The sequence below is a fragment of the Lygodium microphyllum genome, chromosome 11 (genome assembly GCF_053477565.2).
Source record: "Lygodium microphyllum isolate KBCC chromosome 11, Lygodium_microphyllum_v1.1.10, whole genome shotgun sequence".
Classification (NCBI taxonomy): Eukaryota; Viridiplantae; Streptophyta; class Polypodiopsida; order Schizaeales; family Lygodiaceae; genus Lygodium; species Lygodium microphyllum.
The window spans coordinates 68,212,784-68,284,872 of NC_141145.1; the positions used below are offsets into that span (position 1 = coordinate 68,212,784).

General features: G+C 40.9%; 1 protein-coding gene across 1 annotated transcript; it reads right to left on the reverse strand.

The window, feature by feature from the left end:
- Positions 1 to 20,545: 20,545 nt before the first annotated feature.
- On the reverse strand, positions 20,546 to 60,314 carry LOC148028914 (uncharacterized). Its single transcript, XM_087687681.1, has 12 exons — positions 60,078 to 60,314; positions 59,622 to 59,706; positions 59,486 to 59,537; positions 59,382 to 59,402; positions 59,251 to 59,304; positions 59,046 to 59,096; positions 22,716 to 22,778; positions 21,846 to 21,911; positions 21,703 to 21,741; positions 21,429 to 21,551; positions 21,138 to 21,230; positions 20,546 to 21,060 (listed from the first exon to the last, which is right to left on the reverse strand). Exons 1-12 carry the CDS (start codon positions 60,169 to 60,171, stop codon positions 20,902 to 20,904), a joined length of 900 nt encoding a protein of 299 aa, XP_087543807.1. The 5' UTR covers positions 60,172 to 60,314; the 3' UTR covers positions 20,546 to 20,901.
- Between the last annotated feature and the right edge of the window lie 11,775 nt (positions 60,315 to 72,089).

Consider the following 72,089-nt stretch of genomic DNA (forward strand, 5'->3'; position numbering starts at 1 on the left):
AGCCGTGCCAAGAAGAATCTGGAAACACAAGAAGTGTAGAAAAGTCCTAAATCATGGAGAAAGGTGCACAAGAAAAAGTGCAAGTCAATACTTTTGTAAAGGAGCACAAGGTGTACCATGATTTATTTTAAGAGTGCTGAGCTCTCACCCGTGCAATTTGTAAAGGTAGATGGGCGGTAGGAAGAAAGCTAGGAAGATAGGAGGACAATGGGAAAGAGGGCCTAGGCCACGGCCGGCCATATAAAAAAGGGGAAGAAGACAAGGCCAAGGCAAAAGTGAAACGGAAGATGAAGGCATGCCAAGAAGAATCTGGAAACACAAGAAGTGCTAGAAAAGTCCTAAATCATGGAGAAAGGTGCACAAGAAAAAGTGCAAGTCAATACTTTTGTAAAGGAGCGCAAGGTGCACCATGATTTATTTTAAGAGTGCCGAGCTCTCACCTGTGCAATTTGTAAAGGTAGATGGGCGGTGGGAAGAAAGCTAGGAAGATAGGAGGACAATAAGAAAGAGGGCCTAGGCCACGGCCGGCCATATAAAAAAGGGGATAAGGGGATGACCACCCAAAAGGGATTTAGGGTTTTTTATATAAAGTTGAAAAGTGAATGAGAAGCTCATTCTTATATGTGGCCAAAAGTGGCTCTCCTCATTCTTATGTGAATAAAGTTGAAAAGGGATTTAGGGTTTTGTATATAAAGTTGAAAAGTGAATGAGAAGCTCATTCTTGTGTGTGGCCAAAAGTGGCTCTCTTCTTCTTCTTCTTCTTCTTCTTCTTCTTCTTCTTCTTGCTTGCTTGCTTGAGCTTGTGCTTGAGAGGGAGTGTGAGAGTGTGAGGGAGTGAGTGTGTGAGAGTGAGGGACCAGGGAGGAGAAGCTCTCAATCTTCTCCTCTCTTCTTCTCTTCTCTTCTCTTCTCTTCTCTTCTCTTCTCTTCTCTTCTCTTCTCTTCTCTTGCTCGCGGCAATGGATCTTGGAGCACAAAGCTTGAGGATGATGAAGCTTACACTTGGATCGTGGAGCTACCAGAGTTCCTGGAGCTACCGGAGTGCTCGAGAGATGAGGTAACTCGATCGGGTATGGAGGTAAGCTCACTACACCCATAGAGATAGATAGCATGTCGGCTATGTGAGAGGTAGCCATTAGTGCTCGGCTTGGAACGCTTGAAACAATAAGTGGTCTGTGGGTCTTGGCTGTTGAGTGAGAGCTCCCACATGAATAGTGTTGGGGATAAAGGCACCTATGCCTTGCCACTCGTATATTAGTTACACTGATAGTACCTGAACCATGTATTAGTTACCTACACACCTATACACTATTGCAGGTGGCAAGTGCCTATCATTGTCACTTCATTCTTTATTCTTTCGATGACATTTGAATAAAGGAAATGCTAGTCACACATTGTGACTATTGCAGTTCCCACATCTTGTGTGTGTCTCTCTCTCTCTCTTACCCTTGCTCCTTCCACCATAGCTCTTGCTTTTGCTCCATGTTTCCACTTTAGGGCTCACTCCTTTCAACTAGTATCATTGCCATCTTTCTTGAGAGCTCAAGCCTGATCTGCAGCTTCCATTTGAGTTACCTACAGCAGGGTTTCACCATTGGCAGCCAGACCTCCACTCCTTGAGATTCATATTGGTCATCCATTGCTTTAGCACTCATCACATCTTGTTGGGGTTGGCCAAGGAATCAATATTTTTAGCTCAACAGGTCATTTACAGGAGTAGCCATCACCTATGCTTCACCTTGAAGTCTTGGCTTGCTTCAAGCTTGATTGAGCTTACTTGAAGGCTTCCTAGGGTACTCCTAGTTTCCCCCCTACCCTCCCCACTCATCAAGCAGCCAGATGTGGGCCCTCAGGGGAAATAGCAGGAACACACCAATTTGCACCTTTTTTCAGGCTGGTTGGGGCACCACAACTTCTTCAATATCTCCTACTTAGTGGTAGCTCATTGAGCACTTGGACTGTGAATAATAGTCTACAAGTTGTGAGAAATAGGGCAGTCCCTCTTGTATTCATGCTTCATGCTCATTGGTGATGGTCATATGATGCCTATTCATGTCTATATGATGCTATCATGTTTGGGGATGCTATGCTATTGATCTAATATGATTTTGGCCCTAATTTGAGCCTCCATTTTCTTAATTTTATAGGGGTTTTACTTGTTGGAATAGACATGGGTTGAATACATTTTATCAAGGATCTTGCCTATTGTCATTGGATGCTTCTTGAGCACTTTGGATGCTACAATGGGATATACAATTGAAATTGCATGCTTGTTTTATGCTCTTTACATGCTCTTGAGTTTCAGATTGGAGCTTTGACTCTTGACATTAGCTGGCATTCATTGTTATGTACGAGCGGTCATTTGATGTTACAATAAGAGCTTTGCAAGTTACTTGGGTTGGATGCTCTTGGATATATGCTACTTGGATCTTGGATGTATCGATGCCTTTCTCTTGATTTTTTGAGCTTTACTTGCTCATCTGGCATTCGTCTTTTATTCTAGTGGGAGCCGCTACTTGACACTTGGATGTTACATTGAGCATTGGTTATGCAATTGAGCTTGAGTGTCTTATAGTGAGAGGATTGAGCTAAACTAGATGAGGTATGTAAGTCCACCATCATTTTGTCCCTCTTTAAGTATGTTTTCTATAATGTTGTCTCTAATGGTGGGAAGTCCACATGGGACTTATAGAATAAGATTCACAATGTCTATGACAAGCAAAGCCCCGCTTCTCAAATGTATTGGTTGAAGCAACTCATGGACCTTTGCATGAAGGAGTGCACTTCCATATTAGCCCACTTAAATGAGTTTCATTCTATTCTCAGCCATTTGTCTTCGCAAGGGATTGAATTCAAGGGTAATCTCTCCCCTTTGTTCCTCTTGGTTACATTGCCTGAATCATGGGACACATTTTGTATTTGTATGTGTGTAAACATGCATATTAATGGGTTAAAGTTACAGGATGTAGAGGGTGCACTCTTGAATGAAGAGGTTAACAAAAATAATCTTGATGCTTTCCACACCTCACATGCTTTGACAATTAGAGGTAATAATGGTAGGAGCGGTATTGACAGCTGTGGGAGAGACTCAACAACCTTGTTCTTAGTCACATGGACAGTCTCTCATAGTAAGTCCCATGGCCGGAAGTCCTCATTGACTTGTTATTACTATGGGAAAGTATGACATATTTGGCCATAGTGCCATAAAATGAGCGAGGACAAGCACAAGGAAAAGGACAAGGATAAAGTACAAGACAAAAATGATTATCACAACATTATCCCTAGCAAGTCTATTGGTAAGATTGAAGAGATTAATATTGTGCAAATTGATTTTGATGATGATTTCATACTTGTAGCTTCTTCTCTTAATACTCAACAACTGACTGATGCTTTGTCAAGATATACTCAGTGTGGGCTGATAGATTCAGGGGCTTCCTTTCATGTGACCCCTCATACAGAGAGTGGTTTCACTCCTATTGTAGTTTCACTGGATCTGTCCATTTGGATAATGACTTGGCATTAGAGATCGTTGGTATTGGTGATGTTCAGTTGTATTTTATTAGTTCAAGTAGCGTGTTCACTCTTCATGATATACATCATGTATCGGCTCTCACAAAGAGCCTTATCTTTGCTAGCACTTTGGATGATGTAGGTTATGTTGTTTCCTTTGATGATTCCTCATGGAAGATTATTCATGGGAATCATGTTATTTCACATGGTGCTAAGTCCAATACCCTCTACCCCTTGCTTGTATTAGGGTCACTAGACTATGTTTTGGCAATGGATGTAATTTCACATGTATCTCTTCGGCATCGTCGCCTTGGGCACATGTCCTTGAAAGAAATGAAAATGCTTACCCATTTGCAGTATCTTCTTTCCCTTGACTATAAGTGCTTTGAATCTTGTGATCATTGTTTATATGGTAGGCAGAAAAATTTTGGTATGACACGCAAATGGGTGAGCCTGTGGCTCTTGTTTACTTAGATGTATATAGTCCCATGCCCTGCAAGTCATTAGGTGGCACGAAGTACTTCATTACTCTGATGACTATACGCATAAGGTTTGGGCATATCTTATCAAGCATAAATCAAAAGTCTTGGCTACATTTTAGCATTGGATTACTTTGGTTGAGAACCAATCTGGGTATAGGTTGAAATGCCTAAGGTCAGATAATGGGGGTGTGTATGTCTCTAAAGTCTTTGAGCAGTTTTGTGATTGATGAGAGGGGTATTAAGCATCAATTGACCACCCTGTACACCCCACCCCAGAATGGTATGGCGGGACTGAGTGCATGAATATAACAATTTAGGAGTGAGTTCGCAATATGCTTAGCCAAGTAGGCTTACCACAACATTTTTGGACTGAAACAGTTACTATTGATGTACACTTGATAAATCATTCCCTATATATTGCTCTTGACTAGTAGTTGGAGAGGAGGTATAGTCTGGAAAACCTTCCTCAAATGCTCATTTGCATATCTTTGGTTGTGAGGCTTTTTGTCATGTTCTCAACATGACAAGCGCAATAAGTTGGATCCTAAGTCTAGGAAATGTGTATTTCTTAGTTATGGAAATGCAGGTGAGATGGGCTATCACCTATGGGATCTTTAGGCTCAAAAGGTTATCCCCAGTATGTTGTCTTCCATGAAGAGAAAATGCATAAGTAGCCTGAGCATGTCATTGAGGTATGCAGGATGATATTTCAAGAGGAGCCTCCTGCTATTGTATATCCAACTAGATAGCCTACAGAGAGCAGTGGTAGTAGTTGATGCTCCAATGGCTCCAATCCTTGATGCTCCATAGGATGTACAGGCTCCACAACATGTTTTGAGGCAGTCCATTAGAGATAGATGATAACGTATGTGGTTTGAGCCCTCTATGGATTATGTTATGGTGACATGCAATGGTGAGCCTCTTACTTATGATGAGGCCATGTGCAGAGGTGATAGTCACTCTTGGAAGAGGGCCATGTAATCGAATATGACTCACTACAGAAAAACCATACATGGGATTTGGTTCCTTTTCCTCCTAGTGGAAAGCATGCTTTGCTACGCAAGTAGGTGTATAAGTTGAAAAAGTATCCTTGGATGCCCCAAGCTAGCATACAAGTCTAGATTGGTCGCTAAGGGTCTTAAGCAGGAGCATGGCGTAGACTTTAATGAAGCCTTTTCTCTTGTTGAGAATATGACTACCCTACGCTCTTGGTACTAGCTTTGGTTGCTCAACTTGACTTGGATCTTTATCAAATGGATGTCAAGACAGCTTTTCTTCATTGGGATTTGCATGATGAGATCTACATGGAGCTTACTTTAGGCTTTTTAGAACCTAGTAGAAACCACCTAGTGTTGAGAAAGAGCATTTATGGCCTTAAGCAAGCACTTAGGGAATGGTACCACAAGTTTGATGCTTTTATGCATTCACAAAGATATTCCCATAGTGATATGGATCTGTATTTATACATAAAGAAGGCTTGTAATGGTAGCCTTATGATTTCGATACTCTATGTGGATGATATGTCAATTGTTGCTAGGAGTGCTCATGATGAGCTGGATACCTTAAAAGGTCAACTCAAGAAGAGCTTTAAGATGAAGGACATGGGACATGCCTCACATATTCTTGGGATGCGCATTATGTGGGATCATTCTAAGGGGCTCCTTTACTTGTCACTACACGGTCCTATCTACAAAGGCAAAGTACATGCAAAGTACATTGTAGCAATTGAGGCTTGCATGGAGGCCCTTTGGTTAAGCAATGCATTACTGATGAGGTCTCTATACCACATGCGAATTCTATGAGTGCTATTCAATTGGCCAAGAATCCAATCTTTCATGCAAAGACAAAGCACATTGAGGTGCATTGCCCCTTTATTAGAGAGGTTGTTGAGGACAAGTCCATTGAGCCTGTTAAGATCTCAACTAACCAAACCCTGCAGATCTAGGGCACATTTTCCTTTAAGTGGGAGGTTGTTGGGGATAAAGGTGCATGTGCCTAGTCGACTGTGTATTAGATACACTGACAATACCCACACCGTGTATTAGTTACCTGCACACTTGTACACTACAAGTGGTGGACGCCCATCACTGTCACTTCATTCTTTATTCTTTTAGTGACATTTGAAGAAAGGGAAGGCCAATCACACATTATGAGTGTTGTATTTCCCACATCTTGTGTCTCTCTCTCTCTTTCTCGTGCTCCTTCCACCATAGCTCTTACTTCTGCTCTGTACTTCCACTTCAGGGCGCTCACTCCCTTCACATAGAAGACTTGGTCTACAAATTGGAATTTTCCTCTTTTACTAAGATTCACAGCCTATTTCATGTCAGACAACTCAAGCCTTTCTTTGGCACTCAAGTTAATACAATGGAAGAGCTATCTCCAATTGATGAAGAAAATCTATAAAGTATGTCCCTAAGGAGATCATAGGACAATGTGAAAAGAAGTGTTGCTCCAGGTCCATTTTTGAGTATTTGATTAAGTGGAGAGGATTACCACTTGAAGAAGCTTTCTAGAGGCATGCATCTATCCTGGCTGAGTTTTCTTATCTTTGAGATGCTTTATTTATTGAAATATAGTCTCATCATTGGACCATATTTATTATAGATAGTACCTAGGCAGCTATCTATTTTTTACCAAATTTTATTCTATCTAAGTTTCAACAAAGCACCACTTACATAGAGTGAAAGTAATCTTTGAGAGCTTTGTATTGGTGTGTGAGACCAGCCCCTGAAGAGTTATGTCAATTTTTGTCTAGCAAGTTTCGTTATTACAACAAGTTATCTACTGACTGCATACCTTTCCTTGAACATTTTAAGGGTAAAAATCTTTCTTGAAGACATCTAGATGCTATGCATCGCAAAGGCTTCTACCTTAGTATTCATCTCAGTCAGAGACTTTATTTTTCTAACATATTTTGTATCATTTGTAAGGGTATAAAACATAACAATACTTTGTCATGTTCATATTTTCAGCCATTGTAAGAATCTTATTTTTATGGGCAAAAAGCTCAAGGTGGTAGGGATGGAATATAAGAAACTAGGAAGAGTTGTATTTCTAATATGTTTGGAAATAATGCCATGTCACACTAACATAGGTATTAAGATGTAGATACTTCTAAATTTTTCATTATTTAGTAATACACAAGAACAATCTCTTCATCTTACCTCCTCCAAGCTTTCATGGCTTCTCTCACCTCTTTCCTTTCATTCTAGTCTTTCTCTGTCCTCATCAATATTTCTCTCTCCTCTTTTCTCTCTCATTTGCACTCTTCTCTCTCTGCCCTAGTCTCCTTCTTGATAGTTTATGGTAGGCAGACACATACCTCATAAAAAGTCTGGCTCTATACACATGGGTGAGTCTTTGGCTCTTGTTCATTCAGATGTTTGTGGTGCCATGCCCTATCAATCACATTAGGTAGTGCTAAGTACTTTGTGACATTCATTGATGATTATGTACATAAATTTTGGGCATATCTTATTAACGAGACATCAGAAGTATTAGATATTTTTTAGCATCTTCTTACTATGGTTGATGGGCATGAGTTGACATACCTACAATCCGACAATGGGGATGAATATGTCTCTAAAGCATTTGAGCAATTTTGTGACAAGAGGGATATTATGCATTAGTTTTGAGGATGTTGAAAAGCGCATGAATCTAACGATTTAGGAAAGAGTCCACAGTATGTAGTCAAGTAAGCTTACCACAATATCTTTGGGCTAAGGTAGTTGCTACTATAGTTCATTTGATTAATAGATCCCCATGCACTGCTAAACTCATGCCAAAGATGTCAGCCCAAGACAAGGAGCAATGCTAGGAGTTAGAGATGAGATAGGATGAAGCAAACCTTAGTAAGAAAGAGGGAAACCCATTTATTCTAAATTGTGCCTACTATTTTGGGCTCAGTGCTAGCTAGGATGAGGTCAATAGAGTTGAAAGAGAGCTTAGGGGGAGCTCAATGAAGCTCTGATACATGCCTTGATGAGCTAGGAAGTAAATAAGCAACAATACATACCACTTCAAGCTAAGCCATGACTTCCATTAAAACTATAAACTGAAGCTTTTCTCCACAAGCTGAAGCAATATATCGGGTGAGGCTCGAGCTCTCATGAAAGATGGATCTGATACTAGTTGAAGGGAGTAATCCCTGAAGTGAAATCATGGAGCAAAAGCAAGAGTTATGGTAGGAGGAGTAAGAGTGGTAGAGTTGTAAAGGAGGTATGGTCTAGTTAAGCTACCTCATATGCACACTTGCATATCTTTGGATGTGAGGCTTCCTGCCATATTCCCAAACACAAACACAATAAGTTGGATTCAAAATCTGTCAAATGCATTGTTCTTGGATATGGTGATGCAAGTGAGATGGGCTGTCATCTTTGGGATCCATGGGCTTGGAAGATTATATGCAACCATGAGGAAAAGATGCATATGAGACCAAAGTAGGTAGTTGAGATATGGAGGGTGATCTTTCAGGAGGAGCCTCCTGGTACAGTATAGTTAGCCCCTATTAGATAACTTGTTGCAGCTACAGCTCATGTAGTGGTCTAGTTGTTAGAAGGTAGGTCACACATTGTGATTGTTGGAGTTTCCACATACCATCTTTCTCACTCTCCCTTGAACCTCCATAGCTCTTGCTTCCACTCTTGCTCTACCTTTCACTGGGTAGGTGTTTCAATCTACTTTCAATGTTGATGTGTCCTTTTCTTTTGCAATGGTAGCATTCCTTACAATCATTCTCTCTAAAGAACATGGTGTCCTTTCTTGTGGATAGCTTAACCTTCCCTTTAAGTTCCTTCTCATTCAAAAGAACTAAAGATATGTAATCTTTAAGGTTAGGTGCTTCATGTATAAGGAGTAAATCTTTCAAGGATGCATATTCCTTAGGTAGGCTTATAAGTAGCATTACTATTGTGTTCTTTTTGGACATTTTTGACTTGGTTGCTTGATTAAGCTTCTTAATTTTGATACGTACTCTACAAGTAAATCCTTTGTATTCATGATGCAAACTATAGAAACCCATCTTTAAATACATCTCCTAATTTTTTACTTTAGCACCAAACATTTTATTCAACTCCTCCCACACTTCCTTTGTCGTTTTTTTATGTTAATATGGTAGATAAGGCCTAGAGCAAGATATAAACCAATTAAAGCAAGTGCTTGTTCATCCTTCTCTACTCACTCTTCAATCATTCAGGATGATGCACTATCCAGGATTGCCATCCATAATTTTTAATGAATGAGAAGAAACTACATCTGAGTTACTCAAGGGTGATACTTCTCCCGCCCTTGAATTTTTCAATGTCAAATAAAATGTTAAAAGTTGAGGCTATGATTTTTGTGGAGAGGTCATATTGGGTTATTTCCCATGGCCATGTCTAACTCCAATTATAATATGGGATATCCAAAAGGTTAAATGTGCATGAATCACAAGCTAATTTTAAGATGAACCAATTCGGGATATCATGACACTTGACAATCAACGAACGAAAGCTAAATAAGATTGATGAATTGAATGAATCCAATGTACCTCAATTCTTGAGTGATGATGGCCCCTTGACTTGATTCAAGACAATTTCTCTTCTTGCCTTCGATCTTCAATGAGTTGCTTAGATGATGGATACACATCTTGCAACCATAAGGATGGTGGCTCTAATACCAATTGAAAAAAGAAGAGATTCATGGAGACTTATAAACAAGATAGGCCATACATTTGAGAAAGCAAAGAAAACCACATGATATTACATAGATATTGCCTCTTTAAATAGGCATATAAGTATATTGCATACATTGTATTGAGTCTAGTTTGACTTACCACCTCAAATCCTTATCCTTCCAACTCATCATCCTCATCTCTACACACTCTAAGGTTGATTTTATATTACATTTGCATACAATGAAGGCACCACCCTTACATATGCACAAACAAGTGTCTCAATATCAATCATGAGGAGAACTTCAAAGTTCTTTGAGATCCATGGGATGCTCACAATTATGGATGTGATCATGGAGGTTCTTTTACAATTTAACCGTGAATAGAAACTACAATGTTGAGTAAAATTGTAGTATTGCATGATTCATGGTTGACTTGTTAATTATCGTGCTTCTGGTATTGTTGCTATGGTAGTGAGAGCCTAGAAAGTATTGAAAGAACTTGGGTGAGTAACTCAAGAGAGCAAGTCTAAGTTGAGGCTCCCTAGGTATGTCTTGCCCTTGATGTGCCTTGAGTTTATGTAGGGGAATAGGAAGCGGGCTAAGGGATTAGGGATACATTCAATTGACTTAGGCCACTGGGCATATCTAGCTTGAGGACCCCTAAGTACAATGCCATATTTGTGCAAGCATATTTTTCTTTATCTTTTTTTTAAAATAAAATACACTATATAAGTAATTTCCAAGCTTTGTGAGTGGGATACAATAGTAACATCAAGGGGCTTGAGAGAAGGCTCTTCAACATGGATAACCTTTAGTCAATGTCAAAGAGGTAATGATAGAGTGGTTCATGGGACTCCAAGCATAGTATCTTGCAGGCTATGAGATATCAAACTCAGTCAACATGAGCTAATGCTCACGTATTTGGGTATAGCTGAAAAGGGCATGCCTCATTATTATTGGGTGGAAGCTATATCTACAGTTGTATATACTATGAATAGGACTCCCACTACTATAGTGCATGATTTGACACCAAAGGAGAAGTCTATTGGCAAGAAAGTGAAATTTTCACATGTTAAAGTATTTGGATGCATTGTATATATACATGTGCCTAATGAGCTAAGAAAGAAGTTAGATTCAAAAGCTAAAAAGTGAGTATTTGTTGATGATTCCCTTAAGCAAAAGGATTAGGAGTGTTATAATCCAATTACATGCAAGATAGGGTGAGCAAAGATGTGGTATTTGATGAGATAAGCATTTGGTATACTGCTAAAAAATAGATTGTGTTGCAGATGATGTAAAAGAAAAGATGGTTGTAGAAAAGGTGGATCCACAATCATAGATATTGAGTGGGATAACAGAGTCTTCTTCTAATAGGTCTACTGAGAGACCATGGAGTTGTAGGTTGCGTGTGAATAGCACTCCTACAAGTGCAAAAAATGTATCAATAAAAGAAAAAGAAAAAGTGGTTGAGCCACTTGGTGTGCTAGATATTTATGCATGCTATTCACATATAGATGGTAAGTCTAACGGCTCATATTAGAATATGGATGAGAAATTTGGGATACCAGTTCTTTGTATGGTTGGTGTGAGGAAAGCCAGGGTTGATGTAAAGGAATCACAAAGTGCTTGGTAAGTGTGCATGTCAATTAGAGTAAGATATCCTATGTAGAGGTTGACATATAATGGTTATGTTACTTGCCATTATGGATATATGGCAAAGGTTATAAAATTAGCTGAGCCCACTTATTTTGAGAAAGATATTGGTCATGTACATTAGGAGAAATACATGCATGGGAAAAAGGTTGAATTTGATGTAAACTAAACTTGGGATTTTGAACAATTGCTACCTAAGGGAAAGAAAGCTATAGTCTATAAGTAGATTTACAAAGTAAAACATAATGTAGATGGAAGTGTGAGTAGATGCCAAATATTATGCACAACCTTATGGGATCGATTATAAGGAGACATTTGCTCAAGTGGCAAAGATGGCAACTGCAAGTTGTCATTGCAGTGAATGTAACAAAAGATTGGGTCTTGCATCAAATGGATATAAAGAATGTGTTCTTGCATAGTTAATTGCAAAAATAAGTGTATATGAAGTAGCCAAAAGGTTATGAGAACATGGTTTACCCAGATTGTGTATGTAGGGTACACAAAGCCTTGTATAGGCTAAGCTAGGCACCGAGAGCATGGCATGACAAGATAGCAGAGTCGCTTGTTTCTATTGATTTCCATGTTGAAAAAGTAGATCACTCACTTTATGGGCATTAGAGTGATAAGGCCATTGTTGTGATTACCTTATATGTGGATGATTTGATCATTGGGGGTGATAATGTGTAAGAGGTAGAGCATGTAAAGAGCCTTCTCAAGTAGAAATTTGACATGAAAGATTTGGGAGAGCTAAAGTACTTTCTTGACATTGAGGTGATAAGAACATCTAAGGAGATATGGCTCTCACAAAGGCAATACATCTTGAATATGTTGACAAAGTATGATATAGCTGATTGTAAGCTAATCTTAGTGCCATTGGATCAAAATGTGAAGCTAAGTGTTGATGTGGGTGAGATATTGGAGGGTCCCGCAACGTATAAGAAGATAGTGGAAAGTTTGATCTTCACTACTATCACTAGGCCACATTATAACTACACAATTGGCTTGGAGAGTTAGTTTATGCAGGTACATCGTAAGTCTCATTTGGATACTGTGAGGCATACCTTGTAGCAATACCTTAAAGCCACATTGGATTATGGTATCTTTTATGAGGCTGATTCAGTGATGCAATTATTTTTTATCATAGATTGGATAAGTAATGTATCTAACGAGAAGTCCACCAGTGGCTATGTGTCTTTCTTTGGAAGTGGGGATGTGACATGTAGAAATTACATGGCACAGCAACGGAGAGAATCTGAGCAAGGAGTAGAGAACACATAGCAAATATGAGAAGAACGGAGACTTCTTTAATTTCAAACGAATCAGATACAAAGATGGTTGTGTCCACCTATGCGCTTTCACTATAAAGCTTAGATGGCGATCTAGACAGATGATAGGCAAAGAGCTTAGGGTAGCTAGAAGAACTCTAGCAGGGTGAAAGATAGATTGATGATGGCTTTAGAGGGGGTCTCCCTTTTATAGCTCGAGAAGATAGTCTGGTTGGCATGTCCGACCATAGTATGAACCTTCCCTAATCGACCAAGGAATATTCCCTTTATCATCGGGCCGGGGAGGCGCTACCCTCGAACCCCCATTAGAGGGGCCACTAGCCCCCTTGAGACACCCCAACCAGGGGCCACTTCAACGGCCCCCTAACCCCGAAATAGGGGCCCTTGATAACTCCCACAACTCGATGCACTGTGCCTTAAGTTGCTACCATCATAACTACTCTATCTAACCCAAAGGCTAGATCCACAAAGGTAACCTTTTTGCCATTTGGTCTTATAGACCTTATCCGATATACAAGTCAAGACCCACCCAATGTCCGTGCTCACACATGGCTTCTCCTCATAATGGGGGCCTTATAACTTTGAGCACCATGGGTAATTAGTGGCACCTTTCGAGGGTGGGGCATTGAGCATATCTAACAACGTAGAGTAGTAAGAAACATCCCACTCTTACATTATCAAGTACAAAGGCAAAGTACAGGGGTTCTTCTATGGTAGCATGTGAGGTAGCTTGGATGCGAAAGCTAGTTTGATGATTTCGAAATATAGATAGATAAGAGATCTTTCATTTATTGTGACAACATGAGCAATATACAATTGGCAAGGAACCCAATGTTTCATGCACACATGAAACATATTGAAGTTTATTACCATTTCATCAAAGGACGAGTCTTGGCACATGATATTGATCTCATATATGTGAGCATAGAGGAGCAAGTCGTAGATATTTTCACCAAGGTCCTAGGAGTAGAAAAGCTTTGATGATTTCAAAGCTTACTTGGCATACATGTCATGGAGTTGAACTTGAGGGGAAGTGTTGAGATGTGAAGCTCAACACGGGCTGACACTCACGTACCTGGGTGATCAGTTATATCATTGGCATGGTTGATACATGCATCAGTATATACTTCCAATGATTCTTTACAATTGGACATCAGTTAGTTTATAGGGATCGATAGAGCACGACTATTGAGGCAAGCTGTCCTACGTGCAGTGAGAGACAGAAAGAGAGCAAGAGAGTAAGCACGTTTTTGGTACAATGACGAGTGTATCACTTTAGGTTTTTAGATAGATATATATATGCAAGTACAATGTGCTAAGTGTGTGTTCCCACCCGTGCACATGTAAAAGGCACGATGGCCCTATATTCCCAACAACCTCCCACCTAAAGGCAATGTATCTGTTGGAAGACCCTTTGTGAGAAGGTCTGCAGGATTATCATCTGTATGCACTTTGACAAGCTCAATGCTCTTGTTGTCAAGTACACCTCTAATGAAGTACTTCACATGTATGTGCTTTGTCTTTGCATGAAAGACAGGATTCCGTGCTAGCATGATAGCACTTTGACTATCATAATGGAGAACAAGTAACTCTGTGATGCCAAGCTCTCCCACTAGACGTGAAAGCCATAAAGCCTCCTTGCATGCCTCAGTGGCAGCCACATACTCTGCCTCTGTAGTAGACAATGCAACACACTTTTGTAGCCTAGAGATCCAGGAGACTGCTCCTTCTATGAAAGTAAACACATACCCAGAAGTGAAAACATTTATGTGTGTTTTCAGTAAGAAAATAATTTTTATTTTATTTTACTCATATTCCATGGTTTAATTGATTATGTTTGACCATTTGTTGAACTTTCCACGTTATCTAGAAAGATTAATTTCCATTTAGCTATGTCCTAAGTACGATGCTGATTGTTTTTATGAAAACTTTATTTTAAGAAATGTAAAAATCATAAGTGTAATTTTTATTTTATCTTTTAGATATCAAATTAAATTACTAGGCACCTAGTTTTGCACGTCTAGTATATATTTTCCTATACAATTTTCTATTGATTTAATGCATTGATTATTTCACGATATTATATAAATAATTTTCTATAAATTATTATAAAATTCATATGCGATCGTTTATCGTTAGAAAAATGAAATAGAGATAATCAAATTTTAAGAAAAAATGATAAATATTCCCTTTCCTAACAATGACATTATCTTTCGAGAAGATCGCATGCACAAACAGCCCAAAAAGACTGAGGAGGTCCGTAGGGTTGTATTCCGGGAAGAAATACCTTTTGGACAACAAAATGTGCCCGCTGTACAGCAACAAATATTACATGAGGAATCCCAAAATTTCAGCTGCAATTTCTGTTGTACATGTACCCACGGGCATAAAATTTGACAGGAACGATCAAAAGTCCCAAAATTTTGTGTTCAAAGTGTCAAACACACATCTGCATTTCCTCTATCATATATAGGATAATCCAATTTTGCCAAAATAAAGCAATTTCAGCAAAACCCCCAAATTTTATCAAGTAATGATGTCCAAATTGCACGGAATTCAACTTTCATGTACATAAAATGACCAAATTTTGCACAAATTTTGCCCAAACTGCAAAATCCCCAAATTGCACAAGATCCAATGTGCCTCAATGTCAAGAAATTGGATTAATTTCAGCCCAATTTGCGCATGTACATTAAAAGCCCCAAATCTTGGGGACAAAATGTCACAAATTCCTACAATTTTTGAGACAAATTTGTTTATCCTATATCACATTCCTCAAATTTGGAAAAAGCCCCAAATCTTATGGGTCAAATGTTGAGAAATTTCACTCAAATAAGTAAAATTTCAACAATTTTGGCGAAATCCCCAATTCAAATGCGCACAATGTCTGCAATTCCAACGCAAATACCTCAATCTTTCACGAGCAATGCTCAATCTGGCAAAGCCCCAACTTTCTGAGCCAAAATTGCACAAATTTGACCTTTTGTGCTTGCACGTGCGAACCTCGGTTAAAGGAAGGAGTTTGAAAAAGTTTTTTCTTTTTGAAAAAAAGATTTTGGATGACGGGTCTGTTGACCCATCAGGCCTATCTCCCATCCTCCCCGTCGCGCGCTCGTCTCGCTGGTCCCGTCACCGTCACGCGCTCGACTAGGCCCCCGACCAGCTGCGGCCCCTAACCAGCTATGGAATGTCACCTGTCACTGCCCGCCTAGTAGTATGTTAGTCGCCCACCACACACATCCGTCAGTCACGTGGCAGTCGTATCATGTTCGCCTGGCAATGCGTCTCAGCTGCCTGACTCGTCGGGAAGGTCGCATGTTCCCCAGCAGCAACTCTCGCAGTCACGACTGTTGCCCGCTAGCAACCCTCCAATGATTCCTGCTCGTACTGGACCTCTCAACAGCTTGAGTGAGCCATTGGCTATGATACCAATTTATAGGGATCATTAGAGCACGACGATCGAGGCAGGCTGCCCTACGCGCAGTGAGAGACAAAAAGAGAGCAAGAACAAGCAGAGTAGAGAGTGAGCACGTTTTTGGTACAATGAGGAGTGTACCACTTTAGGTTTTTAGATAGATATATATATATATGGAAGTACAATGTGCTAAGGGTGTGTTCACACCCGTGCACATATAAAAAGCACGATGGCCCTTTATTCCCAACATAGTTCACCTACTCTAGTTACAATGTTCATACTATGACACTTGTATATGACATATATTGTACTCTCTCTCTCTCTCTCTCTCTCTCTCTCTCTCTCTATATATATATATATATATATATATATATTCTTGGTAGACATCATAGTAGAAAAGAGGAATAAGAAGAGGATTTTCGACTTCCTATCTTATGTGCATTCTCTATGTTTTGTGTGTCTTCAAGAGCTCAAACCTCCTCTCTCTCCCCCCATCTATTCAGAGGCTTGGTCGATGAAGGAACTTTCACCATTGATAGAAACTTGTCTTTTCATTGGTATTGTACCCTACCTATGGTAAGATATAATAATTGAGAGAATTCCCATGAAGGCATGATTGTATGTGAAGTGTGATCTTTGCATATGTGTTCTTTAAAGTCTATTCTAGTGAGATATTTTATGTAGGCCTTCACTACTTAATGTTGCTTTTGATGATCTTTCAAGTGAAATGGTAGTCCTCGCTAGCTCAGAACATTTGATCTCCCAACTTAATCAATTTTGTTGTCGTGCATTCACTTAATAAAAATGTGAGAGTACATGCAGTTGGCATGCTTCAACCTTCATTAATAGGGCTCTATCAAAAAAGTACCGCTTAAGTTTGAGTTTAATTGAGATGACTTTGATTCTTGTTACCTCTGCTTAATAATCATTGCTTGTAGGGTGTGCAAGGTTTTTTATCTACTTAGTTTGACTTGTACACAATTATTTAAAACATATTTATGTGCACATTTATGGGGTTGTCATTGCGTGGGACCTTGTTTCTTTTTGCCTCGTTACGTTCTCTCTTCATGTTGTCTTGCCTTTATTGTGCCTATGTTTCCATCATATGCTTCCAAAGATGAGAATTTTGTGGACAACTCATATGCACCATTTGCATTGTCAATCATGCTCCAAAATACAAACGCAAATGATGGCAATATTCTTGGTTTCCTCGCATGAGGATAAGTTAGATAACATCACCCATGTAAAGTTTTATAATCAAACTTTGTTGGTTGCAAAAGGTTTGTGGGATTACATCACAAACTATGAGGTTAGGGCCAAAGACTTGGATCCTAATGCTCCCCCATTAGGTGCATGACATGGTGGGCAGCCAGCCCAACATATGAGGTCTCTAAACTAATCACAAGCACCTAGGCACATTACCTCTAAGAAGGAGATGTTTGGGAAGTTGACACCACACTTATTGGCAACCAAGTGACTTGTACTTATCTTGTTAAAGGAGTGGGAGAGATTGTGCTTATAATTATTGATGGCTCAAATCTTCTCCTTTAAACTGTCCTTTTTGTGTCTCATACACATAACCTTCTTTCACTATCTCATTTTACTTAGCAAGGATTCGCAATCACTTTTGAGGGCTTTGAATGTATTGTACATAACAAAGCATGGACATGTCTTGGTTATTACAAGAATTGTATCTTTAAGTGTATAATCTTAACGCATAGCAAAGGCAATATCATGATATGTGAGCACTTTCTATCTCTGTTGTGCAAGATGCAAAGTCATGGAATTCTAGGTTTGTGCACACAAATCATCTCTTGGCACCAAAAAGAATGGACATGAACGACATTGCTAGATTTAGAGACTCTCTCGAAACATGCAAGGATGCATTCTTGGAAAAACATGCATGTATTCTTTTAAGGATAGGGTGGTTAAGGATCTTCGTAAATTGCACCTAGTTCATAGTGATATTTGTGGGCCTATGCAGACAAGCATTAGAAGACCATCATCTCTGCTTGTCTTTCATTACTACTTCTTCAAGGTAATCTTATGGTCAAAAATGAATTAGGTTCCAAGATGCAAACTCTCAAATGAGACTAAGGGGGTATATGTCAAATGTTTTTGTTGCACTTGTATTGGATAAAAGCATTATTTGATGTACAATACACCATACATCCTTACACGAAATGGGATAGCACAATGTTGAAAGGCAAAGGGTTGCATCATACATTCTAGCTGGCGGCCATCATGTGTGCTACCATAAAGTTTTCAAAGTAATCATATGATGGTCTCGTCATACTGTGTCTGAAATGCTGAGATCACTTCCATATGTTTGGTTGCCTGGACTATGTTCATGTGCCATAGCACTTGTGTGTCATGCCTGATGATAAGTATATCAAACGTGCTGGCTATACCAAAAAGAACAAAGGCCATCATCTCTACATACTTTACATGGAAGATTTTTTAGCAAAGCTGCAATTTTTAATGAGAATTATTGCAAGAATGGTTGAAATCAAACACAACCAATCAAAATCATGATGGGTTTGAGGTTTTTACCCATTAGTATTGATGAAGCTAATATTCCTCCTTAAAATCAATATTTGCAGTAGTAGGTTAACATGCTGAATGCCTCAATTCAACCTAAGGTTGAGCCCGTTGACACACAAGATGTGGCTCATGCAATTAACCAGCAACTTATGAACTTGCAGGAGCACATTCAATGCCCTATTGATTGATCACAATGTCTAAGAGGGTAAACTTTCCGTCCCACTACTTGCTAAACTCACAATGGTACACATGGGGCAAAGGAGTCACATTATGCAGTCAACTTGCCTAGCTGCCCTCATGAATGAGTAAGTGTTTGACTATTCTGAAGTGCAGAATGGCATGCACTAGATGCAAACCATGCAACAGACATTGAGCTCCACACCGAAATAACAAATGGGATGTGGGAGATACGCCTGCGGGTGAGAAGTCCATTGCTACTAAATGGGTATTCAACCTAACATGCATTCCTAATGATAATGGTACAATGGTTGCCCTCATCATTAATCTAGTCATGGCTCTACTATCTATCCCTAAGTTGATGTCAAAAAAGAGTGGAGGGAGGTGGGCTTCTTCGGATGTGGGTCTCTGCATTAGTAGGAACTTGATATGCCTAAGATAATTACAGGTAGTTAAGAAGGCTGGATTTGGGCAAGAAGAAAAATCCTCGAGGAAGCGGTTGATAGATGGGAGGAGATCCTCTAACCTAAAGACTAGACATTCCTCGGGGCTCCGGGCATTAACATTATATATCTTAGGAAAGTCAAAATCCCCATGAATATTCCGATCATAGTCAACTCCATACCTACAAGGGTAGGGCATGTAGATGGGGTCATTGCATTCTTTAGGGAGCGAGCTACAGAAGGCGGTCCATGCGTCAAAATTGGTATCCCAAATCCTCCTCTGCCACTTCGGTTGTGCCTCGTAGCCTTGGGATGACCTAAGGTCTTGACTCAGCTCTAGAAGGTGGCTTCTGCCACAATACATGCATTGGACATGCAACTGCATAGGTCTCATAATTTCTTGTAGTCTGGCTAGCTCCATTTTCATCTTTGCTAGCTCCGAACTTGGGTCAGTGCCCTTTCCTTTACCTTGGTTGCTTGGGCATGACCGATTGTTAGATGTCGTTACCCTTTTGGGATTCTAGAGTTTGCTTTCTCTTGATTCAAGCTCTTGGAGCTTCTCTCCTTAAGCTGTTCATCCACTCATATGGCCTCTTCAAAGACCCTAGCTAGTGCATCTCTTTGCAAGCTTGAGTTGCCTGCCAAGGCCTTGTAGAGTTCCTCACAGTGTATTTTGTTGATGAATATTACGGACACCGCTTTCTCAATGCGTCACTCATTAGTGGGGATTCTCTTATAGAGACTCCGCACGTGAGTAACGTAGTCCCCCTGATGTCCTCTTTGTCCCCCTTGCTTGATATTCATTAGTCACACAATAAGATTATCTAAGTACCTGACCTTCGAGAATCTCTTAATGAAGAGACTCTTGAGGTCATTGAAATTGTTACACTCCACAGCGTCTAGGCTTGTGTACCATGTCCTATCCTTATCGTTGCCTAAGCATAGGCCGAAAGATTGTGAGCACTAAGCGAGATTTGTGAGGCCATTAGCCTCGCAGACCTACTCAATTTGCTCTACGAAACTATACGGCTCGGCTGGTACTTGTCTAGTTGTTTCACCACTGCAGGGATCCTTGACTGGCTCTTGGAGCCCTGGGTAACTCCTAATCTTGCAAGCAACAACGTTGCTAGTGTTGTTATGCTTTATTCTACCGATGTATTGTCCCTCCCTAAAGTGCCATTGGTTTAAGCTACAGGGTGACTCAGAGAGATGGAGCACCGAGAGGATCCCTTCAGACATTTATTGGTACTGCAAGTCACTTGTGTGGTTCCTCCCAAAAAGACGAGAAAATGTGTTGACAAGGTGGAAGCCCCAAAGTTAATACAGAAATCCTCTCTCTGAGGGAGGAAAAACTTTGCACTTAATATTGACCAAAATAGTTGATTAATGTAGGAATTCCATCCCATATAATCACATGCAACATAACATGATAAAGGGGTAAGGCCATTCTGTATGCCTGTGGCAAAAAATGTTTGCAATGAGTAAATGTTACATCAATATGCAGATAGCCCAACATTTTCTTTTGGCTTTTCTGCGACAAGGCATTGCAGCCTAACCAATGCCTTATATTATCAGTTTCATTCAAGCATCTCCTTAAGCAGAAAGCGCCAATACCTGGAAGTGTTACAAGCAATATTTCACACACAACCAACCAGCCCTGGCATTGCTTTCAAAGGCTAAGAGCAGCATATTATACAAGAAAATATGTGCAGCGGTCTTGAATCGAATACAACTTATCATAAGACTGCGGACTCATCTATCAGATAAGGTACAATATGGCTGCTCATCTCTGTCTCGTTTATATGAAGATGACCACGAGGTAAAGAGAGCCAACTTACTTTCCCTGCTTCATCCAAAGCTCTGAGGCCAATCCAGTCATCCAAATACAGATCAGTCTGCAAGTGTGAGAAGCAAGTCTTAGTTTTTGTGATGCCTCTCACAATGGTAACTTAAGCAAAAGCAATGGGCATACCTCATTGGCAGCCAAGATGTTCTTCATACTATTTGGTGCATAGTATCCAAACCATGCAGTCTCAGGTGGAATCAGCACCTTGTCACTCTCAAACTGAACAACTCAGGGGGAGGATTAAATATGTAAGCCACTAGACAAGATCAGTTCAATTTCCAAACCGAAGCAAATCAGAACTAGTTATTCTCATAACGTGGAGATTGGAATAAACTCAAACAAGTATATAATATTATAACCACACAAGATCAGTCCTAAAAAAACATCAAACATGGAGCGTAAGCAACAAAAGCTCACCATGATAAGTATAAGCTGGTTAAGGCTACTAAATCTCTCCTTGTATGTAGTGTTTAGATGGTCTTCAAGCTCATTGTTTAGCCTGGGAAGAAATCTGCACCCCTTTGAATATGCTTTCAGGTCCTACTCATTACCAAAAAGTAAGAACTCTTCATGAAAGAGACTTAAAAAAGCTTGTTCAACAACTCCCAAACAACTTGAATACAACAGCCAAACACACTATCAATAATTAAAATCTTATGGCAGAATGTATTCTGGGCTATTAAAAGCATACCGTTGGAATTTTGACATATCCTGCTGGTCCAAGATGTGCCTGAATATCCATTCAAAAATTTGTATACTTAACAAGTACACCCCTTGAAAGTATTTGTAGAAACACTCAAAAGACAACAAAGTAAAAGGAGTCCGATAACATACTTGCACATAAGAACTGTACACTCCCAGCTCAATCAAAACATCAGCGATCTCACAAAATACTCCACTCTGCATATGTAAAAGCCATAAATGACAGTGAGGGTTGCTCCAAAGAGAAAAACACAACGTTGCTGTTCCAATGTGCACATTCAATCGGTGTATTCATTTCATCATTGTTTCTCATATTCCATCTAGCATTGTATGTACCTCTCTCTACTTCTCCAAATGATGTTCCTATTGATCTCCATCGCTAAGACCAAACACATAAAAGAGAAATTTTAAAAGGCACCCACCAGTGCTAGGGTGCTAGTGGGGCAAGTTTCAAGGCAGATGGGTTTTCTAAGCCTTCCAAACACAAGGCAAGGCCTTATCATTAACATGCTACAGAATAGAGATGATACACACACAAACTGGGCATTTCAGATTGGTACCTTCATGAAGAGGGGGAATAAATACACATAAAGAAGCATAGATACATGTTAGCAAAGACAGACATATAATGTCCTCCCACAACTACCGTATGAAAACACAAACTTGAAATAATGATGTCTTATCATATATACAGGCTTTACAGGTTAATCACATGCCGTAGTCCAAAAGATGAGTATGTAACCAAAGTACCACACCAGCTATGCAGGTGCATACAACCCCCCCCAAAACTCTGACCTTAAGATTTTGAGCTCTTAACCCTAAGGTTATGGATTCACATAGGTTGTAATACTAGTAACAGAAACATTAATACCATTTCGCATATGTTATGCATAAAGGCATCTCCTATGCCGCTCTTTATATCTGTGTGCTATGATGCATGAGGTTCTCATCTTATAAACACTACTAATTCACTCAATCTTAGAGCTCAAACATGAGACTTACCCCACACATTGGGACTGATGCTGTACCTGCATGTGGCCCTCCAAGTGAGATCAGATTATTCACCTGCAATAACAATGACCTGTTTTACAATTCATAAAAGTTCATGCAATTGAGCAGTACCAGCAGAGCATGCTACATGTTTGGATGAGAGTAACATCGGTAAAAAACCTCATGCCATAGTAAAACCCAGAAATCCATTGCACTTCTCTCTCTCTCTCTCTCTCTCTCTCTCTCTCTCTCTCTCTCTCTCTCTCTCTCTCGCGTAAACAATGCACCTCTCTTTTCTTTTTTTGTAATACAATGCACACCTCTCTCTCTCTCTCTCCCTCTCTCTCTCTCTCTCCCTCTCTCTCTCTCTCAACGAGTAGTTATACTATATGAATGTAAGATCGAAGTACAGCAATGGAGCAGAAAGAAGTGAGCACAACTCATAGATAGGAGTGATCACAGCACGATTGTTTGCATGATAGAATGTGAAGTGCAAAGTACACAATACAACCCTTAGATTTTAGGGTCGTGAAAGTGACTTAAAGTGCGTTCACACACAGATGTGTGTATTGTGTGGTAAGTGACCAAAATGTGTAACATAAATACACAAATGAAAATAAAAGTGACTGGGGGGAAAAACCTCTCTTACGGAGGGTAAAAAGTGCCCCAATGTCCTACGTGTAGATCACTAAAACTCCTGTGTAAGCGTAGGCGTAAGTAAAACCCAACAAACCTCCCTAGAGTGATAGCTGATCAGCATACAAGGGTCATCCACCAAAGGAGATTAAATTTAAAGCATTGCGGAATGCTTCAAATTTATCGCGAGGAAGAGCTTTGGTGAAGATGTCTGCCACATTCTTGTTGGTAGGACAGTAGACAAAACTAATATCCCCTACATGTAGCCTCTCTCTGATAAAGTGATATTGTATTTCAATATGTTTCATGCATGCATGAAACGTTGGGTTCTGTGCCACTACAATGACACTCTGACTGTCACTAAACAAAGGAGTAGGCTCTGTGACAAATACATCAAGATCAGCCAACAAACGTATCAACCATACACATTCAACTGTAGTAGTGAAAGCTGCCTTATACTTAGCTTCACAAGACAATGTGGCAATAATAGATTGTTTCTTGCTAAGCCAAGAAATGCAAGAAGAGCCAAGAAAGAAACAATTGCCACTGGAAGAGTGACAAGAATCGAAATCACCAGCCCAATCTAAATCACTATAAGCATGTAATTGCAGCAACCCCCCCCTTGGCATAAAGCAATCCAAGAGTCATGGTGCCCTGCAAATAACGGAAAACATGCTTCACAGCTTGCCAATATGGTAGAGGTTACAAGTTGATTGCAAAGGGCAAAAGACATGAAAGAATGTTTACATTGGATGCAAATATTCCTGAGCTGAAAGTTGCAATGCTTGCTCATGATGATGCAAGTGTCAGAGACAGAAATCTGGCATAAATGCATTGGACACATAAATGTTTAGAGGCTGAAAAATATGCAGCAAAAGGACATTGTTTCAAGGTTGTCAAAAGTTCAAACATGCTAATTTGGGACACATATGTTTAACTTGTCAATTTGTCAAACAAGCTTGCTTTCCATTTGTAAGACATACACGGAACAGTAGTAGACCCTTGCAACTTATTCGTTCAGATGTATGGGGACCCGCACATAATGCATCTCTTGGAGGATCTAGGTATTATGTGACTTTTGTGGATGATTTCAGCAAGTATACTTGGATATATATTCTGAAACATAAAAATGAGGTTTTAGACAACTTTATGGATTTCAAATCTCATGCAGAGAAAGAGCTCAACTGTTATGTCTCATGCTTATGATCTGATGGTGGTGGTGAATATGTGTCAAAGGAGTTTGACAGGTACTTGACTAAGCATGGGATCATGAGACAGTTAACATGCAATTACACTCCACAGCAAAACAAAGTAGTTGAATGGAAAAACAAGGTCATTATGGAAGCAGCCAGATCAATGCTGAATGAGAAAGATATGCCTCTTTCCTACTCAGCTGAAGCAATTCTTACTACTGTTTATGTCATGAATCAAACACCCACAGCCGGTATACATGAGAAGACACCATATGAGCAACTTTATGGATATAAGCTTGATATTAGACACTTAAAAGTATTTGGCAACATTGCATATGTCCATGTACCTGATGAAACAGAAGCAGCTTGATCCAAAAGTAGTGAAGGCTATTTTATTGGTTACTCACAAGAACAAAAGGCTTATAAGTGCCGTGTTCCATCTACTTATGAGACTTTGATCAGCCGTGATATAGTATTTAATGAGCTAGCATCCTAGTATGGTGCTAAGCAAGTAACAATTCACGATGACTCTTCACAAAGTACGTATGCTGAAAATGAAATGTAGGATACTACTACTGCTAGTGGACCTGCGCATGATGTATCTACTAGTGTGAGACCTTGGACAAGTAGACTACGCAGTCACGGATCTCAGTCCACTGATATGGATATGTTAGTGAGGGGGAGATTGGACATGGTAAAGGAAAAGGGAAGTCATTGGATGATGTAACAGGTCCGTTGACATCGAGAGATGATTCTATTGATAGCTTGGATAGTGACCTTCGCATACCTGCAGTTGCTACACCCAGTGTTAAGCAAAGGTATGTACCGTCTCATGAGAGAGCAGAATCACATAGTGTAAAAGAAAACTGGTTAACAAATTTACTTACAGTGGATACTCAGCTAAGCACTATGCATACATGACCAAAGTTATGAGTTACAAAGAGCCCACATCATTTGCAAAAGCTCAAACTTGGAATTTGGTTTAGCTGCCCGAAGACAAGATGTCTATTGGATGCAAGTGGAGTGGGTTTATAAAGTCAAATGCAACTCAAATGGCTCACTTGAGAGATACAAAGCCAGGTTAGTTGTGAAGGGTTATGCTCAATACTATGGGCTCGACTATGAAGAGACTTTTAGTCCTGTTGCGAAGATGGCAACTGTACGGACTGTCATTGAATCAGCTGCATCCTACGAGCATACATGGTTGATCTTGCTGATCATCATGCTTTGGAGAAGCTAAGGCATGTTCTAAACTTGTTGAGTGTTTCGAATGTAGTATATGTGTTGTTGCCTACTCCTGCTCATAATCCTTCACCAGTCACACTCTCACCTTTTGGATGGTTGCGTTCAGTTGAGCTCAAAGGATGTGATCTTTCTAGTTTAGTAGCTTGAGGATTTCTAGAACTCAAGTCAATCTTGGAGAGGCTTATTTTTCACAATTCAGCTATCAGTGAGGCTCTGATACCATGAAACAAAACAAAGAGAGCGGAACAAAAGAAGGATAGCAGCCATGCTCCCTATCAAACTTACATTATCTTCCACACTCTAACTTGTGTACATACAACCAAACATACAAAAGTAAAGTGACCTCGATGTAACTGTGGTTGAGTCAGTGTGACCCAAACCTTATTCAACTAAGATAACCAAACCAAAGGTACATGAGCTTGAATCTCAACAAATTATGATATAGTTTCAAATCAAAGATATGGGAGAGCTGAAGTGGTTCCTTGGAATTGAAGTCATACATACACAAGGAATCTCGATGTTACAACAGCAATATGCACATAATATGCTGGAGAAGTATGGTATGCTAGAGCGCAAGCCCATGGATACTCCATTGGAACAGAATGTTAAGTTGACAGTTGATACAAGAAATGAGATTGAGAATATAACCATGTACAGAGACAGATGGTTGGCCACTTGATTTATCTTTACCATCACTAGACCAGATCTCAGTTATTTAGTTGGATTGATCAGTCAGCTCATGCAACAACCAAGGAAACTTCATTTAGACGTAGTGAGAAGGATTATGAGGTATGTGAAGGCTATATTATACTATGGGCTGTTCTATGAGTATAGTAAGACTCTTGAGCTGACAGGTTACAGTGATGTGGATTGGATTGGATGTGCCTAGGCCAGAAGATCGACAAGTGGGTATGCATTTGGTCTTGGCAACAACATGATTAGCTGGAGTAGTAAAAAACAACCCACTGTGGCTCTCACAAAAGTACTAAAGCAGAATACAGAGATGCAACCTTAGTTGCATGCGAAGATGTTTGGATGGTTAAGATGTTGGATGACTTGGACGTATGTGTGGATAAACTAGTCAAGCTATATTGTGACAACACGAGCAGTGTACTTCTTGTTAGTAATCTTGTTTATCATGTAAGATCAAAGCACATAGAAGTGCATTGCCATTTCATTAAGAAAATGGTACTTGGAGACAAGATAGATATTATCCATGTAAAGACAAAAGACCAGGTAGCACACATCTTTACCAAATCTAAAAATCACTTGGTAGAGATAAGTTTACTCATTTTAGGATGCTAGGGATACAGGAGGTGACTTTAGCTTGAGGGAGAGTGTAAAGAATCAAGCTCATCGACTCTCACAGTTGTAGGTTAGTTGTACATTGTGTGTGCTAATAAATGGGTCGAGACAACCTACTAGAGTTAGCTACTAGATTAGATGTTTACACTATGGTTAGTGTACTTTGACTTTGATGTTTTTTTTAAGATGAATAAATAATGAAACGAAAGTAAGAGAGTACTCTACTCTCTGTGCTCATTCAATGTCTCTATCTCTTTCTCCCTCTCTACATCTTCAACAACTTTTGAAGAATGAGCTTCCAAGAATAAACCAAATAATTCACCAAAAAAGAGGAGCATGTCGAGAAATGGGCATCACTATTAAGAATATGCCACCATGAGCCATGTATGTTGGTGTTACCATGTCGAGACCCAAATTTCTCCAAGAAGAAACGAACAATAAAGACCCAAATGTAATTATCAATGCACATAGCTCTAAAAAGTAACCAATTAAGAGCCACCATGTGGGTCTCCGCATCTAGAATAGCCCCACCACCCATGCTTTTTAGGATACAAATAACTCTAAGAATCCAAGAAGTACCTATATGCCAAAAGTCCTCTTTCTACAACATGAAACGAATGTGCTTGGTAAGATCATTCAAGATAGTGGTATTCCAAGGCAAAAGCAACAAAAAGTAAGCAAGCTTGGGTAACATGATGGTGTGAAGAAATGCTTTAAACACAACAAAACACAAAACCAATCGTACAGCAAAGTACAGACTGATAAACACATAACACAATTAGGGTTAGGGAATCTCAAAGGCAGTGAACACAATGAATAATAAAGTAAATGAATATTGAATATAGTGCTCATGCAAAAAACACACTATGCAGTGAATACTGAACCTCGAACTCTCGTGTCTCTAAGATCAAGGCAGAGGTTATAAGCTATAGAGTGTGTTGTACTCCGAAAGAATCCTAAATCACAGCAAAGACAGTCACGGAGTGTTGAGAACACCTGCAAACATAGCCAAGAAAGATTGGATCTGATGCAGACGGCAATGTAGGAGAGAGAGACTAAAACTATAGGTACTTGAGGAGAGAAAAACTGAGCGATAGCTATTAGGTACAAACGCAACCTGTGGAGGAAGAGAAGATCAGGGCAACAGCTCCAGACAACTAGCAACAGCACTAGATGCTGACATCCACATCAAACATAGCAAACAAACTGCAAACAACAGCTCCAAGGTACCAAGTAACAGCTACAAACAAGTGGTGAAGTCTAGAATCAAGCACCAAATGGTAGCAGATGGCTGTGGAGGAAGCTCTAACCACGATGTCCTCTGCAAATGGGGTGTGGTGTGGATAGTAGAGATACGGCTCCTAAAACCTATAAAAACGAGATCAAGGGAGAGTGGTGGGCTGCATGTTAGGATTTCTCAATTATAAGCAGTGCCCAATGTTTTAGTCTTTAGTTCTTTTTCAAGATGGTGTCACAAAAGTTGCAGGGTTAATTGTAACGCGTCATGGTCTAGATGCAAGATAAGCTTGTTGACCTAGTACACGGTCACGAAGCTCCCTTTGCTTCTCCAAGGTCACATTAGGACAAAACTGTACCTCTGAAATTGGCTCATGTAGGAGATGAGCTCGGACCTAATTATGTATAAGATGAAACAAGTAGCAATTGGTATCCCATATTCTAATATTTAAATAACTTTGAAAAATTAAAATCAATAGAAATTCGAAATAGAACTACTTGGTTCAATGGATTACCTTGTTTGCTCCACTAGTTCGCTTGTATGGGCAAAGCTTGCAAGCCCATGGTTGAGATCCTCCACCACTCAATGGGTGGTCAGCATTTACTTCTTCCCACCATGATCAATTATCGAACCTTCTTTCTCAACCACCGACACGACAAGCAGGAGGGAAAGATGAAGCCATTTCAGGCTGAAAACTAAAATAAAAATGGCTCGAGAGAATAGAGAACTCAAGTCTCGAGAGAAGGGAGAAGGCTCAGAGTCAAGAGTGAGGGTCCAGGGAGAAGTTGAGAACTTGACACTTAGAAGAGAGAAGGGAAAAGAAGAGAAGGGAGAAGGAAAAAGAGAAAAGGAGAAGAATGGAAAACTTGAAACTTGGAGAAGAAGGAAGAGAAGGAAGAAGAAAGAAGAGAAGGGAGAAGGGAGAGAAAGGAGAAGGAAGAAGAGAAGAGGAGAAAAAGGAACTTGCAAGAGGCTGGAGCAAACGGGGGGCTGGAGCAACAAGGGTAGGCTGCAACAGACTGGAGGCGAGCAGGAGTGTGCAATGACCAGTTGTAGGCAAGCAAGGTGTGCACTGTCACAGGCAGGCAAGAGCGTGCAATCACAGGCGGGTAGGAGCAGGCGGCGCAAAACGAGATACACACAAGAGGTAAGTGGGAATCCACGTGGCATTCTACTTACCTGAAACGGGACAGGGAACGTTCCGCAATTTTGAAACACAGATAATGACAGTTTCGTGCTAGGGACAGCGTTTCGGCGTGCCGGTGGGCCATTCCAACCATTTCTTGTTTGTATGGGAGAGTCACTATTACTGCTGTAGATGATTTTAACTTCAGCCTTCTAGATGTCTTGTTTGTGCCTAGCATTACAAAGAACTTATTGTCTATCTCTACTTTTAACAAGCATGGCTTTCAGGTCATCTTTGAGGATGACAAACGCATTGTGAAAGATAGCAAGATGGATTATGCACTCAACAGGCTGTCTAGGACCCTATATAAGGATTTATTCTTGTTGGATACCTATGATACACAATCTCATGATGCTCTAGCAGCCACTACTCTATCGCCCACTATGCAAAATGCGAAGCTATTGCATGCCCGCTATGGACATATGAGTTTTGGAAGCTTGATGACCCTTTAAAGGTTTCATATGGTAGATGCATTGTCTCCAGAGGAGACTCCACCACATCCTGTATACGAGGGATGTACTTTGGGCAAGATGCACATATTTGCCTTCAAAAAGGATGGTGCAATGCATGCTGTCCGAAAATTGCAGCTTATTCACTCTGATGTTTGTGGTCCCATAAGGACACCTGCACTTGAGGTCATCTTTACTTTGTAACATTTATTGATGACTACTCTCGGTATATATGGGTGTATGGGCTGAAAGTAAAATCCGATGTATTTATGCATGTTAAACATCTTGTTGTAAAGCTTGAGACTGAAACTAGCTTGAAAGTGCAAACACTTTGCACGGATAGAGGGGGGAAGTACATGTCTCGTACTTTTGAGACATATTTGCTTGATCATGGCATTACAAATCAAGCCACTCTTAAAATGACTCCTCAACATAATGGTGTTACTAAAAGAAAGAATCGCACTCTTATGGAGATGACTCATTGTATGCTCAAAAGCAAGGGACTACCTCATAAATTTTGGTTAGAAGGCCTTCAGTGTGCAAATCATATGTTGAATCGTGCACCCACTAAGGCACTAAAGAAGATCACCCCATTTGAAGCTTGGCATGGCAAGAATCCCAAGGTTGACTACTTTTGGGTATTTGTTTGTATAGCCTATGCACATGTTTCGAAAGAGCTTCGTGGGAAGCTTGATAACAAGGCTGTAAAATGCATATTTATTAGCTACAGTTTGGAAAGCAAAGGCTATCGCTTGTATGACCCACGCACAAATAAAGTTTTTGTCAATAGGGATGTCATATTTGCTGAAAATGCTATTGTTGGGCTAAAACATGCATTACTTGCTTATTACCTCTTAAACAATCCCAAAACACACTAAAAAATACTCTTTTAGAGTAAAAACCCTAAAACGGGGAGCGGTTTGAGAGAGTTCAATGGAAACCCTAAAACGGGGAGCGGTTCGAGAGAGTCCAGTAGAAACCCCAATTTTTGGGGCGCCCTTCCATATCTATAAATAGACAGGATGCCCCCATTCAGATTCATTCCGTCTGTGCAGGTTTCTCACTCCACGTGCAGATTTCAGCCATCAGCCTCCTCCCATGTGGCTGTCCAGCCCTCGAGACTGCTACCACTCCATCCGTGTTTGCTCTTGTTGCTGGCGCCTTCATCCATGCTGACGTCAGCTGCTGACGACATCATCATCTGCTGCAATCTGATCACCCAATCATCGCCAGCCACATCAGACACTATTTTAGCCTGTTGTTTACAGCCGACTGTGCGCAGTTTCTAGCCTCTGATCGGTGGTACACTGCTGCGTTTACCAGTTTCCAGCCTCCAAACTGCTGCATTTTGGTGACCAGCCTGCTGCCATTCAATATTCAGCACTCCTACACTCCGACTGGTGGTCATAGACTTGGGATTTGTCTCCAGTGGATGTCACACTCCGACATTGCTCTGCCCTTGAGCACACTGTACACTCTTACATTCATTTACAGCATTCATTCACTTCAAAGTTGTGTTCTCTCTCTTCCTTCTTCTATCTGTGTTTGAGTTTTGAGTTTTGCATTTAGGGTTTGAGTTTTACCATCTGTGTCTCTGTCTGTCTCTTTGTGTTTCTGTTGTGGTCGTACATTGTGTCCCCTCAATGCAAACCCTAGCAGTTTTCTTCATAGCTACATGTTCACATGATCAGTTTCAAAACCCATGACGTTGGTGATGTCTTTGAGGGTCTCTTGCCACTTTCTTTGGAGTCCGTGCCTATTGTAAATGGCCAGACGTACATAATACAACAAGTTGTTACTACACCATATGCACCTAACATCAAGGTATTAATGATGATTTGCCACATGTAGTAAAAGATGCAATACAACATGAAAGGGTTGCTGTAAATGCAGCAAAAACAGTCCCGAGATGGCTGTTACAAACTCTCTAGGAGAGTAAAATGGATGCTCCTTTAGCTCAACGCACTAGAAGGGCTACTAGACATATAGCACATGATGCAAGGGGAGCCCATTTGGCTGATTTTAAAAAAGTAGACAATTGTGAGCAAAGAGCATGTATTTATGAGCTCATTGTTGGATGATGATGAGCCTACTTCCTCGGACAAAGCTCAATAAGATATACATTGGATGCAAGCCATGCAAGATGAGTTAGACTCTATTGCCACTAACTCTATATGGGATCTTGTGGATTTACCACTTCGCAACATGGATTTTTAAACTCAAACACAAGGCTGATGGTACCATTGATAGGTACAAAGCACGGTTGGTAGCAAAAGGCTATGCACAGAAAAAGGGCATAGATTATTAAGAGACTTTTGCTCTTACATCTCGTATGAGTGTGGTGAGATGTGTAATTGCTATGGCTGCAAATTATGGTTGGAAGTTACATCAGTTAGACATTAAGACCGCATTCTTGAATGGGGATTTGCATGAGGATGTTTATGTGTCACAACCTCCAAGGTTTTGGTTAAGGGGGGAAAGCGCATGGTATGCAAGCTAAACAAAGCTCTTTATGATCTCAAACAGGCTCCTCGCGCATGGTACTCTAAAATTGATGCATATTTGGCCAACACAGGGTTCAAAAACAATCCAATTGCTCCCACTCTATACATCAAGAATGAAGGGGGAGACTTCCTGATTATCATTCTTTATGCAGATGGCATATTGCTCATTGGACCTTCAAAAGCAAAACTTGCAGATTTCAAGGCTGGATTGAAACATGCATTTGCTATGTTAGATATGGGTTGTCTACACTATTATTTAGGGATTCACTTCACCCAAAATCAACATGGTATCATCATGCCACAGTCACAATATGTGGATAAGTTGTTACATAGGTTTAATATGCAAGATCGCAAACCTATGTGCACTCCTATAGAGCCAGGCTTAGAGCTATCTATGCATGATGGTGAAGAGATGTCTGGTGTTGCAATTTATAGCCAATTGGCTGTCTTATTTATCTTTGCAACACGCGCCCTGACATTTGATATCCCGTATCTCAGATGAACAGGTATGTGCATAGCCCACGGACTATACATTGGAAAGCTATTGAGCAGATCTTCAAATATTTGCAAGGTACTCAATCACATGCATTATTATTTCCTAGGGGGAGAGACTTACAATTACAAGCTTACAGTGATTCAAATCCCTAGTGATGCAAACACTAGGCCGTCTATGTCAGAGTGCAGCGATTCGGAAGCGTAGGACAAAGACTGAGAGAGAGTGAACACAGAGAGAAGAGAGAGAGAGAAAAGGAGACAATGTAAATGCAGAAAATCTGTGGTGCAGTATCCTGTATAAGAGTACAAAAATACACAAGGGGGCAGAGGAAATATCTGCGTATGTATCCGACTTGATGACCTCGATCTCCGTCAGCCCGGAGCATAGTCTGTCTCAGCCAACAGATCTCAAGATCAGAATCTGAAATCACTGAATAATCTGTCAACAATGTGCTGGAGGATTGCTATATAAAGCAGAAATAAAAGGCATAAAAATAAACAGGTCGGCTGCAGCCGACTGCAATAAAATAATGCCAAATATTGTCTGACTGCACTGCAGGCTGCCACGTGGCACCTACGCAGTCTGCTGACGTGGCTGGCTGCTGATGTGGCACTGTACTCTGTCTGCTGCTGATGTGGCTCTGTAATCTGTCTGCTGTACCAAACCCTAACTGTGCAAAAACCCTAACATAGCCTATCCAGGGGATAACTCTACCGCTAACATCCCCTCTCAGATCCTGGACAAGGCATCAGACTGAGGAATCTCGAATGCTGCCGAAGAAGAGCCTGGGGAAGCGCCTTCGTAAACAAATCAGCAAGATTATCCTCCGTCTTGCAATACTCCACATCAATGGTCCCATCCAGAAGCTTCTTCCGAATGAAGTGATACTGGATCTCAATGTGCTTCGCCTGGGCATGGAATACAAGATTCCGTACCAAGGCAACGCAACTCTCATTGTCGCACCGCAGAAGAGTAGGACAAGTCTGAGGGCAGCGAAGCTCCTCCAACAATCTCCGAAGCCACACAACCTCACATGTGGTGGAAGATGCAGCCCGATGCTCCGCCTCAGTAGAAGAAAGGGCTACCGTGGGCTGCTTCTTGCTACTCCAAGAGATAACACCTGTACCCAAGGTAAAATAGTAGCCTGTAGTAGACCATCGGTGGTCCACATCGCCAGCCCAATCCGAGTCACTCCAACCTGCAAGAACCAGATCTGAAGCATCTGAACCTATGGGATAAGAAATCCCTAAGTCAGAGGTCCCCCTCAAATACCAAAGAATCTGCAGGGTAGCCTGCCAATGCACCTGTTTGGGTTCAATCATGAACCCTACCAAAAGACCCACAGTAAAATAAAGATCAACACGAGTATTGAGAAGCCAAATCAAGGATCCAATCAACTGACGGTAGTGTGAAGCAAAAATCCGCAGGGTAGCCTACCAATGCACCTGTTTGGGTTCAATCATGAACCCTACCAAAAGACCCACAGTAAAACAAAGATCAACAGGAGTATTGAGAAGCCAAATCAAGGATCCAATCAACTGATGGTAGCGTGAAGAATCCATCACAGGAGAATCTAAGTGTGAAGTCGCATTCCGATTCGGATCTCCATAGTAGTAATGGGCTGACAAGTCTCCATCTCAAAAGTCACCAAGAGCTCCTGAATGTACCTCTGCTGAGAGATGAAAATCCCCTTCTGAGACTGATAAATCTCATGACCCAAGAAGAAATAAAGAAGCTCCAAATCCGTCATCTCGAATGCCTGATGATCCGGTTGGTCATTAAGCCACTTAATGCTTTCATGATCCGACAAGATCAAAAGTTTGGCACCGTACAGATAGTGCCTCCTTACATGTACTATTGCATACAGCTCCCTCTCATAAACGGAATAATTCCATTTTACACGGTCTAATTTATTGCTTTCAAAAGCAACCAGTCGACCTTCTTGTAATAAGACCGCACCTACTGCCCTATCACTAGCATCAGCTTCAACCACAAATTTATTGGGATCCACAATTAATAATACTGGAGCTGTAGCAATAGCTACCTTAAGTTTTTGAAAACTTTCATTTTGGTCTGTTCCCCAATTAAAGCTCTTCCCTTTCCCTTTAAGTTGGTCCGTCATTGGAACAGCTATCTTGGCATAATCTCAAATGAATCTATGATAAAATCCAGATAAACCTAGGAAGATCTGCAACTCTTTTAGGTTCCTTGGAGATGGCCATTCAATAATTGCCCTTACTTTTTCTGGATCCATCTTGATTCCCTCTTTCGAGATAATATGCCCCAAGTATTTGACCTCTTGTGCGAAGAATTCACATTTAGTTTTCTTCGCATAAAGGGAATGGGTTCTTAACAATTGGAATACTAACCGTAAGTGTTCCAAATGTTCTTCTCTTGATTTACTAAAGATCAAGATATCATCCAAGAATACTACTACAAAGTGTCCTAGATAGGGTCGTAACACACTATTCATCAGCTTCATAAAAGTAACCGGTGCATTAGTGAGACCAAAAGGCATCACCAAAAAATCATAGCGCTCGTATCTAGTACGAAATGCCGTCTTAGGAACATCCTGGGCCTTAATTCTTACTTGGTGATAGCCTGATCTTAAGTCAATCTTTGTGAAGAATTTTGCCCCTTGTAATTTGATCAAAAAGATCTTCCATTCTGGGCATAGGAAACTTATTCTTCACCGTTATCTTATTAAGTGCTCTATAATCAACACAAAGTCGCATAGAACCATCTTTTTTCTTTACCAATAAAATTGGCGAAGCCCAAGGTGAATTGCTGGGTTGTATAAACCCTTTATCAAGGTAATCCTTAATTTGTCTTTCGACTTCTTGTGCTGTGTTTCACTTAGCCTGTAAGGTGGTTTAGAAATAGGGTGTGTATCCCTATCTATGTCAATTGGGTAATTTACATCACCCCTATCTGGTGGAAGGCCACTAGGTAAGTCAGATGGAAACACGTCTTTAATTCATCTAGCAAACCACTTAATTCATTATTTACATTCAACTCACAAACATAAGAAAATTGTTGCTTTATATTACAAAAAGTAAAAGTGTCCTGCACAGAAAGGGACCATAACATATATATCTCACAAGCTTCCTTCTTTATCAACTTCTGAACTTCAAGGAAACACATCAAAGGGTTATCAGATACTTCATGTTCACCTTGAATAACAAAAGTCTTACCATACCTTTCAAATTCCAGTGTATTATGATGATAACTACGCTTTAAGAATGGTTCCAATCCCCATAGCCACTCCCTCCCTAAAGCAATATCGGCTCTTTCCATATTCATAATTTGAAAATCAAGCTTATCTTTATATCCTTGGATCTCGATTTCCAAATTGGATACCATTGTATCCCATATTTTATTATCCTGACCTTGCATCATACGAACAACATATTGATGCTCACTCTTTTGTTGGGGAAGTTTCAACTTTTTGTCAAGTGCATCATTTATGAAGTTGTGGGTGGCAGAGTCATCAATCATGACTCTAACCCTCTTTCCAGCTATCAATCCATGCACTCTAACTAAATCATGTGGCCCAAAGGTAGGTTGCCACATAGAAGTTGACATATAACACCTGTGTTGTACATCCTTGTGCAAGACCTCTAAAGATTTATACCTTTCATGCCCCTTTAATTCTAGGGTCTGCACTACATGGATTTGTTTCTCTTTTCCCTTGCCTTTGTCATTACCCTTTCCTTTATCTTCCCCCTTCTTTCTTTGAGGGCAATTCCAAGCAGCATGGTTAGGGGATAGACAATTGAAACACAGCCTTTCTTTTTTTGCCTTATCAAAGTCATCTTGACTTAGCTTTGGCCGTACATATTATTTATTTTCAAAGGGTTGTTTCTTACCCTTAAGGAATGGCATTTTCCTTTTGGATTTGCCTACAAATTTTGAGGCTTCAAATTCCTTAGTCTTGGGCTCCGTATCAGTGGGACTAGTGAGTACACCTGGACACGTATTATCTTCATTGATTAATGCAAATTTAATTGCCTTCAAGCGTCTTGAGTGAACTCCTTTTCACTTCCTCTTTACAGGCCTTACAGGCCTTATCTAGTCTCCTTATGAATCCTTGTCTTTTGAAATTCATCTATTCCTGGACACGTATTATCTTCATTGATTAATGCAAATTTAATTGCCTTCAAGCATCTTGAGTAAACTCCTTTTCACTTCCTCTTTACAGGCTTTATCTAGTCCCCTTATGAATCCTCTTGTCTTTTGAAATTCATCTATTCCTTCCAATTTGAGGATTATCTCACGATACTCCTCGAGATATGTCAGCAAAGGTCTTCCCTTTTGTTTAACAAAATCCCAATCTTCCCAATTTCTTTCCATTTCATTTTCAAGAAGGAATTCTTTCAAAAAGACCGATTCAAATTGAGCCCAAGTTTCAGGTATTTTATTTGTCTCCTTTAAAGTTCTCCACCATTTATATGCCTTTGGTCCCAAGGTCAAACTGGCCTCCATCGCTTGAAGATGTAGTGGAGTATTCTTTAATTTGTGCAAATCTTCCCATTTATGGAGGAAGTTAAAGATAGTATCTTTATTTCTATCTTTTTCCTCCCCATGAAACTGAGGGGGTTTCATATCTTTTAACATTGGGTTATCCCTCAGCTTTTGGTGGGGTTCCCTAGGGTCTCGCATAGTCACATCTAGATCTTTCGATGAGAATGTAATATCTGAGGTCTCTACTTTACCTTTATCCCTTTTAAGTAATAAGGCTAATTGGGATTTTATTTCGGTGAGTGCTTGAGTTAGCAACTCCATTTGAACCCCCTGTACTTGCACACGAGCAGCTAAATCATCAAATTATTCTCGTATAGCAAAAAATTATTCCCAGTGTTCTTGCATTTCAATTTCATGGGGATCCACCATAGGGTGGTCCCTGGAACTAGAGCCTTCCGTTGCCCCCTCTCTCCCTTTTTCCCCCATCTATACACTGGAATTGGAAAGAAAATATAAGAAATTTGCAAACAAAGATTAGGTACTTCCTTGGTTACAAAGGTAAGACAAAGATCGATGGCCTTTATAGCTTAGTGGTAGAAACAGCGCGAAGAACACTGCAGCTTTCCTCAGATCTGCACTGGTTATGTGCAAGTTGCATGGCACACAAAACATGGCCTATCGGCCAGTGACAAAACAAGTCATGTTTTTCCTGTCACGTTTTTCTGTCGGCCGGAACTCTAGACTACCGTATCGCTTGATGTGTCCGGGTGTATAGCTCAGTGGTAGAGCAATCGGCTGCTGTAGTCCGATAGGTCACCGGTTCAAAACTGGAAAACTGAATAGATCGTGGCTGAAGTAGTGGTTGGTGTAACCCGTCTTAAAGCGGGTCGTAGCCAAAATGGCGATCAGAGTGGGCCAAAACGACTTGGAGTGGGACGTGGTCAGAGCGACGATTAGCGTGGCCCCTGCTATCACGAGCGGCCCGTAGCAACATTTCCCATTTAAGTCGCACTAAGATCGCCCATTCCAAGATCCCCGCTCTGATACCAGTTTTACGTGGAGTAATACGTATCTTGTAGACTGTCCTTTGTTGACAACCCTCTGTGTTTTGAGAGAAACAGTGTCACAACTCTATAGAAACAGAATTTGTATCCTTTTTCACTAATTTGTCTATATAATGATTTATTAAAATTTTGTTTCCTTTGCACTAATTAGATATAAATAAAAGTGCATTGGAGCTGGCCACTGATGAGTGGTCACAGGTTATAGTGGACCCACGCGGTGGGTTAGAGAAAAGATAGTTCACACTTCCACCTATATGGCCCGATTGGGCGCCTGTGACCAAAACTCACGCATATCAAGGTTAGACTCGCACACAGAAAAGATTGATGCCTTGAAGTGCGGGCTAGATCCACCAGAACAGACAGTTACAATCAACAATATGGCATGATCATGAAATGCTTGTATAATGTGCATGTGTGGACTGAAAGCTTGAAATGCACATTTCTTTGCATAGGAAAGTCACATGAAGATTCTGATACCGTTTTTGCGATGTACACGGAGAAAGCTTTCATATGACACCCATACTGGGGGGGTCCCTAAATTTTAGGAGATCCCTAAATTTTAGGAGCCTCGAATTAGCCTAAAAATGCTAGTCCTAAAAAATAGGGATGTCATTCTAAAAATAGTAAGTTCTGTACTCTGACTGTGCTTACTAAATTTGGTTGTTTCTATTCTTGACAGTATTCAGCCCAAAAAGGAAGGAGGCCATAGAGAAGAGACAAGTGTCAAGACACTTGTCACACAAGTTTCCAAGTGTCCCACCACTTATCACATCTCATGACATGTGGCTGGACACTTGTCTTGTGCTACTCCACTTTCCCCTTTTGTACTAGCTCTTCCCTCTCCTATAAATAAGAGCTCGTTTTTCTTCATTTAGCATCATTTTTCTTCGCTGTAAACTCATGTACAGCACCCACAGATAGCCAGAAACTAGCCCCATCCATCCCCATCATCATCCCCCACTTCTCCATTATCAAATTCCTCCATATTCCCTCTTCTATCACTGCTGTTTTACAGGACAGCAAGCCTGTAAATTCATTACAGCACCTCCTTCTCAAGCTCTTTCTTCCATTTTAGCAACAAGAAGCAAGCCCTATCCATGTACTACTGTTCAACGATGGAGAAAGGCTGATTTCCCCTCTTTCTTCTCTCATAACTGTAAAGAAATCAATTCTTATCATTGCATAATAGATAATGCATGTGTGTTTGTACATCTTTGCATGATCTTGTGAGAGTGAGAATTACTTCTCCTCACTCTCAGGTTGATTGTAACTGAGCTCTTCCCTAAGGGACTTGGATCAGTATATATTCCTTCGAGGGGGGTTGCCCATCTTCAACCCTCAATCTTGTCTCCATTACTTTTACATTTTCATGGCTATAATTTTGTGAGTAATTTTCATTTTCAGCTTAAGTGTTCATTCTCTTTTATATTAAATCTCGAAAACAAGCGAATATCACAATTGTTAAGCATACTACGTTGTTCGGGGCATTTACAAACAGCACGAAAAAGCCTTTCGTCTCACCACCCAGCCACGCCTAGGAGGTTGCTGGCTTGCTAAATCATGACCCGACTACCAGCCGTCAGCTTGAGGTGAGCTATACTATTTTTAAACTCACTTACTTCCTAGGCTCCCCTTGACTCCGTTCAAGCGCCCAAGGCCCTCGGACGGTCATCCCTCGAGCTTGTTTCCCAAATATTACACAATAAATCTAACAATCTCGACTCATGTATACCTCCCGTGAAACAAGATCATAAAGTTGATATCCTTGGGACTACGAGCTGTAATCCATGAACACCTATCTTTTGGAAGCCAGCTCAAACTTATCTCTCTTTTTCTTAAAGATGTAAACGTAAGTATCATATCCAAATACCCTAAAATAAGAGACATCTGGCTTTTGACCAAAGTAAGCCTCAAAAGATGTCATACCAACCACGACTAATGTAGGAGATCAATTAAGGATGTGGACAACGGTGACCACTACTTCGGCCCATAGACACTGAGATGTCCAACGATGCTCCATCATAGTCTGCACTATCTTGATCACATTGCAATACTTCTGCTCCAATATGCCATTCTCTTGAGGCATGTTTGTGTTGGCAAACTCCTACTATATGCCATGATCTGCACAAAACCGAGCTAACTCGTGGGAGACAAACTCCCTTCCCTTGTTTGAATGTTGAGTCTCGAGATTCCTACCATACATGTTCTCCTCGAAAATTAACCAGTCCTCAAAGTGTGAAAATACTTCGAACTTCAACTCCAAGAAATACGCCCAAGTCATCTTGCTAAAATCAATAACAATTAGCATAAAGAATAAACTCCCCTTAAGGGACTCCATCCTTATCGATCCACATAAGTCTATCGAAACAAGCTTCAAGGACTCCTTAGCCCTACACGAAGCCTTGCTAGGAATAGCATCTCTATGTTGCTTGCCACAAATACAAGACGCACAAAATGGATGGGGCTCACCCCAATCTCTAACAATCCACGCACCGACTACCTGCCTTCTGAAGATACTTGTAGTTGAGGTGGCCAAACCGAGCATGCCATAGCTCCATCTGAGTTTGAGAATAAAGAAAAAATGAAGAAAGGGCTGATGAAGTCCGCATCTTGTAGACTCCATTCTCCTCATGACTTGCACAGAGAACCTGTCAAGAAGCTCCATCAAGAACTCACAAGGAATCCTTATAAACTCGACTGTAAGGCCAAGAGCACAAATCTTGCCCATTGAAAGAAGATGATAGCCTAAACTCGACACACACAAAACCTTTCATATGTGGGCACTACCTTGCCCATCTGCAATCAACTACGTATCACCTTTGCCTTTGATCGGAACCAAAGAGTTGCCACCTATGAGAATTTGCCCATACATTAGGCGCATAAGAGCAAAACCATCTGAAGGAGTCATGCGGTAGGAATATCACCTTTGCCTTTGATCGGAACCAAAGAGTTGCCACCTATGAGAATTTGCCCATACATTAGGTGCATAAGAGCAAAACCATCTGAAGGAGTCATGCGGTAGAAAGCACCACAATCCATTCACAAGACTATGGGGCCAAGATCGCTACATCACTAGCTATTGAAGGAACATCATCAATCACCTCCAAATGGAGGAAGGCGGCCAATGAAGGAGCATCCACCACTTCTAAGTCCTTAGTCTTCTCCTTCCTAGTGTCCTTGTCCTTATCGAGACAATCATTCTTTCAATGATCTATCTTGCCACAAATGTGGCAAGTAGACTCCTTGGCTTTATCTTGCTTAGACTTCTCATCCTTCTTTTTCTTATCGTTGTTCTTCCCCTTCTATTGAAAAGACTAACCTATCAACACCAACTTGGGAGCATCCTAACCTTTAAGTTGTTCCTCTTGGTCCAAAACCTTAGAAACCACCAACTTTTTCCACTTAAGGGTATTTGTCTACCCTTAAGCAATCAAGGTGGAATAGAATGCATTGAATCAGGGCCGTAACTGTGAACGAAGAGTGATCGCCATATTCTTTGAGGTAAATACCTTCCCTACGTTCTAGACTTACATTTGCAATTGCCGAAGCTTATTAACATGCTTCTGCATAGAAGACGACTTGTTGGGACTCAAAAGTCTGTATTTGAACCTCTAGAGACACCCGCTTCAGAACGGTCATCCGATTGTACATTTGATCCAACTCCAACCATATCTCCCGAGTCACAGTCAAGTAATCAATGTGAGCAATAATGGATGAAGTGAGAGAGAGAGAGAGAGAGAGAGAGAGAGAGAGAGAGGAAAGAGTGGATGCAAGCATTCAATTTATCCCAATGAGCCTGTACCTTGAGCAACTCAACTTTACCATCTATAGAAATCTTGGAGGCATCAAAGGCTGTAGGATGATCTATAGTCTCAATCACAAGCTCCACCAATTCATAGGACTCATGAATCGCAAGCATCATTTCCCGCCAAATGCAATTGCCAGCAATTCTCCCCATCAAGCTTTTAATCTGAAGAAGGTGCTAGTAACGCAGAGACCTTATGGTCCATAATAGCCTGAAACTCCATGTCGATCTCGCAAGACATTATCACCTGAATAACCTACACAAAAACAAGGGCAGTCCCCCTTTGACTTTGCACACGGTGCTTGTTAGGGCTTTCTCCACTCACCCCAAATGTGTTTCAACCATTGGAGATGATGACAACTCAAAATCTGCTCCAAAAGGCTGAAAACACTGCCTTTTCTCCTTCACGAACAGCAAAAACCTGCAAAAAACAGTAAGCTTGCTCCTTTCTCACGCTTCACTTGTTTCCCTCAAGCCTCTAAATGCTGAAAATGTAAACTTTTGTCGCAAAGAAATCTCTCATTCAAGTCTACCTACGATCAATCAGCCCTTCTACACTATTCTCATACCATGTCAAAGTGCAGCAGATGCGGAAGCGTATGGACAAGATTGAAAGACAATCGACACGATGTATCACGAGCAGTGATCAAGGAAAATCCTCTCACACAACCCAAAGACACGAGAGCAAAGGAGCACAGGTATAGGTAAGTGGCTTAATGCTAGCCTCTAATAATCCAAAATCTGGCTTCTTCAATCCAAGTAGCAATCTCCAAGATGCAAGAAAGCTCAACAATTTGAAATTCTTCTCCTAACACCACCACCCAGCCTCCCTTCAAGAAAATTAAGTCCTTTATACACAAGAAACCAATAACCCACTAAAAGAATTCATCCGAAAAGTAGAGTCCAAATCCTCAACGTATATAAACATGAAATACCAACTATAGACATAGAACCACAACCCTTAAGCATTCATGGCCAAAAAAGAAACTTTAAAACAATGACTTCCTTTGATAAACTTGTCTACAATACTTCAAGTTGTTTCCTATCTAGTAGTATGTGACTGACAATATATTCCGCCTCTTCAAAGCACATGTTGATATAATCAAGTTATTAATACTATAATGCTACCAGCGGGAGATACAGAACCTCTTTTGAGATCAAGAACAGTGCAAGACAGAATAGAAACAGATATCTTTGCATCCTTCAATACAAAAAACTAATCATGGTTAAGTATAGTGGCTTCTCACTAAACAAGATTAGTTGCTACCAAAACTATCATTCTGGCATTCAGAGAAATAGTAATGCCAGCCTTGACAATGCTTATAGTTTGCTGCTCCAATTGGTGCCTCCAGCAACAATAATAGACCTTCTTCAATATCACGAAATACTTGAATATGACTGCCAGCACGTAACTCTTCAAACACACAACATATATGTATTTTCTATTCGTGATCAAGACCCGCAGAATATGCAAATTAGCCTCTCCATAAAACATACTGATTGTTGCACTCTCCAACTTTCCAATATACACAAATATGTTCCACTGCAACTCCAAAAACCTTGCCTTCGTCAACTCAAAGCCTTAATTATAATCACATGAAAGTAGTAATGTTATCGACTCCTATCACAAACCTGATCCTCCATTATATTTCACTCTTGCCAGCTTACGGAACATGCTGACGTCCTGATCATCAATCACAGCCAGTAAGCTTGGCCTCCACATATAATATCCCCATCAACTCGTGTCGTACTCCTCTCCCATCAATTGCAATCACCAATATATCGATACTTCAGTCTTGTGGCTAACAAAATGATGCCTCAATGTCCCTACACCAGCCATGCATACTTGCTCTCCCCCCCCCCCCCCCAAATTGCGATCATCTTCATGCTATTAAAGCCTTTCCCCCATAAAACGCAGCCTGCATTTTGCAAAGCTTTTTCTTTTTTAACTACAACAATAGCTTCTCCTTCACATTATACAGCATGTGTTTTTTTTTCAATTTTTTTGAGAGTGATTAAGCCTTGAGTATATTTTCACGCCCATTGATTCTCATAATACCAGAACATACTCTTTATAGGGCCTTCCCTCAAGGATTTTCGATCTAGAAACCCTTCTCATATACTCTAGACTTCAATCACTTCACTTTGGAAACAGGTTCGAAAACCACGGAGTCTTGAATAAATGCAAAGCCAAGCTGCCAATGCCTATCATAATGATCCACAAAAGCCCCCACATCACTCTAGACTTCAATCACTTCACTTTGGAACCAGGTTCAAAAACCACGGAGTCTTGAATAAATGCAAAGCCAAGCTGCCAATGCTATCATAATGATCCACGAAAGCCCCCACATCATCTTTGCTTGCTATGTTATGTCTACCATACTCTGAAATGAATCTCATAGCCACTAAAATCTTTGCTTGCAAATGCAAATAGTTAAACACCCACAAACTGCTTATACATAACATCTTAGAATAATGGTTTCCTTGTGTCCCACCTACATGCTAGTTTGTGCTTGCTCCACTTCATCTAGATGTAGCTTCTGAATTATTTGAGATAGATCGAGTTATTGCAAAAACACCTGACATATTTAGCCCGCCCTCTGGTCCACAAACATTTAAGTGCAGCAGTCCACCTGGATCAAAAATGAAAATAATCCCACTCTCATCGTACTAACCAATAAGGAAGATTTTCTGAGTACCTGGATCAAACACAAAAATAATATCGCTCTCATCAAACTTCCTTGTAAAGTATACTTTCTAAACTCCTGGATCAAACACAAAAATAACATCCTCATCATTCCATATCTTAAAATAACATCCTCATCATCCCATATAAGATACTTTCGTAGGCCTGAAGAAAACATAGAAGAACCATATAACTCATATGCATATGAATAGTCCAACCTGCTATCCCAAATACTAAGCTCCATAGGAAACATGTTTGCATAAACTGCTCCATCAACTTGCTAACTCCAATTCCTGCCTCCAAATTCCCTAACCACTTTCTCAAAACATGCAAGCTTTGCAAACATTTGAATACATTCAAGTTAAAAAACCAAGAAGTTTTGAATGAGCTTTTACATCCTTGTAGGCATGTATATACCAATAAGCACAATCTCTTCCTTAGACCTCATCTCCACAAAGCAATAGATCTGACCACATCTCAAATCCCATACCACTTTCTCATCAAGGAGTAATTTCAATGGCTTCATCATGTAGTCTTCCTTGATACCTTGAAGACCACACATTGCTACATACATCCAACAAATACTTTGCCAAATACTAGGAATAGCCTTCTCTATCAACATACCTTGGTTCTCTTTTATAGTCACATCATGCGCTGCCTTTTCCAACAAGAACATAATACCAACATCTTTCTAAACATATTCATGAGCACACTCCAATAGATGAGAGCCTTCACAAGAAACATCCATATCAAGTTCTTTTCCAGAACTACCATCTATATAGTCATCTGAAAGCATACCCTGCAAGTACAAGTCATAAAACATATCTTCATCAAAAGTAGAGGAAAAGATAACAAGTGGAAATTCTGCTCCATGCACATCACTTTGCATCAGCCCTCTGTCTATAACTAGCTCATCATCATCACCACTTCCCAAATTATCCAAAAACATATTTTCAACACAAGAAGCATCATCCAACTCCAAGGAGTACTCATCAAAAATTCCCTCATCCTCTCTAATCTCCTATATGAAGCTGCAACCCTATTCATGCATCAATCGCAATGCTTTTCCCTAATCTTTGCACATCCAAATATATGTATGAAAATATCCGAAGATTTCTTGATATATTGCTGAAGGTCTTGATGTAAGCATTTATTTTGGGATGAAATATCACACTGAATAAATATAAATCTGCACTACTGCAACAATAGACCAACATTTGATTTATGCCAAAATCAAAGGAGATCCCTACTATATGCATTCCATTATATCCTAACTTATATTTTCCTAATTATTCCATGCATTTTCCATAGAAGAGATGTAAGATCACTTTCTTTGCAGTAAACCTACCCAAAGACATCTCCAATGATGAAACAACTAAGAAGAGACAAGGAATCTAGCAACTGATTGTTCACAAAGACCAATCCATGGTCCTAAACTATGCTATCTAAGATGCCCAATGACATCAATAAAAGCATAGAAGAGCTACAATAAAGAATTGCTCCAAAATTGATTACATATGTTGGTTTTTAGTAGTTTCACACAACATAACTAACACATACATGCTCAAGGATCCTATCACCCTTGTCCATTGACTCCAATCGACCCGAGGACTTTCAAAGTATCTAAGGACTTTCTCACCTTCATTATTCGACTCAAACCAACTCTGGACTCTTCATGTATCCATCCATAGACTTCTTCAAACCATCCAAACCCTAGAAAATACATCCAACATTTAGCTTAAATTCCAAATAAACCTACACTACACAGTCCCCATACAATCCCACATTGTTCCTCTCACAAACAAAGGAATTTCTTAGAATTGTAAGAAAATCACTTTCTTCATAACACATCGGTCCAAAAAGTGCACAAGGCTTGAGATCTCAAAGAAAAGAGGATCTCAAACCGAACTGTAGTAAATAACTTGTTTGAATGAGGATTAGGTCAAAAATAGTAGCATACATGTTGTAAATGGAGTTATAGAGCTGCTCAATGGATTCCTGTGCCAAAGGGAGAAGATTGATTGTTGACTTGATTCTATACACATTGTCAGCTCATACTCCATGGCTCAAGCTCTATCCATAAATATAAGAGATTAGACATCAGGCTCACCTCCCAACCATAGAGCCAAACAGACTCACGCCCAAACCTTAGCTAGTAACACTCCGAGTGTCAGGAGGACATGAAATTTTATTACTTTGCTTAGCATTTTATTAAAAGCTAATCAAATGTGCTAATGTGACTTGCACATGCAAGCTGCAAGTTAATTATTTTACAATATGGGACATAGGACATCAAAATATTAGTTGATGCCAAAGGCAAAAGTTGTAATAAGTTATGTCTGACAGATACAAGGTGATACCCAATCTCAAACTTGGGCCTAGACAAATTTATTGGCCATTAATGTCAGTGGTGACATTAGAGACTAGGCATTAATTAATCAATTAAAACGAGTCTCTAATGTCAGTGGTGATATTAGAGACTAGGCATTAATTAATTAATTAATACGAGTCTAAAGCTAATAACTACTCAAGACCCTTGGGAGACAAACTGGCCTAGCCAATTTAATTATTGACTGGTGGAATTATTTTTTTGGGTACTAGAATAATTATTAAATTAATTTTCAAAATTAATATTCTAAAAATTAATTTAATAAGTTGAAGGATGCTGAAGAATGGGATTAGAAGGCTACCACTTGGCAAAACTTACGCACGCAAGTGAAAGAAACATTTTTTGGGGCTGATGGAAGTTTATTCTAGTAACCTTTATGAGAGAGAAGGAAGCTGTTAGAGAGCAAGGAGATAATGTTGATATCATTTACAGCCACCAAGGACTAGTTCTAAAGCGAACAATAGCAATTTAGAGCCCTCCAGGTGCAAGTGGCAGTAGCCCAAGGTCGTTCTCGTACAAGAGGCAGCATACACGAGGGAGCAATAGCCTTTCTGATGAAACTTAGCTATAGGTGACAACTTCCAGGGCTGTTTAAGCATGGCAATAGCAATTTTCCAGCATTTCTTGCAATGAAACTCTATTTCTCTCTCATCCCCCAACCGTCATCAAAGGTGAAGCTATTGAAAAATCTTTGTTATAAACCCTAATTTACAATAGAAATTAAGATTTGACAGCCACCTCGAGATGTGTGCTTAGAATTAAGAGCCTAGGACTTGAATTCTGACAACTGAAATTAAAAAAATTCAAGGAGATTCAAGAGACCAGCCAATCAATATCAAATTTGGGGCTGAATTTGTCTTTCAAGGAGTAGGGCGAAGGCCAATCCCCGAGCAAACCAAGGGGCAAATTGATTTGGAGGCTTGCTAGTCAGTTTTAACAGAAAGTGGCACTTCGATTAGCGGAGAAGGTCAAAGGATCTCAATTGTACTCCATTCATTTGCAATAAAGGTCAAAGAAATACCGCTAGGGGCGCGCATGCTCACAATTGAGGACCTAGAACTTGAATTCCAGCAGCTGAAATTAAAGAATTTCAAGGAGATTCAAGAGGCTAGCTAGGGAATATCAAATTTGAAGCTGAATTTGTCTTTCAAGGAGTAGGGTGAAGGCCAACCTCCGAGCAAACCAAGGGGCAAATTGGTTTGGAGACTTACTTGGTCAATTTTGACAGCAAGTGGCACTTGGATTAGCAGAGGAGATCAGAGGATCTTGGTTGCACTTCATCCATTTGCAATAAAAGTTAAAGAAATACCACAAGAGGCGCCAAATTTGGAGCCAACAAGAGAAATACCACAAGAGGCGTCAAATTTGGAGCCAACAAGCTATCCATTGTCCAAGATTAAAGCGGTAAAGTGTGTATTTTAATTTATGTGAATTAATTACTTGCTGTAATGTATTAAATCAAGTTAGTATCACCCTATCCGAGGAGGAAGGCTGGTTTCACCAGGTCACAACTACATCCCATGATAGCATCCCATACCATCAACCCACACTATCCTAGTATACGGATGTGTCTGCCAATGGACCCACAGTCCAAGAGTAGTAATCACACAATGAATATACACAATAGGGCCTTTAGTCCTATCAATAGAACTCAATTGCCCTAGCCCCGAACTGCCCTTAGTGCGTTTGCACTAAGTTACTTCTATTGAGCTAAAAATGCATTAGCTTTACTTAAACAATCCCAAAACATGCTTAATTAACAAAGAAACCTTGTTTATTTAAAAGAAACGCAATCCTAGAGAGTTTTTGTGTCCCATAAGCACAAACCCACTTGGGAGGGCCCAAACTTTCTATAAATACATACATTGCCCTCTGTTCAGCCCTCAATCTCGTTTTTGCAAATTTCAAGTGTTTTAGCTTGCTGCCCACACCCTGTTCACAGAGGACATCTCAGCCAAAGCTGTCCATTGCTGTCTCCATTAGTTGGCGCCTGATTTCCAGCCCTCTTCACAAAGTTTGGAGCTGATCCCAGTCAGGAGACTGCTGTTCTTGTACAGACCTGCTGCCGTACAACCTACCACGTCATCACAGCCCTACATTTGCTTCCTGCACGCTATCACCCAGCTGCTACAGGCTGTTGCCAAGCTGTTCTTCCTATGTTTGGCAGTTTCTCTCTCCTACAAGCTATCCTGTCTGTGTTTTTAGTATTTCTCTCTCCTATAGGCTGTCCTACCTGCGTTTTTTGTCTCTCTCCTGCAGGTTGTCCTGCCTCCGGTTTTAGTCTTTCTCTCACTTGCTGCCTGCGTTTTTATTTTTTCTCTCTCCTCACTGCTGTCTGCATCAGATCTAGCTTCTCACTGTTGCATTTGTTGGTGTTCGACATTCAGAGGTTGCCTTGCTACGATTCACGATCCGTTCAGAGTACAACACACTCTCCAACTCATTACCCCTGCCCTGATCCTTGAGATATAGGAGTTCGAGGTACAGTATTCATTCACTACATAGTGTGTTTGCTGCATGAGCATCGTATATTCAAAAATCATATCACTTCATTCATTCACTGTGTACATTGTCTCTGAGTTACCCTAACCCTAACTGTGTTCTTTTATCAGTCTGTGCTTTATCGTACGGTTTTTGTTTATGTTTCTGTGTTAGGGTATTTCTTTAAAACTTCATGATCACTATGATTACTAGCACCCACTGGAATCTCCAAGGATATAACACTTTTCCCCTTGTGCATGATTGTTGTCCTCAGCAATATCCTCAAGAACGAAGTGAAAAAAAGGGCTCTTCAATGAACGTACGGACTCTCAAATAGCCTCCGCCTCTGAATGCTTTTTTCACTTAACCAAATACACGGGATAAACGATCCAACGTGATCATTTAGTCATAAGGTCGAGAACCAATTCGGGTTCAAGTAGAATATATCGAGCAGTATCCTCAAGCCCCAAGTCCTCCTCGATTAGAACAATCACTTCACCTTGTCCCAATTATTCTTTCAAATACTAATGTGGAACACGAGGTAAACTTGGATTTCAATAAACTAGGTGCCGTATAAATATTGATACCATGGCATGAATGACCGCCAATAGTTTCTTCTCTTGGGTGGTGTAACACATTTGGGCACCGATAAGGTTGGGGCTCTCAAATGCAATAGATTAGCCATCTTGATAAAGAACAACTCTCATAACATAATCACTCACATCTGTATGAACCTCTGAAGGTTTATTCGGATTGATAATCTACAAAATCGGTGCAGTGGTAACTAATCGTTTTAATGTTTGGAAACATTGATCGATCTCACTAGTCCAAACCACTAGCAAACTAGTGTACTTCCTCAAAATAGACCAATCGAGCACTACTCAAACCTTTTCAAGATCAATCTAGATCCCATCAATTGAGATGACATGTCCAAGATACAATAGCTCTGTGTAAAAAAATCACACTTAGATAATTTTGCAAACAATTGCTCTCATCTTAAGAGACAAAAAATTGCTCTCATCTTAAGAGACGTAACGCGATACACAAATGTTTCGTATATTTCTCTAATGAGTTACTATAAATGAGGATGTCGTCAAGAAAAACGACTATCCACTTTCCAAGATACGAACGAAATAAATCATTCATCATCTGCTAGAAAGTTGTGAGAACATTAGTCAATGACCAAAAACTAATAATGTCTATACCGCATTCAAAATCCAATTTTCAGGATGCCCTGAGCAGATATATGCATCAGCCACGCATATCACATTGGCAAGCTGTTAAGCGTGTCTTTCGTTACTTGCAGGGTATTAGATCTCTTGGATTGCTTTATGCCAAAGGGGGACCACTGCAGCTACATGCTTACAATGATTTTGATTGGGTTGGTGATTATGATTCACATCACTCCACTAGTGGCAATTGTTTCTTTCTTGGCTCGTCTTGCATATCTTGGCTTAGCAAGAAACAGTCCACTGTTGCCACATCGTCATATGAAGCTGAATACAAGGCAGCTTTCACTACCACAGTTGAATGCGTATGGATTAGACGCTTGCTTGCTGATCTAGATGTATTTGTTACAGAGCCTACTCCTTTGTTCACTGACAGTTAGAGTGCCATTGCAGTAGCAGGGAACCCAGTATTTCATGCACACACAAGACACATTGAGATACATTATCACTTGAGAGAGAGGCTACATGCAAGTGATATCAGCCTTATCTATTGTCCTACCACCAGTAATGTGGCAGACATCTTCACCAAAGCTCTTCCTCGTAAAAAATTTGAAGCATTTCACCCCACTGGAAAAGCCATTGTCGCGCTGGGTGAAGCAGCTCTATGATGACAATAATCCTATGCCTATTTCAAAATCCAATTTTCAGGATACCCTCTGAAGCTATCCATATTTGATGGTGACCAAACCTAAGATTGATCTTGGTTAAATATCATGCAGCACAAAGTTTATCTATAAAATCATCCATTCGAGGTAATGGATATGTATTCTTAATGGTCATCTTATTGAGACCTTTATAATTAACACAGAAGTCCATCGTACCATCATTCTTTTTAGCGAGGACAAATGTGCCCCATGGATATTTATGCTGCTCAATATAACCCTTAGCTAGATCATTGTGAAGTTCCCTAGTTATTTCGATCTTCTTTTTCAGGCTAAATCTATAAGGTTACTAAGAGACGGAATGGATGTCAAAATAACAAGTATACTCTGATACCATGTCAAAATAAGCGACAATGCAGAGAGACTCTAGGATTTGCAGAGAGTAACACAGAGTGTGCACGGCAAACACTAAGAGAGAAGATAAACTCAAAAACACAAGAAAAACACAATGATGATGCACTGAATTATACTATGAGAAAAAAAGCTAATGCAGTGGAGCCGAAGCTCAAAAGATAATTGCATTGTCTTGTCTGAATCATGCGGCAACACCTGTGGGGAATCCGCACAGTGAAGGGAGCGAAACGCAGTCCTCCAAGCACTAGACTGTCGAAGTAATCACCAAAAGATGAAGAACAACTGTAAAGGGAGCGAACTCCAATCTTCTAATGCTATCCGAGATGTGGAAGATGATCACCAGCTATTGAGGGAGCGAACTGCAGTCCTCTGATATTGGGAAGTGACCTAAGCAGCAAAACGCAAATCCCAGAGTGTCGAAGCTGTCAAATGGAAGAAGAGCAGCCCAAATGTTAACACCAAGTGGATAATGATGACACCAAATGATGGAAGTTGAGTCGGGCTGCAAAAACGCAAGTCCCAACACCCTCCGTGACAAACAAGTGACGCCAAGTGATGGAGGAGGAGCCAAGACACAAAAATGTAAATCCCAACAGCCCCTATGATAGACGAGTGATGAAATCATTAATACTCAATGATGTAGATTATCGCTAGAGGCTAGAATGCTGACGCCAAACTGGAGATGATGACACCAGGCAAGGAGAAGACCTCCAATCTAAAAAACGCAGGTGAAGATGGAGCTTGAAGAAGAAGGGTGCTGACGCCAAGCAGATGATGGTGACACCAAGTGAAAGACGCTTCAAACGCAAGGCCCTATGCTACAACAGGGCACCTAAAGCAGAAGAGGAAAGGTAAAGGCAGCCAACCACGAGCCATGAACAACAATGTCCTCTTGAAGGGGTGTGAGGGCCATGGAAGGGGCTGGTGAGAGAAGGGAAGTGGTAGTGGTGACCAAAGAAGGTAGTCAAAAACGACTAAAGAGAGATAGTAGGAGAGTGAATGAAGTGACTGCCTATTTATAGGCATAAGCTGTCTGGGGTGGTGTACCACTGTGTGAGTGAGTGTCCATTGAAAAAGTGGCCAAAATGTGGACACCGACCCTTTTTTGGAGTTGTCAATGTGAAACCCTAAATGAAATGTGTGAACGGAAGAAATGGGTTTCTCAACATCCCCTCTCAAGCCCAAAAAGGGATGAAAAAAGAGGAGCAAACAAAGATATGACGAAGAAAAAAAGGATCCTAGAGATCCAAGATTTCCACCTAAAAGGCAACCTATAGTAAGGAACGGTAGATGGGATGAACGGTAGAACCTGAGTCCACCTTAGAAGAGAAGCCACTAGCTCTGTAACTCCATGCTGAAAGCAATTCGAAGGCCTCATCACCAAGTCACGATTAAACCTCCAAGGCCCCAATCTAGGCGGTCTCTGAAGATCCTGGGTATTAACTACACGAAAACAGTCATCCCCAAAGAGTAAATGGTAGGTGACAAACTTCATGATGAGGAGGTGTTCCCCTTGAGGATAGAGATACAGGAGTCCCCCTCTAAAGCCAAACAGAGAGTGCATCCCCCTTTGAATCTCCCTCTGCAAGAGAGAGGGAATCTAAAAACTTATGAATCACCGACTTCGATTCCGCTGATGACAAAGGAAGAGCCGTCGGTCGACCCGAAGAAGGTATCTAGGGTATCAAAGATATTGAAAAACTCCCAAAAGTGGCCTCTCGAACCTGAGTAGTCAAGGGTGGAAAAAGGTGAGGCTCATATTGAGAGCCAAGAATGGGAAACAGTCACAATCTCTTAGTGGAGTAGACTCTCGAGCCATACTAATAGAAGAGGTCGAACAGCCACTGTCTTGCGAAGGAGCAGATTGTCGAGGGGACAATATCCAACAATCACTGTCTCTCAGGGAAGCAGACTACAAAACCATATGCAAATCCCAAAGTGTCGAAGCTGTCAAACACAGGGAGAGCATCCTAGATGCTGATGCCAAGTGGATACTGACGACACAGATAATGGAAGATGAGCTGGGCTGCAAAAACGCACATCCCAGTAGCCTCTATGACAAACGAGGAACGCCAAGTAATGAAGGTGCCAAGCCGCAAAATGCAGGTCCCAACAGCCCCTGTGATAGACAAATGATAAAATCACTAATGCTCAATGATATAGATTGTGGCCAAAGGCTAGGATGTTAATGCCAAGCTAGAGATGATGATGCCAGGCAAGGACAAGACCTCCAATTTGAAAAACACAAGTGAAGGTAAAGCTTGAAGGTGAAGGATATTGATGCCAAGCAGATAATGGTGACGCCAAGTGAAAGATGCTTCAAACACAAGGCCTAATGCTGAAACAAGATGCCTGAAGCAAAAGAGAAAGGGTGAAGGCAGCAACAAGCCACGAACCACAATGTCCTCTTGAAGGGTTGTGAGGGTTGTGGAAGGGGCTAGTGAGAGAAGGGAAGTGGTGGTGGTAACAAAAGAAGGTGGTCAAGAATGACTGAAAAGATAGGTAATAGGAGTGAATGAAGTGATTGTCTATATATAGGCATAAGCTGTCTAAAGTGGTGCACCACTATATGGCCACCCACTGAAAAAAAGGCCAAAATGTAGATACCGGCTCTTTTTGAAACTGTCAATGCAAAACCCTAAATAAAGTGTGTGAATTGAAAAAATGGGTTTCTCAACAATGGCTACCAAGTAACATCTCGATTCTACAATCTATGGTAACACAAAATGGTGGAAATCCATCAAGTAATTTCGATTGAAAAACATCAACATATTCATGTAGCATTGGATCCAAATATTCACTCACATTAAAATTTATATTGACATTATTATTAAAGGAAGTTGAATTATCTTGCAAATCAAATGATTGAACTTTTTCAATGAAACTAATATAAGTAACAACATTTGGATTAGAAAACCATCTACTAAATTTCAAAGCTAATATCATATTATATTTCCAGAGGGTAAGTAGTTCTCGATCACATCAATCAAGTTTACAAGAAAATACATAAGTTTTATAGACAATGTACAAAGAGAAATATTAATGCCAAAAACCATGGCATGCCAAGAATAGAAAGGACATGATCAAAGCTCATAAGTCAAAAGTCCATAAGCTAATGATACTCCTATATTAAAAGATCCAAACTCAGTACCATCTGGTCCCAGCTATCCATAATAGGATCCTCCGCATAAAAAACGTGATAAATTTGGTCAACGAGCACCAAGTGGAGCTACAATGTTTACACCAACCGAGAAAAAAGAAAATTTTGAGGAGAGTCATTATCGAACAAAATTGTAACTCGTTGATTATTAATACACCCCTTACTCACCAAGCTTATCATGTCCATTAAGCAAAGGGCTATGTTGTGGATCACTAGGATCAAATGATACTGAGTTTGAATCTTTCGATCAAATAGTACCATTAACTTATGGACTTTGGACATATGAGCTTTGACCACGTCGATGTTGTTCTTGGCATGCCATGGTTTTTTTATAAATATTCCTCTTTGTACATTGACTAAAAAACTCATATACTTTCTTCTAAACTTTGTAGTCTTTTTCATGTAGTCAAGGGATATTTATCCTCCAAGATCACAAAAAATAATTTACATATATTTTTAGCATTGAAATTCAGTGAATGTTTTTCCAATTTAAATGCTACTATTTATGTTTATTCATTAAAAAAGTTCAATCATTTGATTTGCAATGTAATATAATTCGTTTTAATAATAATATTAACATAAATTCAAATACAAGATAGTTGAGCAGCATCAAAATTACCTAGCTAAGGTTTTGTTGAGCCAAGTATATCTCCATGGGGTGCACCAATCCTTCTCACTGAAAAAAAAGATAAGAGTATGCGCTTTTTTATCGATTATAAAGGTTTCAATAGACTGACCATCAAGAATAAGTATCCGTTGTTTGGGATGGATAACCTTATAGATCAACTTTGTAATGTGAGATATTTTACCAAAATCAATCTTAGGTTTGGTTACCATCTAATACGAATAGCTTCAAAGGATGTCTGAAAACTATATTTTGAACACAGTATAGACAATTTTTTATTCTATCTTTTGCATTGTCTAATGCTCCCATAACTTTCTAGCAGATGATAGATAACTTATTTCATCCGTATCTTAAAAAGTGAATAGTCATTTTCCTCAATGACATCATTATTTCCACTAAGTTATGGAAGGAACATACAAAACATTTACTTATCGTCTTATGTCTCTTGGGACAAAAGCAATTGTTTGTAAAACTATCCAATTGTGAATTTTTTCGCACGGAGCTATTATATGTTGATTGTGACATCTGGATTGATAGCATTTGGATTGATCCCAAAAAAGGTTCAAGTAGTACTTGATTAGCCTATTCCAAAGACCATAAGGTAAGTGAAATCTTTCTTAGGTTTTACTGAATTTTTTTGAAAGTTCATAAAGGACTACGCTTATGTTACTAAACCCTTAACATGACTGCTTAAGGGTATCCGAATCAAGAAAAAACACATAGATCATCTATTGTTTAGACTAGTGAGCTCAATTAATATTTTCAAACATTGAAATGATTGGTTGCACTACACCAATGTTGAATATTATTTATCTAAATAAATCTTTTGAGCTTCATATGAATCCAAGTAATTATGCTTTAGGTGTTGTTTATCAAGACGGCTAATCTATCGCATTTGAGAGTCATAAGCTCATAGATGCCCAAATGTGTTACACCACCCACAAGAAGGAACCATTGTTGATCATCCATGCGCTTGAAATATGGCATCATTACTTGGCTGTCATTCATATATGCACGCACGCACACATGTACACACGTACATAAAGAGCACATCACCATATAAAAAGCTAGGACAAAAATTATGATTGATTGATGGGGTAGCTATTATGGGTATACTCTCTCTCTCTCTCTCTCTCTCTCTCTCTCTCTCTCTCTCTCTCTCTCTCTCTCTCTCTCTCTCTCTCTCTCTCTCTCTCATTTAGACCCTGCCACCTAAGAGTAAGGGGTCATCTTTGAGATGGCCAAGATAGCACAACGATAATAACCCCTCAGTTTGATCTATATTCCTATCTACAAGTAGAGATGGCAACCAAACCAAGCTTCTCCAAGGTACTGGCCTCACCCCCATCAAAACCAACCACCATGTCTTCCTCATGGGAGCAATACCTATTGAATATGGTCCAACAGCTACAACAAGAAAACAAAACGCTTAAGGAGGAGCTAATAGAAACAAAAAAAAAAAGTTCAAGCACTAAAGAACGCATCAACCAATAGAAGAAAAATGAAGACGAGACCATCCTTGAAGTACAGTAATTTGAACCACAAAAAGAGATTCTAGTGAAAGAAGTCATAACACAAATTGAAGAAAAACAACAGAAAGAATGGGTTGCTAAGAAAATCAAAGTAGGGGGGTTTGGTTGAAGAATGGAATAAGGTTAAGGCCCTAGAGTATGAAGAGATAGAGCAAGATATCTTTGTTCTAGAACACAAAATAATAACCAACCCTATTACTTACTTCTATACCAGTTCACCAATACCCTTATACTTGTGGTTTTATATTATTCGGCCTTACTTTTGTATGAGCTATGAAGCTAGTTTAAGACAAAGTCCCATTCACTTGGCCAACTCAAAAGAAGTCATCCATCACCTTTGTGGTCCTGATAGGTCCTTGGCAATCCAAAGTAGCACTCCTGGCCCATGCCTTGATCTCTTAGGGATGAGACCTTTTGGGTCTGTGCTGAGTCATCCCTTCACTCTCCTTGGTCTCTCGTGGCCTAAGAGGGGATGCTGAGGAACCAAAACATGCCTTCTTAATTATCATATTTTTTGGGCATTTCTCAACTCATCGAAACAACCCCAAAAAAGCATTTTCTTCATTACGACAAACTAGACAGTTTGTACAATACTCTACACATCTTTAGCTCCAACATGTTCAATAGAAGGGACTCAATGTGCACACCACTTATCATCCTGTTTTCTCTGTTCGTTCTATCGAGCAATAGTTGCTGCCATCAACATTTCACCCTCATCTACACCATGCAAAGACGCTGCTCTCGCAGCCAACCATCACAATCTGCTCCAGAGGCTGCTGCCAGCATATTCATTGCCCTCCACCTGCTGATGACAGTCTGTGTGTGGTTCTATCTACTAGTTTTTCTCCTAGTTCATCATTCTCACCTCAGCTGTTACTGTTTGAGATCTTTCAAGTCTGCTACAGCCATCATGACCTGTCCAGCTGCTGCATTTCCGCTCCAGGCCTGCTGACGACTTATTGCGGACTGCCATGTAGCATCTCAGTTGCTGCATTTCAGATCTGCCCTGCTTCATCTGCAAATTACATCACTTCATGATCTGTGTTTTGCTGTTTCAGTACTTCACCATCAGTCTCGTAGCATAGCTTTACAATGTGCAGAGGCTGTTGTATCAGCATTATTTCCTGTTCGTTGAAGCTAGATTTGAGTTTTGTTTCCTTCATCATCTTCTATGAGTTCTTCTCTCTGTGTTCCTTTCATTGCTTCCATACTGCACACTCGCAGAAAGAACTCTTTCCCACAATATCAATTTTCTTCATATTAGGGTGCCTCCCTGACAATGCAATCTCCTTCAAGCTTTTCATTATTTCTATATCTAACTCCACGAGTCATCTAAAATACAAAAAGCAATATGTCTTTGCTGTGGTCTTGGCATAGTTACACTTCCGCTCGTGATTTAAAGAGCATCTGATATTATTGAGATGCTATTTGTAAAGCCTTTAAGCAATAAGTGGCCAGTAAGCCTAATTTAAAGTCTTTAAAAGGGATCCATTTCTTGCTAATGTGCAACAAGTGCATCACTGTACCTTGAACTACAGTGGCAAAAAGACCAGTCAAATCTAAACACACATCTTTCAGAGATGTCTTCTCTCTAGCTTGAGCAGAATCAAGTTTCATTTGCCAACTGTAGAATTCCTTACCTGAGGTGCTCCATCGCACCATTCAATAATCCCACGAGCAATCACATTTCCCTGCATGCAGAACAATCAGCCGATTAGCAACATGCTGACAGTGATAAAACATGTACAATTTATTGATCTGACCGAGGCTTAAAAGGCACAGAGACCCAGATGGAAATAACATGAAGTATAGCAAGGGCAGCATTGAATGATTCTGCTAACCTACCTGGGAGAGGCCAACTATATTGTACCCATCCTGAAGCTCTGGAAGGGCCTTGACCTACACAGCAACAACGGTTGTCAGCTGTGTTTCAATCTTTCACCCAACCTTCATGATGAGCACAAGCTGCACCTTACCGCCTCACAAGCAATTGCAACCTGCACACAACCAAAAAAAAAAATTAATCATCTTCAAGCAGACTACAGATGGAGGATTGGAATACCTTAGAACAAAAGCTTACTTGTGTCCTAAGAGGAGTGAACCAGGAGTCTCTGGTGCCATCTCCAATTTCCCTGTAGTCAACAAGCATGGGTCAAAACCATTAAAAGCAGAACTATAAACGCAAAAAAAAAAAACCTGAGTTTTGTTTGACTAACAGGCAGATGCCTTCCTGTCCAGAGTGATTACTCAGAAGTTCGGTGAACCATGTCATCCCCTCGTTCTTGCATTGGTCCCCAAGTCCTGTAGTTTGCACCAAATCCATAAGAGTTGCGTACTAGCAATGAGGTTGGCTTCAATCATTGGGAGCATTTGCACCATCAGATCAATTGAGCGTGGACCCAAAAAGAAAATTAAACCACTTCTTTGCTTTTGTCATCGGGGTAATCACAATAGTCGATTAAAAACCATATTAAGATGGGTTAGCTTGTTGTCATATAATTGTCAAAATTGCTGCATTCGAAGCTGATCACTGCTGGAAATTGATGGGATTAGGGAACGATTAGGCATGTCCCGACAGAAATCGTGTGTCAAGCGAGGTAATATGCCAAAAATAAGATAAATTTTTTGAAAACAACAAACAGAGAGCAAAATGGAACCCTGGAGGAGCATACCGTGAAGAACTACGAACGGAAGAGAATCCGACAGGGGCAGCCGATTGATGGCTATGGCAAGGACGAGGAAGCAGATGGTCGAGAAGCGAGCCATGGCTTCTGGCAATTCCTCTCGGTCCCTCTCTCTCGTCTCTCTGACTCGCCTTCTCGGTACTCAAACCACCCTCCGTCTCTGGTGACTTTTCTGTGTCATTGATGATAGTATTCCAGCACTCTCCGTCTCTTCGACTGCTTTTTCCGTGATATTAACATTCAGTAGTAATTCAAATACCGGATAAACGTCCCACATCAACATTTTTTTAAAAAAAAATATTTGCTTGTTGTGCGTGTGAAGTTTCTTATTTTTCTGTTGCTCCTGCAAAAACGAGGATCCCGCCCTTCCGCTGGTGTCTTTATGGCTCGCCTCAAAAGCTCTCGCTCACTTTTTACCGTTCCAAGGTTTTTTTTTTTTTCATTTTCTAGAAAACGACAAGCCCTCGGCCAAAAGGTCACGTGACATAGGTTGCCGTCTAATGAAAGACAAAGAAAATTTCATATAATATAATGTAGTAAGTATTGTTAGTTTGGTGGTCCATAAGAAAAAAATTTGATTCAACTCATGCGTCCCCAAAGTCATTGTATTTGTTAGGATTGCCCGTTAAGGTATATGGCAAGTGGTTATAGTAATGAAACGATGACAAGGCGGTTCTTGGAAAAGTTACCTCTACTCAACTTAAGCTAAGTGGCCCACTTTTAGACTTGTTAAGAGCTTTTGGACTTGTTGAGAGCTTTCAAACTTGTTAAGAGCTGATTCAATTGAGCTAATTAGACAACTCAAGTCAAAGAGGGAAGACAGTGGTGAGTGCTAATTAGGATTAGAAATTACGGTTGAGTAAACAACCTTGTTGCCCATTAGTGACCAAGGAACAGTTGGCCTCTTGGCATTTACAAAAAACTACATCCTAATATAAAAACGAATGAGGACCAAAAAAGGTTTGGCATTTAGGTAATTATGTGTTTTGTTTTCTTTTAGTTTTATTTTTTTATGTTGTTATTAAAACAAAAGATTTGTGGGTATGTATTTTAAGTTGGGTTTGATCTTGTTGATTTGGGGGTTTGTTTTTTCCTTGTTTTTTAACAAATTAAATAATGAAATGAATAAATGAATATGATTACCCACATGGCAACAAATATGAGGAATATAAAAGAAATATGGTTGAAATGTTTTAAAGTAGGATTTCTGCAATGCCTTATTGTTGAAGTTATTTTCTTTTCAAATAAATCATTTTGAATATATTTACTAATTTTTATATACTTTTAGCAAGTCATAATGATAATGGAAATGTAATTGTAATGTTTTGAATTTTTTTTCGATTTTTAGGAAATTTATGTGATATAATGAAGATTTGTGAAATTTTACCCTTTTTGTTTAATATTATAATATGATTTTAATTTTTTATTGACATTTTTTATGAATATTAAATATTCTAAATTTAAAAAAATAGATTTTTTTCTATGATTTGTTTGTAATTTTTTGCATTTTAATTGAATTTTTATGGATTTTAGACAAGTTTTTAATGTTTTTATGGTTTGTTTTCAAAAATTAAAAAGGTGAAAATTTTGGTATCTGATCATCACAGATGACGTGGCCTGTGCATGAACAGCTGCAAGCTTGTCGCCATGTAGACAAAACCATACACACTTCCTTGGGCGTGAATGACTGCGAGCTCGAACACGCGTAAGGAGGTCCAAAATGTCGCACACGAACAAGGCCTAAGGAAGAGGACACATATGCACGAGATGGGGGAAAAGGGGTAGTCACACTCAAAAAAAAAAACAAGGGAAAGGGGAAAAAGAATAGAAGGGGGAAGGTGAAGTGGTTTGGTGGTTGTTTTATTCTAATTATTAGGTGAATGATAAGTATATAAATAAATATAGAGATAGATGTGTGTGTGTGGGCAGGGTGGGGTTGTGGGGTTTTGGTGTTGGTTTGGGGCACCTTAGGGGGCAGGCATCCTTCAGGGATGGTTGGGGGGAAATAGTGGGTGGGGTGAAGGAAGTAAGGGTGGTGAGCGGCAACGATCGCGACAGCGGCGCAAGCTACATCGAGGGCAGTGGCAGGGTGTTGGCATCAGGCATTGACGTTGGCAGAGCGGGGCTACGCCACGGTGGCGGATGGCGACCGTAGCAAATAGACGGGGCTATAAGAGGGACGTCGAAACAGGTAGACGCGTGAGAGTTACGCCCGCCATACGAGGCGGTTGTCAAACTGCGATAGGCCCACCGTCACAATCGACTAACGGGACGTCGATGCCGTCAGGAGGGCGGACGGAACCCCGCCAGTGCCCGTGCATCTTTTGAAAATGTTAAGAGCCGAGTACTGAAGCCACGACGACGAAGAATCATGGGACGCTGGACAGAATAATGTGTAAAGTCCTAGAGAATGTTAATGAGGTGTGTCAGGTAGTAGGCAATGAGTTGACGACGGTTGCGGAAGGGGATGTCACAAGTGGCATTTGGAACAGTGAGTTGATGTTGCTAGGGTTCGTCGAGCGACTAGGGAAGAAGTCGATTGGGCTGCTGCTAGGGTGGCGGGTGGTGGCATCGTAGCATTGCGGGGGTGGGAGGAGGAGAAGGAGACAAGGAGGGGATGTGGAGGAGGGGGAGAGGAGGGATAGGGAGGGAGGGGAAATGGTTGGGGGAGGAGAGGACAGAAGGGATGGGGTGCCATAGGGGGGGGGGGGAGATAAACATGCACTCGTTACGCACTCAACACGGCACAGAAAGGTAACACGATATATGAGCTCAAGATATACTCTTGTATTATTCAATCCAAAAAGTGGGACAACATAGACACATCCCAGGACTACACCCTCGTGACGCCGCACATAAGAGGATTCACCACTAGGTATAGGGAATCACACGTAGAGTGGAAAAAAGGCACGGTTTTGAGTCACTACTACTCCCTATATAGGTGCATTCGGTAGCAATGGCATGGTATAGCTACAAAGCCCTTACACTCACCCCCGCTTATTGGATTGCTGTCCTCAGCAATCTAAGGGTAGCGTTTGTTATTTGACTCATCTGGGGTCTTAACATAGCTTTTCCTAGCAAGCTGGTCAGTGTCTGCCCGTCTAAGGGGACCACGGGGTCTTAACACTATCTATACTATCAGATTGGCCAGTGTCTGCCGCACTAGGACTTGGGGGTCTTAACACAACCTTTTCTAGCAAGCTGGTCAGTGTCTACCCATCTAGACTGGAAAATTGGGGCTTTGTTTTTGGAGTTATTTGATGATTGTTACCATGCGAGTCCACCCTCGACTCGATTACATTTGAGGAGTGGAGGCACGTTGGGGTCTATGATTGAGAACTGCATTGTTTTTTGGTTTTCTGGAGAGGCTCAAGGGTCGTTGGAAGGGGCAGGGGGTTCTCCTCGAGCCAAAGGGCGAAGGCATCCTTTTCGTGTTTACGAGCCTCCGCTTCTGAGATCCAAGTGGCCTCCTTGAGTGGATGCCCGCGCCACTTGGTAAGGTATTCAGGGAAGCCTCTTTGTTCCCGGCGTCGAAGGAATGCTTCTACTTCGAAGAGACCGTTGGAATGGAGCATTGGTATGCACCGTCCCCATTGGTTGTTGGGATAGAACCTATGCAGAAGACGAGCATGAAATGCATTATGAACACAAACACTGTCTGGCAGGTCCAGTTTGTAGGTGACTTCGTTCAGCACTTGAGTGATTCGGTAGGGTCCATAGTAGCGGTGATTGAACTTGGGGGTCATGTTTTTGGGAAGTGACATATTCTTAGAGCTAACTAGGATCATGTCTCCTTTGGCGAATAGTACAGCCTTTCTCTTCTTGTTTGCTTGCTCGGTCATGGTGATCTTGCTCTGCTCGAGGCTTTGCTTAGCTGCTGCATTTCGATCTCTCCATTTCTTCAAGAATTCTTATGCATCTTGATCTTCCGCTTTGGCTGCTCCGAATGCTAAGGCCAGTGGGGTAATGACTTATTTTCTTGTGGCTAACTCAAAGGGGGTGTACCCCGTTGCCGAGTGGATGGAGCTCTTATAGTGGAATTCCAAGACATCAAGGTACAAGGCCCAATCTTTCTAGTCCACTCGGGCATAGCTTCGGAGATAGTCTTCGATGCCTTGGTTGACAGTTCTGTCTGTCCATCTGTCTCTCGGGTGGAAGGATGATGAGAATCTCAACTGTGTTTCCAAGGTCTTGAAAAGTTCCTTCCACATGTCGCTCATGAATCTTCCATCTCTATCTGATACAATGGCAAGTGGTAAGCCATGAAGTTTGAATACATGTGTGAAGAAGAGGCATGCTACCTCCTTGGCATTCAGTGGTGGTTTGGCCGGGGTGAAGTGGGCCTGTTTGGAAAAATAGTCCACCACTACAAAGATGATTGTGTACCCATAGGACTCAGGTAGTTCCACAATGAAGTCTATGCTGATGACGTCCCATGGGCGGTTGGGTACTGGTAATGGTTGTAGTAGTCTTGTTGGTCTTGATCATGGTGCTTTGACTAGTTGGCAAGTGGGGCAAGTTTTGATGTAGTCTATTACTTCTTCCTTCATATTCGGCCAAAAGAACTGCTTCCTAAGGGCCTCCAAGGTTTTGCTTTGCCCTTTGTGGCCTCCAATTTTGCCATCATGTATCTCATGCAGGATGAGTTTCTTCAACTCCAAATTGTTGGGGATATACAATCTCTTGCTTGAAAATAGGATACCCTCCTCTAAGGTATACATTCCATGTGGGGTCTTCTCTGCTTCCACATCTCTGATTATCTTGTGCATTTCTTGGTCTTGCTCTAGGGCCTCTTTGACTAGTTCTATGAAGTTGCTGCTGACCACACTGACAGCTTTCAGGTCAGCTTTTCGGCTCAAGGCATCTGCTATCTTGTTAGTGGAGTCGGGCTTGTGCTTAATCAGCAGGTCGAATTCGGCTAGGAAGTCTAGCCAACGGGCTTGCTTTGCCGATAACTTGGGTTGAGATTGGAAGTATTTGAGGGAGATATTGTCAGTGAAGACTATTGTATGCTTGTCTTGAACATAGTGCTTCCATATTCTAAGGTAGTGGATGACTACCAACATTTCCTTCTCATGTGTGCTCCACCTTGTTTCAGCATCGGTAAATTTATTTGACTCATAAGCAATGGGGTGACCTTCCTGTACCAGTACACCTCCTATGCCATAGCCAGATGCATCTGTAGAGATTTCAAAGGGTTTGGTGAAATTCGGCACCCTTAGGACGGGAGTTTGGCTCATGCACTTCTTCATCTGCTCAAAGGCTTCCTGTTGTGTGTTCCCCCATGTAAAAGAGTGACCTTCTTTGGTAAGGTGGGAGAGGGGGGCAGTGATAAGGCTGTAATCTTTGATGAATCTCCGACAAAATACTGTGAAGTCGGGGAACTCATGCACTTCTCTTACAGTTTTCAGTACAAGCCATCTTTGGACGGCTTCCACTTTCTTAGGGTCCACTTTGATTCCATCTGCTCCTCCTACAATAAAGCCTAAGAACTCCAACTCTTTCACTGTGAACTCACTTTTTTCAGGCTTGGCATATAACTGATGCTGCCGCAGTTTCTTAAAAACTCGGCATAAGTGTTGCTTGTGCTCTTCTAAGGTTTTGTTGTAGACTAGGAGGTCATCTATGTAGATAATGACAAAGATATCTATCTCTGATCTAAAGACTCCATCCATGAGGCCACAAAATGTGCCTGGTCCATTGCTTAGGCCGAATCCTAATACTAACCGCTCAAAACTACCATATCGGGTGCGGAATGCTGTTTTTGGGATATCTTCTTCAGCTATGCGGATTTGGTGGTATCCTGATCTAATATCAATACGGCTGAAGTACTTGGTTCCGTGCAGTCTATTCAAGAGGTCTTCCACTAGGGGCTTGGGGTATTTGTTTTTTATGGTGATTTTGTTAAGGGCCTTATAATCTACACATAGTCTAAGTCCCCCATCCTTCTTCTTTACAAATAACACTGGGGCACCAAAGGGGGATTTGCTAGGGCGAATGAACCCTTGTTCTTCTAGTTCATGTAGTTGCTTCTTCAATTCCATGAGCTCAGTGTGGTTCATGTAGTTGCTTCTTCAATTCCATGAGCTCAATGTGGTTCATGCGATAGGGAGCTTGGGCCGGTGGGGCAGACCTTGGGATCAGCTCAATTTTATGATCCACATCTCACCTGAGTGGTAGACCCTTGGGTAGCTCGGCTGGCATTACATCTTTGAATTCTTCAAGTATTTATGCCATCTCTGTGTTCCTATTCTGTTATCTGGGTTTCTTGCCATTTTCTTCTTCTTCAATTAGTCGGATCATACACAGATAGACCATATCTCCTTGTTTGACTGATTTTTTTACCTGCTTGGCACTGCATGTCATGATACGTGGCTTGATAACGGTCCCTTGGACCAGTGCATTTGGGGTCTGGCCCTTTGGTTGGGTTGTAGTTGGCTTCAGTATTTGGCATGATACTCCTGGCTTATTCTCCTTCATTTGCACTTTGATTGGGGTCCTGCTAGGCAGTTGCATTCTTTCACATGGTACTCTGATGCCTTCTCCTTGCATATCTAGCATCATTTCATTTACACCTTACCAAACATTGCAATGACATACTTGTCATAGAATTCCAAGCCCAATATCACTTCAAAATCATCCATGGGGATTACTAAGAAGTTGAGTTTTGCTTTCCACTTGTCGGCTTCTACTCGAACTACAAAGACTTGTTTCACTTCCTTGGCTTCTCCTTGTGCGAATGTTACTGTTAATCCTTATGGGGCCTTCGATAGTTTTATTCCATGTTTTGCTGCACACCCTGGTGTCATGAAGTTGTGTGTGGCTCTTGTGTCCACCATGATAGGTTGGTTTCCTTCGCCCACTCAGCCTTTGATGTATAGATGGTGAACTGCCGCTACTCTGGCTGCTATGCATTGGGGTCGGGCGCTAACTGGCCCTACCCTTGGATGGTCCTTGCTTTCCTTACTTCCATTTGGGATTTCTTAAATGCGCGGTGGTTGTGGTTCTTCTCCTCCATATGCGCTAGTTGCATTCACCCTTGATCCACTTGATGAAGCTGTATCTTCTATTGGGCATCTATTTTGGTAGTGTGGACCCCCGCATCTGAAGCATCTAATTCCGATGGACGGGCCTGGGGTTCTCCACCATGATGTATTTGATCCTGCGGGCCCATACGATGTGCTAGGGGTTGGCCTGTAGTGATTGTTTCCCCATCTTCTTGCTACTCCTCTTGGTACTAAAGCGGTTTGTGACACGGTCGTGGTGGTGGTGGTGTTTTGGCTCCTTGTATCTGTGAATGCCCCTCTAGGGGCATTGGGCCTTTGGTTCCATGAGTTGTTGTTGTTGAAGGTGCTGTTGAAGTTGTTGTTGAACCTGTTTTGATTCCCATGTGTTTTTCTTCTGCCTTCCAGGTCCACTAGTCTTTCGGCCATTCTCATGGCTTCTGCTAAGCTTGTTGGCTCCCGTCTCTCCACATCTCTTCTAGCCCATTCTTGTATCCCAAACAAAAATCCATGTAATTTAGTGTCTGTATCCATGTTTGGTAGTTGCAACATGATGTGCCTATATTTGCTGACATATTCTTTCATCTTCCCCTGTGTTTGCTTGAGGTTCCTCCATTCATCTCTCACTTTGAATTTTTCCATCTTTGGAATGAAGTAGTCCTTCAAATCTTCCTAGAGTTCTTCCCACGAAAAGATAGTGTGGCCCTGCTCTTGTTCCAGCAAGTACCAACTGGCAGCGTCCTCCTCCAAGTAAATGGCTGCCACCTCCGCCTTCCTGTCTTCGGTTATTCGTGAATACTTCAAGTACATGTCCACCTCTGCGATCCATTTCTTCAGAACCAACCCATCTCTCTCTCCCTTGTACTTGGCTGGTTGGGGCATCTTGAAATTTCCATAATCATCTTCTAAACTATCACTATCTTCCTCCTCTTTACGGTGGTACTTCTTCTCCTTTTTCTTGTCTTTCTTTTTACTTCCTAATTCTACTACTTTCCCCTTCTCTTTCCTTGTATCTTGCGCTGTCCTAGATGTCTCCTCTCTACCCATTCTATCCATCTCCTCTTGCATTATGTGTCTTTTCTCCTCTTCTTGTTGTTGTATCACCCATTCTCTATAGCCCTGCTCCACTTCTAGTTTTTTCTTCCTTTCTTCCTCCTCTTCCTTCATTTGCATGTTCCTCCATATTGACTCTAGCATGCCTGACATACCATCTAATTGTCTTTCTAGTCCAGCCACCTTCTCCTCTTGGGCCACTCTCCATTCTTGCCCTCTACTCTTCTTCCTCTCCTCCATTGTTGGGAGGGTGACATTCTCCCTTTCGTCCTCCATGTGGTTGGTGGTGGTGTCGACGCGGGGAAGCCGTGTTTCGCCTGTGGTGGTGTGGGTCGTGCTGCGGGGAAGCCGCGTCATGTCTTCAGAATGTGGAGTATCGAGGTTGGGGCGTCACACTGGGGCCGACGTATGGGGGGCACAACGCGACGGGGGTCGACGCGATGTGGGACGATGCGACGCGGGGCGTCGCGCTGTGGGTCATTACGACTTCGATCTCTTCGGGGCACTGGATCTTTCCTCCTGCTTCCGTGAGCACTCCTTCACTCCAAGCAAGAGTCGCTCTGATACCAAGTGTGATAAACCTGCACTCGTTATGCATATGAGCTCAAGGTATACTCTTGTATTATCCAATTCAAAAAGCGGGACAATATAGACACATCCCAGGACTACACCCTCGTGACACCGCACACAAGAGGGTTCACCACCACTGGGTATAGGGAATCACACGTAGAGTGGAAACAAGGCATGGCTTTGAGTCACTACTACTCCCTATATAGGTGCATTCGGTAGCAATGGCATAGTATAGCTACAAAGCCCTTACATATGAGGGAGGAGGACACTAAGGGGGGTGGAAATAGGTTGGGAGGGATGCTTTTGGGGAGGGGGGGTATATAAAGGAGGTGGATGTGGGGTGGTGGGGGTGGGATGGGATTAAGTGTTGGTGGTGGGTTTTTTTTAAAGTTTTGTTTTGTATTTTGTTGTGTTTTTTTTTTTGGGTTTTTGGTGTCATAACAACCATCGTTCCCCTCGTCCTGCACGTGTGTGTGGGGTGAGGGTAAAAATTTCTGTGTTTCTGGGATTGAGAGGGCATGGAGACACATGTACAGGTGAAGGACGGCATGATGGATGTGTCAATATACCTTAAAAGCTGTAATTAGAGATGTTTGCGCATAAACACACGTAATATCGAAACATAAATTCATAGAAAAAAATAATTTTAAAAAATTCGATCACCGAAATGAAACACGAAAAGAAGGAAAAGTAAGTAGAATGATGTACGGGATGGGCTTGTCACATGAGAACACAATTTCAACAGGGATAGGAGGCGTTCATATGGGAAGAATCGAAAAGGCATACCCAAAACTAGAAAGAAAAATTAATATGGAGTGATCCATCGTGTGAAACCTGGCGAGGTGAAAACGAAAAAGGTTGGTAGTGAGGAGTCGAATAGGATGGGCAAGGTAGAACACAGTTCTATTGGTGTTAGGGGGTGTTTACATGGGAAAAATAGGAAAAAGTAACACGAAAACACACAAAAAAGTAATAAAATAAAATTGGTGGATCTAAATAGGAGGGGGAAAAAGGGAAAAGTGGGCAAGGGAGCAAGATGGACATGGTTGTCAAATTAAAACTAAATTCCAAGATGGTTAAGGCAGGTTTGCATGAAAAATAACAAAAAATACACACGAAAATTTTTGAAAATATGAAAAATTTAATAATAGACAAATCGGATATCGGAATGATGGGCAATAAAAAGAAAAAGTATCAAGGGGAAGGTGTAGGTCAAGGTTGTATCATCAAATCATTGTTCCGAAGCGAAACATGCATGTTCACATGGAAACACAGGAAATTGGTAGAAAATTCGTTAAAAATTAATAACTCATGATCTATGACTCAGAATGGAGGACTATAAAAGGAAAAATGGCCAATTCAAAGGGATGAATAGGGTTGTAAGGTCACATGTTACTTTTGGTGAACATAAGATGCATTCTCACAGAAACACATCAAAATAAAGGCGAAAGTTAGATAGACAAAGATCATTCCCAAAACGAGGTGAAAAGAGGATGGGTAGGTGGGTGGGGAAGGGATCCCATTAGGGAAAGATTAGAACTTGGTATGCTTAAATCGTCTGATAAAGATGTATGCATGAGGGTATGGAAAGTGGATGCGCATGGACACCTCCCCATACTTAAGACCTTAATATATCAGATTGATGATGTAACAGGGGCCTAACATGGGATCATAACCCATACATGTACATCTCCACACTTAAAACATGACCAACTTGTGCAATCAAAAAGGGTAGGGTTAGAAAAACTTGGCCCAATTTGCAGATGGTTGAGGCGAACAATCACTAGCACGTGAAGGATTGTAGTCGTCGACAGGAGATACCAGGTCTTGCCACAACACACTCGTCCAGCATGGCAGGGACTACGCAACACCATTCAGGGAGGTAGCTTTATTGATGAAGCGTTGGTTAGGTTGTCAATAATGGTGAGGTTTACAGTACTCAATCTTGACAATCACTCATGTTGAAATGATAGATCAGTCGCTCACCCCATGGCGCACGTCACTCAAAGCATAATGATTGAAACCCATAGCTCACAATTGGTTTAGAAATCATAAAAGGAAATAGTTCAAAGTGAGTATTCCAATGTGCACAGTTGATGGTATAGCAATGCATCCCAGTCCATTTGGCATAGGTGTAAGAAGGAAGGCCATGGAGCCTTGTACTGCAGTGCACCAAATAGAATGAGATATATAGTGATGGTTGGCAAAGGAGGCCCGTCCCGTGTGTGCATAGGGAAATGAGAACGTACCTATCTCCAAGTGTCGGAATGTCTCTCAATCCTCACCTCTCAGTTGATGAAAGGGAAATCAATTACGCTCAACCCCCCCTGTGTCTCACACTCTGTTGATGTTTACAGGAGGGCAACTGAGTTCTTCACATTCCGTTGATTGAATCCTCACTGCCACTTGTGCGAAGGTTGTATGCATCATGCGCAATTGATGGTGCGATAGTGCATCCCACCCTGTGCCGGCATATGGTGCGAGAAGGAAGTCCATGGAGCCTTATAGTGTTGCACACATGAACAATTTTGTGCTTTGTGCATTGTGATACCCATCTCGTGTGTGCAACACTCCATTCACACATCTCACCTCTCTGTTAGATATATAAAGGGCAAGGACTGGTCACTCACCCCACCCTCTATTGATGATTACAAAGGGCAGCCCATATTCACATCCCCATTCGATTAGAATGATAGCTCTCATCGCTCAAGGTTTGTCGATGAAGATCGCGGCTTCAGCTAGTTGATGATGTCAATGTGGATTGGTTGATGAAGAGGCACACCTAGGAAGGTAGCCAACAAGTCCAGTACTTGGATTGTCTGTTGTAGGAGTCATGAGTACTAATGGGTTGCAAGATTCAATGCACCAAGGGAGACGACTTTGAAACTTCTGTTGCTGCAAAAGTTCTGCTAGTAATTCAGTTGTCCTGAACTGCAAGTTGTTACCACATTTTCCATAGCTAGCTACTTGTCCAAGGGTGTGCACCACATTTTCTTGGAATGAGGCCTGTTATGACATGGAATTTCTTCATTTTCTCCCTTGATATATATATATTCCTTTTTCTTTTTCTTTTGAAAAATGAAAATGACAGGAATGCCATGTATCAGAACCATCCTCACCATATCTGTTGTATCAGACGGAAAGGAAGCGGAAAGGAAGCCAAGGAGGGGAGGAAGGTGGGTGTAAGGGGCTAATAGAACAAAGCCACATCATCAAGATCAGCAAGAGGTCTATCAAAAGCATTAGGTCAAGTTGTATCGATTATCGTGCAAGAAATAAGGGAGTTGTCAGTGGTGATTATCATGATTCCTAGGGAATGTAATTTGTCTTGAGACGATAGCCATTAATCAAGAAGGGATCATCTGAAGCATTG

Excerpts from the sequence above, each read along its gene's own strand:
- LOC148028914 (XM_087687681.1), bottom strand. The coding sequence starts at position 60,171 with ATGGCTCGCTTCTCGACCATCTGCTTCCTCGTCCTTGCCATAGCCATC. Across the intron at positions 59,707-60,077 it reads TCCGTTCGTAGTTCTTCACG|GACTTGGGGACCAATGCAAG; the intron begins GTATGCTCCTCC and ends TGCAAACTACAG. Across the intron at positions 21,231-21,428 it reads ACCAGCTTATACTTATCATG|TTTGAGAGTGACAAGGTGCT; the intron begins GTGAGCTTTTGT and ends TGAGTTGTTCAG.